Source organism: Haemaphysalis longicornis, unplaced genomic scaffold, assembly GCF_048455015.1.
Source record: "Haemaphysalis longicornis isolate Haplotype H1 unplaced genomic scaffold, Haemaphysalis longicornis Haplotype H1 scaffold_6, whole genome shotgun sequence".
Taxonomy (NCBI): Eukaryota; Metazoa; Arthropoda; class Arachnida; order Ixodida; family Ixodidae; genus Haemaphysalis; species Haemaphysalis longicornis.
This window is the reverse complement of record NW_027526407.1, coordinates 105,291,631-105,363,719: the sequence shown is the minus strand read 5'-3', so window position 1 is coordinate 105,363,719 and position 72,089 is coordinate 105,291,631. Positions and strand designations below refer to the sequence as shown.

The following is a 72,089-nucleotide window of genomic DNA, read 5'->3' as shown; positions in this document are numbered from 1 at the left end:
ACATACCGACGTCTCCGCATGCCGTACTATTCGCGTGGAATGTACACTTTTGTCACCAAGTTCGTCCATTCTTGCGAAAAATGTCAACGCCGCAAGTCCCCACCAAACCAACCGCCGGCTCCGTTGCAGCCCCTGCCGTGTCCAGTACGACCTTTCGACCGCGTAGGAATCGATTTGTATGGTCCGCTCCCCTACACGGCGTCTGGAAACCGCTGGGCCATCGTCGCGGTAGACCACTTAACGAGATACGCTGAAACCGCCGCACTACCAGCCGCTAACGCCCGCGAGGTCGCCTCATTTCTCCTACGCCGGTTCATTCTTCGTCACGGTGCCCCTAGAGAGTTGCTCAGTGACCGAGGTCGTGTGTTTCTATCTGAAGTAATTGAAGCCCTGCTCGCAAAGTGCAACATTATCCACCGCACCACTACTTCTTACCATCCACAGACCAATGGGCTCACGGAAAGATTTAATCGGACACTGGGCGATATGTTGGCAACTTATGTTTCGGCAGACCACACCGACTGGGACCAAGTTCTTCCGTACGTAACTTATGCGTACAACACCGCCACTCAAGCAACTACGGGGTTTTCGCCTTTCTTTCTCCTCTACGGTCGCGAGCCGTCATGTCCGCTCGACACCATCCTGCCGTACCTACCAGATGCATCTGAATGTACCCCCGTGTCACAGGCATCTCGACACGCCGAAGAGTGTCGCCAGCTCGCCCGGGCCCTGACTTCTGAGGAGCAATCTCGCCAGAAGCAGCGTCACGACGATGGAACACCGCCCCCTGAGTTCGCTGCCGGTTCTCTTGTGTGGCTGTGGATACCCTCGACTGTTCCTGGTCTTGCTCAGAAGTTGCTGTCCAAATATCGTGGTCCTTACCGTGTAATCGAGCGCGCATCCCCAGTGAACTACGTAGTTGAGCCACTCACGTTGTCTCCGGACCTTCGTTGTCGCGGTCGCGAAACTGTGCACGTTGACCGTCTCAAGGCTTACCACGAACCGATGGTTTTATCTTGCCCTTAGGTCGCCAGGATGGCTTCTTATGCCCGCGGGGGGTAATTGTAGTGCCAAAGATTTGCCCACTTAGAGTATGCTATCAGGCACTGCGAAGGACGCACTATGCCCTGTGTGGGTATGCTCTGATACGGTGGCCATGGGCCATAATGGGTACGTAGTGAATGGGGACTGTGAAGACGACGAGGAGGTAGCACCGGCCTCGGAGAGAACGCGCCACGATATCTGATAGCTCGCTGCAACGTGATCATCGCTCGGGCTATTCTCAGTGCCTACCTGAACACCGTCACCTGGAACGCTACCATTCCCTGCCAATAAACACCTCTTCAATATATATATATATATATATATATATATATATATATATATATATATATATATATATATATATATATATATATATATATATATATATATATATATATATATATATATATATATATATATATATATATATATATATATATATATATATATATATGTATGTATATTGCAGCAATTAAAAAGGGTCATGAGGGGCTCCCTCAATAAAAGCACAAATACAATTAGGAAGTCAATGAAGGTGAAGGTGGAAATTTTTTAGGCGATTTATTATCTATAGGACGAAAGTGGAGAAAAACATGCTCGATTTCGGGGATCCGAAACCAGGACCACTAGATTGCGCGTCTGGTGCAGTGACCACTACGTTACTGGCGTGGCTATGCACCCCACCACTTTCTCGGGTATTCATTTTAAGGCAAGCGCTCCCTGCGCTTACGGGTAGTCGCCTAGCGCCACTCCGACAACTCAGGTAGAAGGGGACCTTATTTTTACCTCCCGGTCCATGACATGTAACGAGCGGTCGATCATCATTGAACCCTGTTACGGTTCCTATGCCGGCAACAGTGCCAGAATAGAGAACGTCGCTATGGGGGGGGGGGGTTGGGGGACATTCACAATTGGAAATGAGAGGCTTGCTGAATAAGACTAGAAATAAGGGTAGGCAGCCAGGAAATGTAAGGAAAGCGAAGAGGGAAAAGCGGTAGGTCAAATATTTTCTTTGAGACGAATATGATTTTTCAAATAAAATGAAAGAAGCATGCTCAATGAAAGTAAAAAAACTATACCCGAGGGGTGGGATCCGCACCCACGACCTCCACAATACCCGCGTGGTGTCATGACCAGTCCTCTAGAGGCTGGCCTATGCACCCCTCTACATTATCGGGTATTTAGGTGAAGGTAATGTGTTTCCTGCGCTATATATATATATATATATATATTTATATATATATATATATATAAGACAGAAATGAGGGTTGGCAGTAAAGAAAACCTCGGAAGGAAAGGGGAGGAGAGGGAAAGTGGAGGGAAAAATCGCCCCGCCGGTAGCGTAGTGGTCATCGCACCAGACCGGTATCCTGGAGGTCCTGGGTTCGGATCCCACCTGGCGGGCAATTTTTCTCCACTTTCTCTGTTTCAAAATTCTTTATCTGTTTCAATGACCTACCACATCCTCCCCTTTGCTTTCCGAGGTTTTCTTGACTGCCAACACTTATTTCTGTCTTTTTACAACGAGCCCCTGATTTCCTATTCTGATTCGCTATATATAGGCTTATATCGCGCCTTATATCCTTGACTCATTCAAACTACGTCAAGAAGCTGCTGATACAACGCATTCACTACCTGTGGGCGGAACGCGAGGTACATGGTGCTCTTCCCACTTCGCCACAAAGCCGACACAGAATGGGAGGCTACGAACGCGCCTTATATCCTTAACTCATTCAAACTACGTCAACAACGCATTCCTTGTTCGAAGTTTTTCTTCTCTTATATATATATATATAAATATATATATATATATATATATATATATATATACACATTTTGATATTTATATCTATATATAAATATATACATTGCAGTCCTGATTGCCACTTCTTTTCGACTGATTGTTGAACGATTTTATAGCGCCGAATCACATATGTTCGTCTACTTTTAATGCAGTGATAATTAGGCGAAAATAGAATTCGAAAAAAATCCGGCATTTTTTGGAAGCAGACACCGAACCCACATACCCCACATAACGCGTGTGGTGCACAAACCAATTGTGCTATCACAAGAGTGCTCCTCTCGCGACTGTACAGCGGAGTTTTCTATTTAGATCTCCTCTGAAGCCGGTCAACTGGCACCGCCCCAGAAACACCGCAGGACACGTAGAACTTGCTTTTAGCTGTGGCCTCCAGCGAAGCCCTGGTCGGAAGTCAAGCTCCTGGCATTTTCGGACAGCTGCAGCCATAGCTCTCGTAATGCATTTAGCAGAACAGAACGATATGGGACGATGGACTCAGTAAGAACACATATCAAGGCTGCAGTCCTGATTGCCAATAATAATAGGCTGGTTTTTGGAAGATTTATAATGCGGAATGACGTAAATTCGCCTTTTTTTTGATGCAATGATAAATAAGAGAAAATCGAAGTCGAGAAAAAGTCCGCTATTTTTCAGGAATCGCAAATCGATCAAACATAACCTGAATGACGTCATTGGAGGACTACCCTATTGTGCTATCATAGACGCTGCTGTCTGGACTTTAACGGGGGTTAATATTTAGAACTTCTCTCACTGCGGATAACAGGCGCCGCCCATCGAACAACACGGGAGCCGTAGAACGTGCTTTTCCCAGCGGCCACCATGGAAGACGTGGTCGGAAGACGGGTATAGCTATTGGCATTTCTGGACTGCTGGATGCATAGCCCTCGTAATGCATGTAGCAGAACGGAGAGCTACCAAATGAGGGCCTCGGTAAAGACAAATTTCAAGGTTGTATTCCTGAGTGCCAGTGTTATTCGGCTGGTTTCTGAAAATTTTATAGTGCCGAAAGGCGTATGGTCGTCTTTTTTGTATTTGATGCAGTGATAAATAAGCCAAAATACAAGTCGAGAAAAAGCCACCGATTTTCCGGGAGGGGCAGTCGAACCCACATACCCTGCATGACGCGCGCAGTGCACTAACCAATTGTGGTATCCGTGACGGCTCCCACGTCGACTTTAACGTGGAGGTGTATATTTGATCTCCTGTGAGGCCCGTCAAATAACGCCACCCCTCCAACACCACTGGAGACGTAGAACGTGATTTTTCAAGCTGCCACTTCAGAAGACGTGGTCGGAAGTCAGGGAAAGCTATTGGGATATACAGACTGCTGGAACCATAGCCCTCGTAATGCATGTAGTAGAACCGAAAGTTACGGGATGAGGGTCTCGGTAAGGACACATTATAACGTAGCAGTCCGGATTGCCAGTTCTATTCGGGAGTTTTTAAACGATTTTATAACGTCGAATCCCGGTTGTTCGTCTTTTTTGATCCAGTGATAAATACATGAAAAAAGAAGTCGGGCAAAAATCCGCCGTTTATCGAACCGACGTACCCGGAATACCGCGTGCGGTGCACTAACTAATTGTGCTTTCCGGTGACGGCTCTTTTCTCGACTTTACCGCGGGGATTTATATTTATAGGACCTCTGAGGCCGGTGAACTTGCGCCGCCCCTAGAACAGCACGGGATTTGAAGAACATGCTTTTCCCAGCGGCCGCCACGGAAGCAAGGTCCAAAGTCAGGGATAGCTATGGGCATTTACCGACTGCTGGAGACATAGCCATTGTAATGCGTGCAGCTGGACAGAAAGATACAGGATGAGGGCCTCGGTATGGACACATATCCAGGTTGCAGTCCTGATTGACAGTGTTAACCGGCTGGTTTTTTAAAGATTTTATAGTGCCAAATGTCGTATGTTCATCTTTTTTTGATGCAGTGATAAATAAGTGAAAATTGAAGTCGAGGAAAAATACCCAGTTTTTCCAGGAGTGCATATCAAACCCACATACCCCGCATTACACTTGCGGAGCACTAACCTATTGTGCTATTCCGAACGGATCTTCTCTCGACTTTACTGGTGGGTGTATATTTAGATCTCCTCAGAGGCCGGTCAACTAGCCCTGCCCCTCGAACACCGCGCTAAACGTACAACGTGCTTTTCCCAGCGGCCGCTACGGAATACGTGGTCAAAAGTCGTGGATACCTATTGAAATTTACAGGCTGCTTGAGCCATAGGCATCGTAATACGTGCAGCAGAACAGAAAGGTACGGGATGAGGGCCTCGATAAGGACCCTTATCAATGTTCCAGTTCTGAACGACAGTGCTGTCTGGCTGGGTTTTTAAAGATTTTATAGTGCCAAATCCCGTATGTTCGTCTTTTTTGATGCAGTGATAAAAGGGGAAAATACAAGTCGAGAAAAAATCCGCCGTTTTTCCGATATCGGGAATCTAGCCCGTGTACCCTGCATAACGCGTGCGGTGCACTAACGAATAGGGCCATCATGGACGCTCCTCTCTCGATTATACATGGTGTTTGTACTTACAACCCCTCTGAGGCCGATGCACTTGCGCCGCCCCTTGAATACCACGGGAGTCGAAGAACGTGCTTTTCCCAGCGGCCGCCACGGAAGGCAGGTCGGAAGTCGGGGATAGCTATTGGCATTACCGGACCAGTGGAGCTAATGCCCTTGTAATGCGTGTAGCAGAGCAGAAAGATACGGGACGAGTGACTCTGCTAAAGCACATATCAAGGTTTCAGTCCTTATTGCCGGAGCTATTCAGCTGTTTTAAATGCAGAGCATTTCATTAACTCACGATGTCACCCGGCGTTGTCGGCGTTGGCGTGCCTCGGCGTCCGCAACAGCCGTTCCAGGTGCGCCCTCTCCCCCACTCCGCCTCTGCCGCATCACGCTACCCTCCTCGCTCTCAACAACAGGTCCGCACCCCTCCCCCTACACTATATAAAAAAATAATACTTACCGGCGCCTGGTTTCGATCCCACGACCCTGCGGGTGGAACGCAAGGTACACGTTGCTCTACCCACTGCGCCACAAAGCCGACACAGAATGGAAGGCTACGAACGCGCCTTATATCCTTGACTCATTCAAACTACGTCAAGAAGCTGCTGATACAACGCATTCACTACCTGTGGGCGGAACGCGAGGTACATGGTGCTCTTCCCACTTAGCCAAAAAGCCGACACAGAATGGGAGGCTACGAACGCGCCTTATATCCTTAACTCATTCAAACTACGTCAAGAAGCTGCTGATACAACGCATTCGCTACCACCAACTCCCCAAACACTAAACGTTAACGCAATATACCCACCCCCCTTAGCGAAAAGATGCCGTATTTTTAATGTATTTTGAAGGCATTTATTACATGCATTACTTTGTATTTATTCTGCATTATTTTGTCCACATTCTAAATGCATTTCGAATACATTTACAATGTATTTAAAATGTACCTCAAAAATACATAAGCAGTGCATAAAAAATATATATTTATGCATTTTAAATGCATTAAAAATGCTCAGAAAATGTAATTTTAAATACGTGCACAATGTATTAGTAATGCATTTTAAATGCACAGAAAATACTGCTGCAAATATACTCAAAAGGTGTTACTAGTGTATAGTAAATAAAACCATAATTAATTTAGATGCCATGGCAATGGGTCTTAGGGGGAATTGTTACCGTTCAACTAGAAACTATCATATTGTGGTTTCATAAAGTTTATAGGCACCAGACTAAAGATATGCTCCATTGTGAAAACGTAAACCGGCCATGCTCGGAATGCGGGCCAGCAAATGACTGAAAAGAACAGCATGTATGCGCACAAATTGGCAGTTTGAAAGTTGTTTATTGTAGACCTCAGTCGAGTGGCCAATTTTGCCATTACTAAGCAGCAGGAATGAATGCCTTTCAGCCACCTCGGTAGCCAGCGCAGATGAAGCGTTGTGCATCAGAGTCTTCGTACTTGGGAGTCTCCACGCGGGAAATTTCACCAGCACCTGCAGTGAAAAGAAAATGAGAAAATATTAGTGAAACACGTTTTTTAGAGGCCAATAAATGTCAAATCAATCAGGCCTTTCTCTAGCCATGCTAACGTCCCTCGCGAGCAAGGATTTTTTAATTCCCCCTTAAGAGAAAAAAAAACCATCCAGGACGTAAGACAATTTATGTAATGGTAAGCATAGTTTATATTGTCATGCGGCATCGGATCTTCAATACCATTTTTAAGAAAGAATGGTGGGTGGGGGGGCGGGACGGTTATGTTTGGACATTGTCTAGGGATAAAAATTCGCGAAAATTAGGGGAAAAAACACAGAGCTAAGATAACAATGTTACCAAACTCGCAACAGAGTTCTTAGAGTTATGCTACTTCTCTTTCTTAGGAGCTTGAGTTAACTTGAAATGGTGGCAATTCTAGTTTTTCAACTAACTTGGACAAACCTGGCCTGTGACCTCACAGGACGCTAACAAAATAAGATAAGCAGTAATCTTATTAACTACAATTATTGTTATGTGTTTCATATTTCGGCGTCACCTTCTTCGGAGATTACGTTTTAAAAAAATAATGCGCAGCGAAACAATTTAAAAATGCATGGGCAGGATTGCGGTAGAAAGCTTACATAAATGTCACTAGATTGGCGTGTGCACTCAACAATGCTTTCAAAGAAACGGCAAACTAAGGTTATTCCGAAAAAGAAGAAAAATATCACGCCATCCTTAAATAACAAGCTCTCATATCGTAGGCACCTAACCGAAGCTATTAAAATAAGCAACGCCAGAAAACGGGTATTTGTGCTTGCACACACATGTAATTTTTTTCCTCACCGCCGCACATCACCGGCAGGTAATTTTATACATTTTTCTGTACACAGACAACGTCATCATTCAATTAGGGAGCAATGCGAAAAATAATTGTATATGCTCGCGTCTTCAACATACAAAAAAAAGATAAACAGCTGTTAGCGTCAGGGACCATCAAGTAAAAAGTAGTTGCTTCATAAATAATCGTGACACCTAAAAGAAACTCGTTTAAGTACACCCTTTAAACGCAAATGGGCAATTGCGGCTTCTAAACACACACAACCGCCAAGCAGCCCACGCTATTTTCGGTGCCTTTGGGCACATTTTTTGAAATTCTCCGGTGGCGTGGTCCAGCGGTAGCGCGTCGGGTTCCACGTGTCTATCACGCGACCACGAGCGGCCGAAGGGCCTCTGGGAACGCGCACACGTGTTCGTGAATGTGCTACGAAATGAATACAGCAAGGAGGGAAAAAGTTGCTAGGAAACACAAAAGAGGAAGGGTCCAACGTCCTGAAGTTTCGCGAAGTTTTGAGGGAGCAATCCAAGGAACAAAACAGACGAACCCGCCCGGGGGACCCGTTCCGGGAACCGAGGGTTCTCGTGCGGGGAACTGGTTGCCTCCCTCGAAGTCCCCCTCCCCACTCACCTTCCTTCTCCTTCCTTCCTTTGCTGGTTCTTTGTTCTGGGTGGCGGTAGGAACCGAAACTGATTGTAACTTAGCGGCTACTCTCATACAGTTTGTCTTAGATGGACAAATCATTTGTAGTCCCTGGGCATGAAGCACTTTCGCTACTGCCACTTGCACCGAAGATTACGTGGGTCGCTTTTAACACTTTTGGTCACTTCGAAACAGACGGCATAAACTCTTTCATGGCTTTAGTTGACAGAATGGCGACATGCCACCGGCAAAAATCGCGAAGGCTGCTCGGATTCTCGCCGTATGGCCCGGCCATGCGCATCAGTCGGATGCATGTATGCCACAAACTGGGTTCCTTCCCCGTAAGGCGGTTGCTGTGAACATGCGCAGCTGTGAGCAGCTCCTTCGAACAGAAAATAAAAGAAAGCTGCGTCCCTGGATACACTTCGCAAATTTCTCAAGCGCGTAAACATGGACGGCGAACTTTCTGTGAACAGGCTGTGCTAAAAACGTTCCTGGCTGTTATGTGTTTAATGCAAGTGTTAGTCCTCAATAGGTTCAGAACGGAATAACTCGATCTACAAGGAAACTCGTAGCAACAGTCGCCCGTCCACTCAGCAGGGCCCGAGCTAAAAATTAGGCGCAAAAAGGAATGCACTAAAATCCATCTTTTACGTCTTCTTGCTTTCGTTGATTTGTCAGTACATTCCCTTTCACGGCGTAGTTATGGTAGGAAATCTTGCTTGCAGGTGGAGGTAAGCTTAACAACCACGTCCGGATTTCGTAAAGAGCGTTAGCACTCTTCGATTGCAAGGCAAACATACGTCCATTAATTGTAGTGCGACACCGTACGCGCAAGCAGCCGGTATATTGTGCTTACCTTGGCTGGACGGCCAACGCCGCTGCAACGCGCCGTCCAAGCAGAGACTGCGTCCAGCCGACGACCGCGCGTTGAGGAGTCCGGACACACCACAGAACAGGCAAAAGAAACGCAGCGAAGGCAGACAAAACGTGACGGAGGGGTGCGCCGCTCAACTCGCGCGGCAGGTGCCTGACACAGAGGAGGAGGTAGTGAGCGGCAGTGAGAGGCGCCGAGCTGCTCGCCCTCGCAAGCATAGCCAGGGTTGTCCATTTAAGGCGAATATTTTTCAGGAAAAGAAAATTTTCCAAGCCTCCACAAACAACGCTGGCAAAGTGCAAATGTTTTCGTACAACTCGTTGAATTCGATGTTTTTGCTTTGCCGATTGCCTTGGAACACCACCGCTTACATAGTTGTACACCGAGTTTCTCTCTCCAATACGCAGAGTTATGTATGCTTTAGACAGCGCAGTAAGTGAAAGTATCTCCCTCAGTTTCTTATATTATAAGTAAACATCGAGGAGAAATTCTCAGTACGTTTATTCATTTGAGATGTATTGTATCCGGCACTTCAGATATGCTTTACATGAATCTTACAATTCAGCATCTGAAGCAGCGCATGTAGTGTACTCAAAATGTATTTCGGCAAAGCTTTGTGAATACATTTAAAACGTATTTTCAATAAGTATTTTTCATACATTTAGAGTGCATTTCTACCATGTTCGTTCCACAAACGTAAAAGGCATTTGAAATGTATTTCTAATATATTCGGAGTATATTTCCATGCTTCAGCACACTTTTAAAGTATACTCAGGGTGCTGCTCTAAATGTAGTTAGGTAAGTGTATTTTTATAATATTTACAGTGCCTTTACACCATGATCGTTTGGCGGGAAGAAATACATTTTCAATATATTCTGAATGCCTTAAGCGCACATTCGTGAGGTTCAGTGCATTTTTAATTTATTTGGAGGGTACTTAAAAGCACTGTATTTTTCCCGCATTTATATTAATGTATTTTCAATATTTACCAAAAATTGAGACAATGCAATTTTTAATGCACCTAAAATACATTTACAAATACAAAGAATATTTGAAGTGCACTTCAAGGGTACTCGTACGTATTTCAAACGCATTACTTTTCGCTAAGGGCCCCTATGCGACGCATTCACTCGAGTCCCCCTCGCGGAGAGATGGACCCTTTTTTTTGCATCTTATAGTTCGGAATGATGTATGTTCGTGTTTGTTTTGATGCATTGATAAACAAGCGCAAATAGGAGTCGAGAAAAAATCCGCGGTTTTTCTGGGAGCGCGAATCAGGCCCACATAACCCGCATAACACGTGCGGTGCACTAACCAATTGTGCCATCTCGTGATGGCTCCTCTCTCGACTTTACCCCCGGGGTTTATATTTAGAGCTTCTCTGAGGCCGGTGAACTCGCGCTACCCCTTGAACACCACGGGAGTCGAAGAACGTGCTTTTCCCAGCGGCCGCCACGGAAGGCAGGCCGGAAGTGAGGGATAGCTATTGGCATTGGCGGACTGCTGGAGTCAATGCCCTCGTAGTGCTTCTAGCACAACATAAAAATGGGGGACGAGGGACGAGTTAAGGACACATATCAATGTTGCAGTCGTGATTGCCAGTGCTATTCGGCTGGTTTTTTAAAAAAAATTAATGTTCCGATTGACGAATGTTCGTATTTTTTTGATGCAGGGATAAATAGGAAAAAATATAGCTCGAGGAAAGATGCCCGATTTTTCTGGGTGCGGGAATCGAGCCCACATGTCCCGAATGACACGTGCGATGCTCCTACATATTGTGCTGTACCTAGACGGCTCCTCTCTCGACTTTACCTCGGGGTTTATATGGAGAACTCCTGTGAGGCCGGACAAGTGCCACCCCTCGAACACCGCGGCAGACATCGAACGTGCTTTTCAAAGCGGCCGCCATGGAAGACGTCGTCGGAAGTCGGGGATACCTATTGGCATTTCCGGACTGCAGGAACCATAGCCCTCGTAATGCATGTAGCAGAACAGAAAGATACGGGAAGAGGGACTCGGTAAGGACACATATCAAGGGTGCAGTCCTGATTGCCAGTGATATTCGGCTGGTTTTTGAAAGATTTTATAGTGACGCATCACGTATGTTCGTCTTTTTTTGATGCAGCTACAATTAGGCGTACATAAAAGATTGAAAAAAATCCCCATTTTTCCGGGAGCGGGAGTCGAGCCGTCATACCCCGCATAATGAGCGCGGTGCAGTAAACAATTGTGCTATCCAGTGACGGCTCCTCTCTCAGCCTTACCGCAGGTGTTTGTATGAAGAACTCCTGTGAGGCCGGACAAGTGCCGCCCCTCGAACACCGCGCTAGACGTAGAACGTCCTTTTCCCAGCGGCAGCCACTGAAGACGTGGTCCGAAATCGAGGATAGCTAGTGGCCTTTCCGGACTGCTTCTTTTATTTGTTTTTTGTGACGTGAATGCTAGAGAACGCATTTCGGCGAAAGGCTGCTTCGCCTTGTATTTGTATTTTGTGTTTTATATTTCTTTGCGAGCTGCGAAAACTGTCGCAGCAAATGTTAGTTCCGCAAAGAGCCTCCTTTAAGCGCCTACCGGACCAGCTTTTTCGCCCTTTAGTCAAGAAAACCTCGCAATAAACAATTAAAGCAGGTGATATGCACTGTTTTCGACACTTGTATAACCGTAGAAACCGCGCTTTTAAGCGAAAAGGAATGCTTTTTCCTCAGCAGGCGAGTTACAAGTGCACAAAGTTCTTGTGATTGCATAATCACGGTGCTACAGGGAGGATGACACTGCCCTTATAGCCAATTGTGCTTTCCTTTTGGTGGATCCTATTGGCAGGCTCCCTATGGTTGTATCTGCCGCATTTATTATTATATAAGCCAGTATAATAAGAATATACCTTTTTTTCTAACGTTTTCCAGCGATAAAACTATTTCACCCGCCTGCGGCGCATAGATAATTTCTGCTGCAATACTGTGCGAAGCAAGTCGCGTTTTACACATTTAACGGGTTTCTCATCAAGTATGACACGTTTTAATCAGAATGGAAGGTACCTTTCTTGCATTTTCACAATAAAAGCATGCTGATGCCAGCACAAAATTACGTTTTCTCGGGGAATAGTTGAAAGCCCTGCCTGACTCTTGAACAAAACCTAGTTAAACGACGTGTAGAAAGAAAAAGCGCAAATAAAGTGAACTGGGCTGGATTGCATCATATTCACTTGCTGCTAAGTGATTCTAAAGTTTTTAATGAGCCAAGCCTATTGTATGTCCTTCGCAACTACCTCTGTGGTATGAAGGGAACAGCATTGGTTCGAGATATTTCACGAAAATTTTAGCAACCTAGAAATTTTCTCACACAATTTGTTTCGAAAGATATTTTTACAGTTTCCCTGATTGTTCGTTTTCACAAAAAATGGTGAAAAGCAACAGCGTCGCATATGTTGTATTTTCGAGCTTGCTTTTACGTGATTTGCACAAAATAGAGCCCGTAAACAAAGGTATGCGACAAGCTTGGATCTAAAATGAGTGTACCCAAATTTATTCTGCCTGGATAAGGATGACGAAGAGGAGATCACAGCTTCTCAGGAAGCAGGAGCGGATTTCGAGCAGCAGAGCTTCAGAGGGCTGCCGGCAAGATGCGATAGCCGTGTTCTCCCTAGGCTGTCGTTTAAGGCGTCCGGAAACGCAACCTCCCTTCTATGCCAGGTGTGTCTACCAGCTGGCCGTCGGCGACTGCGCAATCAATCTCCGGCATCGACTGGGTGACATGTTGTTTTTCGTGACGATCTGCCAACAGTCCCCAGGCAAGAGACGGTTTCAAAGCCTCAGCATCGACTTCGCCAGACCACGTGAGACATTTTTTTTATTCCGGGTGTGTCTTCTAACGGAACTTGAAACTTGGAACTATTTTTTCTACGCACTTACACACCTTGGTGTCTTAGGTTATAGTTCAGTGTTTCGGTCTATTTGTAACTGTAACGCCCAATTGGTTAACTCAAGCCGTCCGAGTAAATGTTCGTCTTCATCTTGTGCACCCTTCTCAAGCGCCTGCCTTCTTTTTGCAACGTGAGTCTCGAGCCGTAGCCACCGAAACCACGACAGGAGGCACACTATTGTAGAAGAAGTTCTTTGCGTGCCCTGACAATACTGTCGCAAACAAGAAATGTATAACATGAGATGCTGTGTTTATTTTAGGTTGTAAGACACATAATGCCGCGATCGTCCTACGAAAAACATTTCAGAAACACCTACTTTTAACGCCCCTGGGAAGCACCCACATCAGTCAGTGCATAAAAGCATGTGCTATCATTCCTTGCAGTACACACACTGTAGAAGAATAAGAAGAAAAATAAGAAGAAGACTTTACAGTCAGTGTACCGCATTAGTTGGAGCTCCCTATGCGTCAGGCATTTCTTAAATAAAGTTGCCTCTAATGAGCTTAACAAGAAAAAATGGCATTTCCCTGATGACGCATTTTTAAAACTTTGTTAAGATCCCATGGCACCCAGAAAAAACTGTAATTTTCTGAACCACGCCACAGAAAAGAGTTTGTCGCAGGCATTGCTAAAACTCTCCTGCGTGAAATATCACTCTGGTATTCCAAGGAAAAGTAAACAAAACAATTTGTACCTACAAGAGAGCTTGCACAAGGCAATCGAAAATAACACAGCTTATTTTTCGTCTTGATACCAAACAATCCTGAAACACCTGGTCTGTGAGGTACCTGACAGCGTTCTCAATAAAATTCGAATCTGTGACGCCATAAAATCCGGTTGACCAGGTGGTACAAACAATACTTCGTATATACACTCCACAAATGTTGTCGGACTGTGAGCGCTACTGATGTGCTCTGGAAGTGGCAAAGGCTGTGACACGTGTTTGGCAATGTTTCCCTAAATAATCGCATTTCCTGCCAGTTGTATGATGCTGTGATACTGTAATTTTGTTTCTTTTTAGGACACCATTTTGTATGGTCTGAGCAGCTACTTATATGATCAGGTCAACTGGTTAATGACGAGGACGGCTTTTGTTAGGTCAGGGCCTAATGAGCAATTCTCTGTTGCCTGAGGTGATAACATCAAGGTCATTATGATCATCGTCATTATCCTCATCATCATGATCAATACCAGCCTATGGGCGCCCCCTGCACGGCAGAAGCCTCTCCCATTATCTCCAATTATTCCGGTCCTGTGCTAACTGCGACCATTTTATTCCCGAAAACTTCTAATCCGTCCATCTAACTTTCTGCCGCCCTCTTCCACGCTTGCCTCCTCTAGGGATTGACTATTCTACCCTAAATTAGAAACGGTTATGTGGCCTTCCTATTACGTTCCCTTTCAATGTCCATTTCTTCTTTTTAATGTCTTATAATGTGTCCTTAACACACGTTTGTTCCCTGACCCACTCCGCTCTCTTCTTGTCGCTTAATGTTTCACCTACCATCATCAATTTCATTTTTCGCTGAAAAGTCCTCAATATAAATGCAACCCCCTTACTGAGCCTGCCAATTTCGGCCCTGTAGGTGAGTGCCGGTAAGATGCAGCTGTCATGCACTTTCTTCTTCGGGGACAATGGTAGGCTGCAATTCATTATCTGAGAATGCCTACCGAATGCCCTCCTTTTCATTCTCATCCTTCTAATCATCACTGCCTCATGCTTGGGTTGCGGGTTCACAACTTGGCCTAAGTAGATATATTTGCTTACCAGTTCCACTCCCTCGCCACCTATCTCAAACCGCTGTACCATCCCAATGGGCCCGTTCCACCAGTTGGGGTTGGTCCGAGAGCTCCGAGCTGCTCAGCTGCTCCCCCCCCCCCCCCTGCCCATAGGTAGGGTTGAGAATTGGGGTTAAAGTACAACCTATGAAAAATACTTGATCAGGTTGCAATCAAAGACACCGCACTTTCCGCAGTATCAGATTAAATCATAAATCTTCTTGGCTGTAAGGAAGCAAACGGGAACATTTCAATCCATTGGAGTACCAGGAAGACATATGACATGCTCTCAACCAGCTGCGCAATGCTTTGATGATCCCGAAGGCCCCTGGCAAGCCATTTACGACCGGCGGCACTTCAGGCAGGCAAATAACTCAACACGATTTACCATTGGCACTCGCACATTGAGGAGACCCTCGCACAGTCCCTTACGTACATTGACTTCGCCCGTTGGCCTAATAATGGTGAAGGTTGACCTGTTTAGGGGGACCCCCATCAATGGTAGAGGATGGAGAAGCAAGGTTTCGTTACTTCATTCGTCGACAGGTACTTTTCTGACATCGTCGACGTGAGATCCAATTCTAGGCGGCTCGAGTATTCTTTGAGGCAACGCACGCTCCACCAGCGCTGCGGGCAGATGCATTCACATTGACGTCCATGACGCTTAGCAAACAACAGAAGAGCACACTATACCAAGATGCATACATCACGAAGCCCACAACGTTGAGACAGATTAACGTGAGATCAGGGGCTCGTCATAACTAAAACTCCGTGAGAATTTTTCTGCAAGACCATGATCAGTCCACTGCGCTGTGCGTCTCAGGGTAACACATCAAACCCCTTCCAGAACAAAACATAATTGAGACCAAATTTTAGGACAATCTCTAATGTTTCTGTAGGAGAAGAAGCCATTGTGGCATCACAGGTTTAAAACTCCTAAAAGGCGAAGGTGTCGCCAAACGCAAGGACATGCAGGTGGGAGCCCGGAAGGATGTAGTGTAGAACTACGCAACGAAAGACAAGGGTTAACAGACAAAGACTCTGCCTACCCCAGACAAGCACGTCTCAGCTACTTCCGTGCAAGCACACAACAATAATCGTAAGGTGAAAAACCAAACTGAAAGCGTATGGTCAGATTAAATAAAAAGACTTATTTAAAAGTGAGTTTTCCATGTCATACCTAAAAAAAATGGACGCGTATCTCCCCCTTTCGTTACAAATGTCATCAAGAGACGATAGTCTTTGTAGACAATTACCAAGAAAATGCCCCCGTTTGCTTTCCCGCTCACGTCTAATGCTGTGCGTGTACCGTCATGCTCATCCCAAGGTAAACACACCGAGGGTTTGCTCAAGGCGATTTGAATTTACCGTATTTTACTGCTATAGGCCGGGTTCGTCGATGCCAGCGCTGCAGTACGGCGGGGACGCGCGTCAATCGAGGCGGCCGACTTCAAGGTTTAGAGAACCGCGTGGCCGTTCTCTACGTGCGTTCCTAGCAGAACGTGATACCCAGCTAGTGGAACAACCGATTTAGCCCTGGCCAATCCCCTCTTGTGGGTGTGTGCGAAAATCTTTGAGGATATCATCATCATCATCATCATCATCATCATCATCTTTCTTTGGTCTTGCGTGATTTTTTTATATGCCACCTATACGAGGCGCGGGTAACAGCATGCGGCGGTTTGGTGAAGTAGATGTAGAATATCATTTGCTTGGAAAACCAAGCATCGATAAATTTTTAATATAGTAACTGTAAATATCCCTGGTGTACAAACTTCCTGTCTTATATTTGCGTAATTTCTTGTTCTTGTTTAACAAAGTGGACAAGTATAAACATATAAACCAGGCTTAGACGTTTACCTTTGCCATGAGTACATACGACTATTGCGAAATATCTAGTTTGCTTTGGCCGGGATTCTGAATCGAGTCCCAGACAACAGCCGTGCAGCCACCGGCTTTCTAGAGGTATGTTGCTAAAAAAACTGAGAGGCTTTAAGTAGGGCCACCCAGATTTGGTTAGTACAGCCTCACCTGTGACTGATATATGCGAGAAATTGGATATTGAACAGCTGAATGATCGGCAAAAAGAGAAGCCTCGCGGGGCCCGCTGGCAACAGTTAACGTCAGCGATGCTTCCTGCAGACGTTGGTGATTTAGGGTGGCTCCGTGGCTGGAGAGCCGTGCCGCGGTGTGGCCGCCTTGAAGCATTTGGTGTGGTTCGATCTGCCCGGTGCACGCAATGCGGGCGCACTCAGACGCTTCAGCATGCTCTCTCTTTTTGAGTGTCGTGTGGCCGCCACATTCTGGGTTTTACTCAGAAGAATGTTTGAGCTTAGGCTGGGAACCCACACAAAATCGAAAGATCCATTTCTCAGCTTTCTGCTGTGTGTGGATGCCTTTGTTGTGTGGCGCCAGCGAGGTGTAGCCGCCTTGCAGGCACGACCACAGCGTGCCATGCATCCCCTGTTAGGGCGTGTTCGGAAAATGGCCATAGAGCATTTCCACCATTAGCTGGTGGCGCTGAGTGAAGAATCCTTCCTCATGCGTTGGTCGACTCGCTTTAGCAAAGTTGCCAATAACACCGTGCAATGGTGTATCGTTGCCTATTGTTAAGGGGAAACTTGCGTGCTGAAGAGAATTGTATATATGAGGCCAAGGCGGAGTTCAGGCAGCCTGGTTGACCATGCATCTCTGTATGGAGATAGAACTGGTGTGTGTGAATCGTTGTGGTTTTTATGTTCACTCCCTACCGTTAAATATGGTGTCTGAGCCTCGTGCCACGGACATCATTGTGAAGAACCTTCGGTGCGGTGGAATAGTTTTTTGTGAACTTGTGTGATGTTCACATCCTTTCCTCTTTGGCACATTGCGTAAATCCTGTTCCTTGTCGCCCCGTGTAGTAGCTAACTACAGTGGGTCATAGCTGTAACTAGTTCTTAATAAATTCTTCTTATATGTGACAGACAGACAAACACACATACAGACAGACCAAAATTTCTGGTGCTTAAGTAGCCCCAAAAAGACATTCGTCTTTAAAAGTGAGTTCTTAGGGGAAGCTTTAGGAACCCGACCACCTCTAAAATATGAACTAGCGTGGCAAGGTACACTTAGGCGCAAAAATAGGCTGCTCAATTTCACTGAAGATAGATAGGTGGAACCAATGTTCATCACGACAGTTCCTAGTAAAAAACGGCGATGCATCGTAGAGATTCCGCGGAAACATATATTGAGGTGACACTCATCACGAACAATGGCTGCATGCCGCCTTAGATGGGACGCACAGAAATCTCGCGTTATATTTAGAACCCAAGGCCCCCTTCAACAGCGTCAAATAACCCACCATCTAAGCATAAACTCCACCAAAGTACTTCTTTCAAGCCTAATTGAACCTGTTCACGTGTTTTTCAAAACAGCTTGTATCTTCTGCAAGTATAGTGTCCGCGGAAATTATGTCGCAAAGTAACCATGACGCCTGATGACAAGCCTGTGCTTTTGTTGGGAATTGCGATCTTTGAATGCGCTTTAATATGACTTCACCAGGCAAGGAGTGCCGTCTGACAGATTTGAGAAATATTGCGTGGCATGCGGATGAAAGTTTGAAATTTGAATAGAACCGCTTTTCTTAATTGATTGCCTACTCTGAATTTGCGGTCGCAAACACGGGGACGTTAATTCGAGTAACTCTTCTCACCACGCCTATGGTTGCTTGACTTTACCAGGTATAGTATACATTGGTTGATATGTTGCAGAGTTTTGAGAGTTGCGCAGTTTTTAAATTCTCGACACACGCGAGGCTGATAGAGGCACGCATACTTCAATTGCAGTATTCTGCAAGTAGTGAACACATATCAAACAGCAGTTACATGAATCCATGCGTTTTGTAGGAGAATATCGCATGGTCAGCTCGCTATTGTTGCGTATTTCCGCATAAAAATTTGTAGAAGGATGCGACAGCGAAACAGGCGGAACAACAAGAGAGCACCGTCAAAAACACTACATGACAATATTTCGATATTTTAACGTCGCTTCAAATTTATGTAGTTACAAATTTTTGAAATTTTCTCTTTAACAGTATCAAAACGAGTTCTTACAATACTGAAAATGCTGCCCATAAGCGCACCAGTCTTCTCAAACAAGACGATTTCACACACAGAGACAGTGCAGCAGCTTTATTAACTCTGCTGCTGAACGCGCCTCCCGGGCAGACTCTATAACATGTGTGAAAAACAGATGTTTCTATTACCGTAGTCATAACCTCGACGTCTTTTTTTAAATGTTACCGAAGAAGCTGTGGCAAGTAGCCCTTGGTAAATCCCACAACAAAACATTGTGGCTACGACAAACGTTTAAAACGCAGTTTCCGCAATGCTGTATGGCTGCCTTTCAGCGCAGCGTTAACACATGGCTGCAGTTTCTTCAGATCGGTATTTCAACTTTTTAAGTCCGGGCTACACAAACCGGACCTTTCGGTACTATAGTGTCAACATTACGTCTGAGCTTGGTTATACGATCGGCGGTATTACAAAACAGGGCATGCACGTTTTCTTTTTTTATAATAATTGAACTTTACTTCACTGGCTTTCGTGATTTGTTTTTCTATTTTATGTGATTTTTTTCTGTTTTTACGTTTGGTTACGGATAGCAAAATAGTGCCGGATGCAGAATTCGTCGATAAACGTCGTCGCACATACCTTTACCTATACACTGTAAAAAAGGCCAGTTTTACGGAAAACGCTGCTGGTAAAATGTTGCCAGACACATTTCCGTAATTTAGGCAACGAAACAATTTTAAGAACGGACATACCGTAGTACGGAAAGGCCCTAACAAAACAAAAACTCCGTTTCAAAAAGCAGGTATTTCCGTAGTTGATAGAACCTTCAGAAAAGAAAAAAATACTTCGACGAGATCTCGAACCCGCGACGTTGATTGAATGGGCATGACGCTCGAGACCACTGAACGACCACACGAACGCTGCAGTTGGGCCGAACAACCTGTATACTACATGGATGCCCACCCTGCGTGTGCCATACATCGGTGTTTACTAGCTGGCTTACCGATTTCCTTGCTGATATAGTGCGATTTCTTAAATATCGCTTGCGCAGTAAGGTCCCGCGAAGCCCCCACAATAGTTTGTCGCCATCAACTCCGCTGTTTCGAAAAGGCGCTCGCAAAAATGTGGGTGACTGGCTACGACTGCGATTTCGCACTGCATAAATAGTGCTTGCTGTGCTTTGGTTTTAAACTTTAGGATAAATACTTCGACCGATATTGATTCCTTAAAAACTAAATTAGCTTCCACAACTCTGCTTCTGCACGCAAATGACCTTATATTTTCTACAAGTGTGCCGGTCACAGACACATTTGCAGTTTGCAAGTCCGGGGCAGCGACGTCGCAAGCGCGTCGTAAAAACAAGATACAGCGCTCGTGTTGAGTGGTATGGGCCTCATGGTCCTCACTAAGTTTACTACACTTTAGACATTAATGAAACAGAGCCGCATTCATTACGCCACGAATGTTGTCGGGGTGCAGTTTTCGCTTCTAGATCGATTCCCGACGATCGACGCGACAACATATTTCTTGCAGTTATTAATGACCTGGACTGTTGCTGTTCTGCATCATACAGAGGAAACGCCCGTATTTTACAAAGCAGAAAAATATTCCGTTTGACGTGTAACAGAGAAAGCATCCATACACTGAGGAACGGAACGCACTTCCGTTAAATTACGGGTGTTTTGCTTGTTCTGCATCAAACGGAACACCGCTCTGTTTTATTAGGGCCATCGCGTCCGTAATTTGTCCGTAAAATTACGGATTGTTTTTACAGTTTACCGCACGAGCAGTGTGATCTATACCTTTAAAATGAAGTGCCCGACTGACTCACTGACTGACTTATCAACACACAGCGAAAACTGCTATATCTAGACTCTTGAAATATCGGGAGTACATTTGCGACATGGCGTAGAGGCTCACTAAGGAAGACGTTTTGAAATTGCACTCATAACCGAGGGAATGGGGAAAGTAATGTTTTCCTATATTTGTGATTACCTCCTTCACCCGTTGATATTTTCGAGCCCTTTTTGATGATATATGTTGCCGTTAAGATTACCTAAAAATGGCTTTTTGGATTTCACCCTAACCAATACTGTCGAGGTGACTGCGCAATCAAGAAAAAAATGTTCTTAAACATTGTCAAATAAATCTTCTAACAATTCATCTACCCAACTGATTTTTGCTGGCGTATCATACTTATAAAATGCAGAGAACCGTTATAAAAGATTTGAGCCTGCGACCCCGCTAAAAGGGCCAAATTGTTTTTTTGAAAATGACACGGCTGACGCGCCAAAAAGGCCTAACAGGTGGTGTCCCCGCCTACCCAAACTGCTATTGCAAATGGTTTCAGATTTTATGGGCACATTGTGATAATGGTGTTGCAGGTTAGTATTCCTGCAAATTTTAAAAATTGCGACATGGGGAGAGTCAAAAGCGGTAACATAGTTTTTAATATAAATATTTTTTTATCGAATGCCGTTAGCGATATTGAACCAATTTTTGTTGAGATGGGTAACTTACTCAGGTATCCAAACAGTGTTCTACAACATTGTTGTATGACACCCACCCTATAGAGGCAAGCAGGATTTCGGGAAAACTCTGTGTTTTTACACATTCGTCCATAACCACACAGCCAATTGGTAAATCCCATTCGTGTTTGTTTACAAAAGTTTCTCATTCTATTGCCCAAAAAGCAATTTCAGGATTTTGTCCTATCACGTGGATACAAAGAGAAGCGAGGTTTTCTAATTTACTTCCCTGTGGATGTGGAGTTCAGTTGAATTTTCTCGCATTCGCATAGCGCTCGCCATCTGTACTTTCTGCAAGCACGCATTTCCCGTAGGAGCCCTGTCATTTATCATAAATCTATAAGTGAAGATGATCCGTTAAAAAGTGAAAAGGTTAGCTCTCACCATCTGTTGGGACTTCCTGCAACCCTCCACCTCCCTTAGGGAGCTCATGTTACTTATAATAAAACTGTAGCGATCAGCATCGTTCATATCTTCTGAGACAGCACCTCCCAGGAAGGAGGATACCCTTCACGCATTCGGCCTCCATCGTGTGTTCCCAGTGCAATCTCCTGCGGAATTCATGTTGTGTTTACTACCTGGCACTCTGCCTCATATAATATTAAGAGTGCAAGCGGAACAACCTCCTCCTCTTTTATCCACTCTTCCCACCCATGAGCTGTGCAAGAACTTGGAGACAATTATCGATCTGGGTGTCCAGGCAATTCTTCCACCAGAATGAAGGTGGTCCGCTCATCACACGGCTTTGTGAAATTGGGAACCACTCCCACTTCTCCGGCTCAATAAAACGTGTTTCACTCACTGATTCACTCGCTCGAGCGCACCATCTTGGTGCAATTTGTATATGGAGAGTTACAGTAAAACACGAGTGCCAGTCATTTCACATTACCGTGACGCGCCTGCCGTTGGATCCCACGTATTGACAGCAGTCAGGAGAGCCTAAGTATGTACCATTTTACGATGAACTAGCCAAATATGACAACAAACAATTAAACAAACCCGTGTTATACCCATTAGTGTCATAATATAATGGTGCACTCGGGCACCACCTGGTACTACGGCTAGAATCTTATAAAGTTCTTAGCGCATGTGCTTGTTTATTTGTATAACATTTCCTTTTCTTCACGTGTTTTTCCTAAACGTGTGCAAAATTCGACAGGTAACTTGTTGTTTAAAGGTCGAAATAAGGATGACATATCAAACTGTGCGCTCGTCTCCGTTCTTGCAATTCTTTAAATACCCGAAAAAATTATATACAACACGATAGCAAATTTTTCATGTAAGAAAACGATATTACGTTCATCCCAATAAGGCTGTCTTAGCGGAAGGTCAACAGAAACTGCTTTGTTAGCCCTAAAAGAAACAATACGGAAAACGTTTGAAAACTAGAACATCTTTGTTAGAATAATCAATGACTGTTCAAAGGTTTCGACCGCATTCATAATCAAACACTGCTAAACAATTACGATTATATGGTATTCGCGGCTTGCCTGTCCAACTGCTAAATTCCCATTTATTGCACCGTCAACTATGGGTAGCAATACCAAGTTGTTTTTCTTCATTCTAGAAGCTTACAACCGGCGTGCCGCAAGGCACTACCTTAGGGCCAATACTATTTTATGAACATAATGATATTGTAACAATTCATGAGAATCCCAAATACATAGTATACGCTGACAATTGCAGTTTATTTTTTCAAGGTAAGAATGCACAACTGCTACAGCCAGTCATCAAAAATGCCCTGCAGTGATTGGAGGCATGCAGTCAAGCAAATTCGCTTCTTATCAATTCTCGTAAACAAGAGGGGTAACCTTTCGTCCAAAAGAGAATTCCTGTAATAAACATACCTCATTTACAGTGATGGCTGGGATATCGCAATAGTCGACACAACACAGAAAGTAGGCGTTTTTTCCACAAAATTATGTCATGGGACGCACATGTTAATCAACTCATTAGCTCTGTGTCAAACTGCGTAAGTATTCTAAAAAAAATTCCGAACTTTTCATCTTGCGCGGGTAAAACTTATAATTTACAATGCACTCTTCAAGTCCCATCTACGACATTTCGTTTTAGTTTGAGGTTCCACTACGGAGACCAATACTAGCGACTTATACTTGTCGCAGAAAAAAGCAGTACAAGTACGTAATATTACACATGCAGAATATTTTCCACCAGCAGAACCGTGATTTAAACGTCTTAATTTGCTACCCTTTAACAAACAATATGCTTCCAAACGAGCGCTGCGGTACAAATACACCATTCATAATAATCAATCTGTTTTCACACGGATAAGCATAACGGAGCATTTGGCGACATATTTCATACGACAAAATGGAATGTTCAAGTAACCTTGGTTCCTAATGATAAAAACGGCCTTATTAACGATAAAAACGGCCTTAAAAATAAGGCCGTTTTTATCATTAGGAACCAAGGTTACGAGAACATTCTATTTTGTCGTATGAAATATGTCGCCAAATGCTCCGTTATGCTTATCCGTAGCTACTAAACAGGTTAAAAAGCCAAAAAAATGCTTTGAAATTGTGTGCTCTGTGTAATCTTCTCAAAGGTTCTTCGGTGCTGTAGGCCACAATTAAGTTTCTAGAACCTGTGAAGTGTTCTCACTTCACCCGTTTTATATTTTTGTAGTGCACTATCATTGTGAACTTAGGTTGTGATGTCACGTAATTTTTCTAAAAAACATCGCGTGTATTTTGTAGGGCGCTTTTGCAACCCTGGAGAACTGTATAGACATGATAGTCTGAAACGTTCCCTTATGTACAGCATATGTTGTGATGAAGTGCCGCACCTGCTCTTGGATTGATGCCTTCTACAAGGGTGGCTCAATCTCTTTCAAGTGAAACTATTTTCAGTTTTCGCCTCAGCCAACCTGCACGTTTACGATGTAAATAAAGAATTGAACTCGAACATAGATTAGGCAAGATAACACCTCGACTGGTCATTCCGATTTCTCATGGTCCTGGTATCCCAATAAATACATGATCCCTATGTTTTGAACTTCACCGTTGTCACTTATGTACGCAACCGAGCCAAGTGCATTAGGCTGAGTGAACGATCCATATTTTAGTCACCTAATTTGCTGTTGTTTTCTCGAAAAGGAGTATTATTACAGGGATGAGCCTTGCTGTTGCAATATCACACGCTAGTACTAACGGTGGCCACGTTCACGGTGATGCACCATCGTCTTCAGATGTGCCTGATTATTGTCATCCGTTGTTGTATATTTTTCTTGCACATTTTACAGCCGGAACAATATCTCTTCAAACACTGAAAGAAGACCATGAGGTTTGCTTAAGCAGATGTCCAGATTAACATTTTGCACTTGTTGAGTTTTTACTTTAAAAACAAGACAAAGCCTCAATCTTATTCTATTCATTCTACGTCGCCTACACTCATCCCTGCTGCTAAAATAGCCATTTCTTTTTTATTTTATTGATTTCACAGCGGCAGGGACAATTGCCATTCTTAAAAACTACTCAGGTGCGTTGGGAGGCCGATGTAGAAAGCTTGTGGCAGATGTTGCAAGCCTAATTTTAGCGGCCACGTCCCTTAGGGGCTCGGGCTGTCGGCATCCCACATCGTATACGTCATCGTATTTGGAGTCTCATGTAATCAAGGTACTAAACCACGGGGACACTCGTTTTCGCTCCCACTGGAATATATATGTTACTCATACACATGCAGAGGACCGTATTTTAACAATTTAACCCTGCGACCGCACTTAAGAGACCAAATTGTTTTTTTTTTCCAAACGACACGACTGACACGCCAAAACGGCCTAACAGAAAAGTCAAACAGCTGTTTCGAACAGTTTTAGATTTCGTGAGCACATTGTAAAATTTTTTTTAAAATTGCACCATGTGGAGAGTGAAAAGCGGTAAAATAGTTTTTAAAATATGATTTTTTTCGCAGGCCATTTGAGATAATGAACGGATTTTTGTTAACATGGGTAACTTACTCACTTCTCTAAACAATGTTTCGCAACATTTTTCTATGACACACACCATATAGAGGCAAAACTAATTTGTTTTTACAAATTCGTTCATAACCACACAGCCAGTTAATAAATACCATTTGTTTTCGCTTTCAAATTCTTTCAATCCTATTGCAATAAAAAGTAATTTCAGGATTTTGTTAACATGCGGATAAAAAGGGGAGTGAGGTTTTCTAAATTACACCCCTCAGGACGTAGAGTTGAGTTGAATTTTCACGAGTTCGCATTGCGCTCACCATCTGTTTGCACATTCTGCAACCACGCGCCCACCGCAGGAGCCCTGTCATCTATATATATAAAATGAAGTGCTCGACTAACAGACTGACTGATTGAATCATCAAAGCGCAGTGAAACCTGTTACATCTAGAGGCTTGAAATTTCGGGAGTACATTTGCGACATGGCTTAGAAGCTCACTAAGGGGTGAGTTTCTGAAATTTTACTCCTAACCGAGGGAAAGGGGGAAATTGTGGTTTGTTAAATTCGTGATTACCTCCTTCACCTGTTGACATTTTCAAGCGCTGTTTGGTGGCATATGTAGCCCTGAGGAATACCTAAAACGTTGTTTTTTGGTTTCGCCCTTATGAACACTATCGAAGTGATTCCGCAATACGGAAAACAATTGGTGTTTTTAAATCTTCTCAAATAAATCCTTCACCGTTTCATTTACCCAAATGAATTTTACTGGCTGATGTTACTTATGCAAAAGCAGAGAGTCGTTTTTAAGGATCCGTGCGATGCCCCTTAAGGGGCAAAATTCTTATTTACAAATCACAAGGCTGACCCGCCAAAAAGGCCTAACAGGTGATGTCCAAGCCTAGCCAAACTGCTCTTTCAAACGGTTTCGGATTTAAAGAGCACATTGTGCTTATGATTTTTGAGGTCAATATTGCTGAAAAATTAAAAAATGGCTCCTTGGAAGAGAGAAAGGCTGGGAAATAGATTTTCAGAAATTACTTTTCAATCGGACGCCATTTGAGATATTTAACTCATATTTATTGGGATGGGTAACTTACTCAGGTATCTAAAGACTGTTCTACAACATTTTTGTATGATATCCACCCTATAGAGGCAAGCAGGATTTTGAGAAAGCTGTGTGTTTTTACGCATTCTAACATAATTACACAGCCAGTTTATAAATCTCATTCGTTGTTGCTTAGGAATGCCTCCCATCCTATTGCCCAAAAAGCAGTTTCGGGATTTTGTTTTAAGGTGCGGATAAAAAGGGAAGCAATTTTTTTCTAATTTACGCAGCTGTGGACGTGGAGTTCAGTTGAATTTTCCCGCATTTCCATGGCGCTCGCCATTTGTCTGTACAATATGCAACCACGAGCTTACCTCAGAAACCGTGTCATCTATACCTATAAAATGAAGTGGACGACTGACTGACTGACTGACTGACTGACTGACTGACTCATAAACACCCGTCGAGAACAGCTACATGTAGAGCTTGAGATTTCTAAAGTACATTTGCGACATGGCCTAGAAGCACCCTACGGGGGGACTCTTAAAATTCCTCTCCTCACTGAGGGAAAGGGTGAAACTGTGTTTTCTTAAATTCGTGATAACGTCCTTCACCCATTGATATATTCAAGCCCGTTTTGCTGATATATGTAGCCAATAGGAAAAACTAAAAAGTTGTTTTTAGATTTAGCCCTTAACAAACACTATCGAGGTGATTCCGCATTCCGGAAAAAAAATTGGTATTCTTCAAAATTATAAAATATATTTTTCAGAGATTCATTTATCAAACTGAATTTTTCTGGCTTATGTTACTTATACAAATTGTCACGCCAACGCAAACCAGCGGCAACCACAAAGAATGTCGTATTTAGGTTGCTTACACGCCCGTCAGCGGGTTGCAGCATTTTTTGGGACATTTACCCACACCACTGAGCCTTTATTGTAGCCGTGGGACTGAGTAACAGGCCCCAAGAAGTAGGATAGCAAAAACCGCGACAATAATATTTTCTACTCGTAGACATAATTAAGTTGTGGTTCCAAAGACGCAAATACCATTCAACACAGTATTATTTGAATGCTACATTCTGGTACTTTTTTTGACGTACTGGTGCCACAAAAGACCGCGTGCTTGACTAAGTTTATGAGTGCAGCCTGAATAAATCGTAGATAGAATTAGAGAATTGGGCAAGTAACAGGCCACAGGAAAACCATACTTAAGTTTAATAGTCCCTCTGTAGGAGCAAACATGTAAACGACCCTGCATATTACCGTAGTGGCCAAACGGACGAGCAGAGATGTGGGTCTAGAACAGTTGACTGCACCAGCTAGACACACGTTGCCAATATTTATAGTCACATGTAACTCCCGCTCCCCTCCCCCCCCAAACAAACACAATGAGCTGCAATGCTCTATTGGCGGTGAGGTGTTTGAGTGGTGCCCCCTTGCTCTGACGTCGGCTTAGGGACTCGCGCCGCTGTCGTCTGCTACACCGTGTGTAACTCGTGCTGTCTACCTTATTCGCGAGGATCAGCGATCAGAGCTTCTCGATAAGTATTAAAAATGCGTAGGCTTCTTTGCAGTATTTTTGAGATCCTCTAATGAAGACTCAACTGTCTAATGCCACGTACCAAGCAGCCGCCCCTACACGCGCATCGCACAGCAGGAAATAAGGCGGCTTTCTTCTGTTTATTTCGGTGTTGCTGTCTTGTATCAGATTAATGTTTCTTGCTTTTTTTCTGCCCAACGCATTAATTTTTCTGCGCCGTCACCAACTTCTTATTAGGAGGTTTCGGAATGTTTGGGAGGCTCACAAAGGTCGTGTGGATACTTCCTTCATTTTGTATGGCATACATTCCCTTCTTTACAAATTGGCTTTCATTACGGCTGCGTGTAAGAAGGTGCATATCCGCAACGTGCTTTGTTTATTCACATGCAAATACAATGAGAATGTTTGTGCTACGCCCCCGCGATCGCGCCCTGAACGACGTGGTCCACAGTACTCGAAGGCGGCTTTTGTGCTCCGAATTTCTATCGTAATTATATCGTTATCATGACGAACTGACTCTCAACTCGAACAATGATGACATGATTACAGTGTTGAAGGCATGACATACTCGCTAACTAACGTAATAAATAGTATACCTGCATATATTACAGAATCGAAACCGAAGAATACCAAGTACCCCTTTATTGCTTTTCAACCCTTCCAGGCGCGAAGAACAAATCCTATTCCACTCGGGATGGCGTTCTACGCTTTGAATAAAATTACTTTTACTTTCTTGTCCTGGACTGAGGACCCGTCCCACTAACCAGATCGATTTAATTGTTAAACAAAGTTTTCCCCTCCTCCCCTCACTCCTCCTCCTCCTCTTGAGTGCAGTTTTCCTATAACGCATATCCGAATATCGGGAAGATATGGTTGTGCAAAACCTTCCGAAATATCCCTCCAGGTCTTAACAAACATATATGTGTTACTATAAATTTAACGAAGACGTGACTCGGTTTGCTCAATAAACCTCCATACTGGTAGATGCCTGGTATAGAATCAGCACGCCCGTATATACACACTGGGTTATTTGGAACTCAACCTACAGTTTTTGCAGTCAATAGTGCATGTCGGCAAATTTTCATGCCTTGACAACGTAAAGTGATGTGACAAAACACGTTCGAACGTTCGGCAAGGCTGCAAAAACTGTTTTACCTTACATATAATTACCGGGAATCGTAATGCCTTCTGCCAAAGCCAGCGAGCCCTGAAGGCCTAGAATTTGTTTTGGTCTTTCATTTTCGCTGTTGTCGGTTATTAGCAGCTGACTGTTCCTTTTGTTCGAATGCTTACTTGAGAAGCTGACGCCTATCTCCGACTCTTCGCGCTCCGCTCAATACCGGCTTCGCAAGGAATGGGGTGGCGCCGGCAATGTTTCTCCCGTAGCGGTATCCAAAACTATACTTTAATTGACACCATGAGTTAGTGTATGCGATTTTAAGCCTATTATTATGATAAAAAGTTACCCACACGCCAATTCTGGTGCGGACAAGCATCGCCCGTTGACCGAGCGCAAAGAAACAGCATGGAGAGTAATCCTGAGTGAAGCAGACGACAAATGCGAGAATCCCTAAGCTGACGTCACGGAGCTGCGCTTCGCAGCGCCGCCTGTGTTCGCGCTCACCGCCAATAGCGGGCGGGAGCCATGTTACTTTTTTGTCATTTCTCTCATTTGGCCCTGAATTCAAACGTTAAACGGGATTTGTTCGTAATTTAAATGACAGAAATTGACGGGGCGGTCACTTGCACGTTCAAAAGCTTCACCCTGTAAAACACATTTTTCAGCAACCGAATCGATCACACACGCATTTCACAGCCATACCACTTTAATGTTGGTATTGTCATATATACTGCTGCCGGATCCTGGTGCCGCAAATGTAAACCCCTAATACGCGTCGTAACCAGGCTTGTCTGCAGTACCTGCGTCAACTCCCAGGAAACCAAAAAACGAACACAATGTTGGACTTCGTAAGTTTTTGTGAATTCGATGTTTTCCGGAAGGTTTTTGTAACCGGCTTTTAGCTTTGTTACGTATTACCGCCTGACAAAGTGCCTCCAGTCGCTCATGTTGTTTTGTCCTTTGATTACGTATACCAAGCCAGAACTAAAGTTTAATTTTTGCCGCTGAAAGTGCAATAATTCTTTCCTAGAATAACAAATATAGGATAAATGCACGAATTTTGAATACCGAGGCCAGGTTTTCCTATTGAACAAGTCTGTGACATTCGGGTAATCGTTAAGTTTGTGATTAACTCAGCCCACGAGACGTATCATAACACTTGTTGGGAGCTTGAACCTTACTCACTGGGAACTTCACCCGGCTTTAAACAGAAGCGATTTTAAGTAAGACTTTTACCGCGAAAAGGGGCAAAAAGATTACCCCCCTTCGGCACCATGAAATTCATTTCCCATTTCCTCATGAGCGGCTTTGCACGGATTGTAATTGAAACCTGCTTGCAGGAAAAATGGTTCGGTTGACAGCTGTCAATTCAAAGAAAACAAACCAATAAAATAACATGGCATGATTTGTTGTTATCTAACGCCCACATCATAGTAGTTATTGGTTTGGCTTAAAAACGCAAAGGGGAAGTGTATGTCTCTTCATTCTTAACATACTGCATTTGTCCACCGTAGTACCGAATATGGGTCACACGATCAAAAGCAATAGAAAAATTCTGCCACCTTTTCACTTAAGTGCGAAGACTGAGAAAACATCTGAGCCGGACACTTCATTAGTTTTAACTTTGTTCTTGTTAGGTATGCCCACCCGATTGGGAGATCGGACACTGATCTCGCCCAGCGCACGCCGTCTATAACGAGAACCCTTACATGTAAAAGATACGCAATGACTAGGTTCACAAATTCCCTAAGCACGCCTCAACAGCAGATGATCGGGGCTAGGACGCCCACTACTCACAACTGCTTGTCGGCTCCTGGCGTCCTGACCACCTTTCCTCGCACTTTTGGTCCTAGAGCGATCCATCCACAATTAACCACAGTCCACCTCCTAAATTTCACAATCTAAAATTCCAAACCCGCAGCCAAAGTCTACTTCACTTGAGCTGAAGAACAAAACAAACAAGCACGCTATATAAACACAAACAAAAGTGTTCAGCGCCCCAAATGCGACTTTATTGCAAACGGTTAGAAACCGGTCCCATAACGCGAGGGGTTCACGTACGATTTCGACCATAGCAAGCATTCGTTTTCTTGAAGTGCGCATTCTCGTCACCGTCTCACCGGTTTCTTGACTCATCGCCACTACCCGTAACACTTCGTGGACTGGTGCTCTACAGTTGTTGTGAACTGGGAACCGAGAGTTTTGTTGGTCAGTCATAGGAGGCGGTGGCCAACAGCTAGACCAGGGTGTCCTGATCCTTCTCTGATGAGGAAGTGCTGTTTGTGACAATAAAGTCTTCTAATGTGGTTGCACCTTTCTAGTGCAGCCTCTTATGGATCTGTGATAATAGTTACTTCAGGAGCAAGCAGCACTCCATACCTCCATACCAAGGTTGGGCTCAGAGAAACGATGTCGCCTCGCATGCTAGCAGTGATACTGAGCCAGTGTTCGCCGGTTTCGCTTTCTATACGGGGGGTTCTGGAGGAATAAGCTGAGTCGAAGGCTTACTGACAACATCCACGGACGTCTGGCCGCTGGAAAAGTAAGCCTCTTCTACGCTTACGTGTATACCGACGACAAAATGGTTAGTTTGAAGCTCAGCCGGACAACGAGAACCTTGAAGGTGTATTTGTATCATTCCTTTCCCTTTAAATACTATTCCTAACCGAAAAAGTGTTTATCATCATTCCGCCTATAATTGCGGCCTTTTAGCATCGCAGCGAAAACGGTATTCGGCAGTGCTCCATAAGGTTCGTAAAAAGTTGGACCACAGAAGATGTGTAAAAAAAATAGCTTTTTTTAAACCTAAACACAGAATACGTCTATAGAAATCCCTTGCCTGGGAAATTACAGCAAGTGGCTGTACCTTTTCGTGCCACCAGGGGTTTTCGAATTATTCAAATGTTGGAGATGCTGCTTGGGTCAGCCAAGGTCGGCATCGCATTCCTCGCCTAGTATGGACACGCCGGTTCTGACATAGCGCCGAAATGATGTAGAATTTTCCACCATCGTAACCTTATGCCTGTAGCTGCGGAAGGTTTTTCAAGCTTTTCTAATGATCGTAATCCTTTGCCTAGCGAGTAATTTTCTCTTTTATGTCAAAATAACCACGCCTGTTCAGGTTGCTGTGATTTTTTTATATTGGGTTTCGATGAACGCCTTTATTATTCGCCCTTTTCTTGTTTCAAAGTGACTGTCTGATGCCGCCGAAACGTGTTTTAACCTTTTTTGGCTGTTAAAAGGCCCCACAGGGTGAGTTACTTTCTCCCGGCGACTTCGCCTGTTGGGACTACGGTGAGTACGGTTTGTTGACTGTTGTTTTTATGGCTGTTAATTTAACAAAGATGCACCTGCTGGCCTGCTTTACCTCCAAAACTATTAGAACAGCCTCGATAATCCTCGATTATCACTTTAATGCGCCAGCTTGTAGTGGAAGTCCGCTGAGTTTGTTTTACTTCTATTGATACCTCACTCCACGCAAACACCCCACATCGGAAAAAAGAGAACGTTTATATCATAAATTTATTGGTCAGAAAAGGTTCAAATTTGATATTGCGTGACCTCAGTAATTTTGAATGAGGACTACGAAAGGATCACAACCTACATGGCAGATTCCCTGACAAAAATTTGAAACTCGCAGTTCAGTGTAAACACGTCCACCAAGACAGGAGGCCTCGAGAATTTTGAGAAAGCTTCGAGGATCTTCGAGAAGCTGTACATAGGTCTACAATCATTTTAACAGCTGGATTGTTTAGGCTTTACGATCCGCCGCTGAACACAACCGGAAAACTGTTATGATCACCAAAGTGGAGATGGTGAAATTGCTGGCCTAGAAAGTGTGAGGGAAAGTTGCGAGGAGGCAAGCAGTCCACGAGCATATGTTGGGAGAGAGCACCTCAAAAAAGGCTGGTTAGAGAGGTCCTGGGAATACAATCCGCACCTTCACGCCCCAAAACCTGCAGCCATGCCACACACGGTTATCCTAAAGGGCCGACTGGTACGACATTAGTAGGAGCGGGAAGCAATAACATGTTCATCCATTTGAAAATAGTCTGTGTTGGCAAGCAGGCCGCAGCACATAAACAAAAGGCATGATACGAGTTTTCACAAGTAAAAAGACTTTTTGTTTAGTTTTGAAGCGCATAAAAATAAATAAACTTAAAAACGAAAAGAAGCAAAATTGTAACCTAACCCCGAAAATTAGGCACAGCAGAAAACAAAGAAAACACCGCCGCCACGTGAAGCATTAGGATGGACCAGGGGAAAAACACTTCCCCTGGTCCTAATTTAACGTGGGTTACTCTCGCTATACAATCCGCTTCTCTTAAATTGCGTTCATGGCGCAATTTCTTCTGTGCTCTTTTCCTCGGTAGTCCACGTGCGTTCTCGCCTGAAGTACGAAGCACAGATACCGAGTTCGCGCTAGGGACGCTAACTCTGTGAAGCTGATTGCTGTCGGTTCCAGCGCTGGCTAAAGCGGTCTACGGTTTGAGAGATGTGAAAGCCTGCGAATACACCTATCCGGGCATGCCAAAAATAGAGAACTTTCGCAGACAAGTTCGCAACTTTATGTGAGGTGTAAAAGCCAGGTTTCCGACGTAGTAAGAGAGGCCGCAAGCTCGGCTGGTTCTCCACCCTTGAGACACAAGAGTTAGTTGCACCAATTTTATTTCTGGTAAACTAAGGGAGTCGGCGTTGTCGGCGTGCCTCGGCGTCCGCAACAGCCGTTCCAGGTGCGCCCTCTTCCCCACTCCTCCTCTCCCGCATCATGCTACCCTCCTCGCTCTCAACAACAGGTCCGCACCCCTCCCCCTACACTGTATAAAAATAATACTTACCGGCGCCTGGTTTCGATCCCACGACCGTGCGGGCGGAACGCAAGGTACATGGTGCTCTACCTACTGCGCCACAAAGCCGACACAGAATAGAAGGCTACGAACACGCCTTATATCCTTCACTCATTCAAACTACGTCAAGAAGCTGCTGATACAACGCATTCACTACCTCTGGGCGGAACGCGAGGTACATGGTGCTCTTCCCACTGCGCCACAAAACCGACACAGAATGAAAGGCTACGAACGAGCCTGATATCCTTGACTCATTCAAACTACGTCAAGAAGCTGCTGATACAACGCATTCACTACCACCAACTCACCAAACACTAAACGTTAACGCAATACACCCACTCCCTATGCGACCTCATTTACTCGAGTCCCCCTCGCGGGGAGATGGTCCCTTTCGTGGCCTTCCCTGCGTTCGCGCAATTGTCTGCTGCTGCACAATGGAGAGTTGGGTAAGTTGGCATTGTGAGAGGGTTATTTGTTAACAGCGCGTAAAAACAGGACCACAAAGAAAAGCGCCAGACAATACGAGCGCTGACTATCAACTGTTTTATTCAAAACGTTGAAACATCTATACATAAAACATCCAATAATCCTAAGCAAAAAATTATTGAGGCTTTCAACATAACCAGGCTTGGTGAAAATTGCGTTAGTAATGCCTCGGTTTGTCTACTCGAGAAAGAAGTAGCCTTTCTTGGTTGTTGTCAAACGCAGAAGCTGGGGTAAACACTTCCTGTTATGTATTTCAGTGTTTGAGTGTGATTATCTATATAGCGCATGCAAAGATTTGATGTTTTATGTATAAAAGTCTGATCTGCCGATAAATTGGACAAGCCTAACAAAGGCAAAGTTAAAGCTAGCGAAGCTTCCTGCTCAGATATTTTCTAAGTCATCGCATCGGAATTGAAAAAGTGGCAGATTTTTTCCGCCTGCTTTTTATCATGTTACCCACAAGCTTAGTACAACGGTGGAAAAATGCAGTTATTATTATACAAGCACGTACTTACACTATGCCTTTTTTATGAGAAAACTAATAACTCCGACAAAATGACGGTTAGAAAATAGTAAAACATAGGTTGGTATTTTAATGCACCGTTGTCTTCAACTTGACCTCTGTCAAGCGTACTATGTTTCTCTGGCTAATAAGTTTACACAACGATTTCTGCGAAACCGCTGATGATGGAAATTTAAAAAGACTTGTGCCCAGTGCACGTACAATTTTTGCCCCTTTTCGCGGTGATGTCAGCCGCCATTTCAAAAGTCTCACTAACGATTACACCTATTCTACGCTGAGTGAGGCTGCCGATGTGTAAGGCTCCCATTCCAGCCAAGTGTTTATAATACGTTACGTCTCCTCAAACAATAATATACTTGGTGTTTACGTACATGTTACAGCGTTCCTAAAAAAACGATGCCTCGGTATTCACAATGCATGCATTTAGACTATATTTTTATTCTAGGCAAGAATTATGCACCTTCCGCGGCAAAAAAGTAATATGTAGTTCTGGCTTGGTATACATAATGAAACGAAAAAACAACACGATCACCCAGAGGCACTTCGTCGGGCGGTAATACGTGACAAAGCAAAAACCCAGTTATAAAAACCTTCCGGACAACTCCGAACTCACAAAAACTTACGAAGTCCAACATTGTGTTCCTTTTTTGGTTTCCTGCGAGTTGCCGCATGTACTGCAGACAAGCCTGGTTACGACGAGTATTAGGGGTTTACATTTGCGGCACCAGGATCCGGCAGCAGGATATACGCCAATAACGAGATTAAAGTGGTATAGCAGTGAAATGCGCGTGTGATCGTTTCGGTTGCTGAACAAATATGTGTATCTTAGTGTAAAGCTTTTGAACATGCCAGTGGCTGCCCCGTCAATTTCTCACATTTAAATTTCGAACAAACGGCTTTTAAAGATTGTATTCAGGGCCAAAAGAGAAAAATGACAAAAACCTAACATGGCTTCCGCCAGCTATATAGCATTGCAGCTCATTGTGTTTGTTTGCGCGGGGGGAAGTGGGGGGGGGGGGGGGGGCTGGACGAGGAGTTACATGTGACTATAATTAGGGGCAACCTGTATCTAGCCGGTGCAGTTAAATTGTTCTAAACCCACATCTCTGCTCGTCCGTTTGGCCACTAGGGTAAAATGCAGGGTCGTCCACATGTTTGCTCCCACAGAGGGACCATTACACGTAAGTATGGTTTTCCTGTCGCCTGTTACTTGCCCAATTCTCCAATGCTATCTACGATTTATTCAGCGTGCACCCATAAACTTAGTTTAGCACGTGGTCCTTTGTGCACCAGTACGTCAGAAAACGTAGCAGAATTTAGCCTTCAAATATTTCTGTCTTCAATTGTACTTGCGTCTTTGGAGCCACAACGGAATCTTTGGGGTCACAACGGAATTCGGGCGTCTTTGGGGCCACGACGGAATCATGTCTACGGGTAGAAAATATTATTGTCGCAGTTTTTGCTATCCGACTTCTTGGGGCCTGGTACTCACTCCCACGGCTACAATAAAGGCTCATTGGTGTGGGTAAATGTCCCCAAAAATGCCGTAACCCACTGACGGGCGTCTTAGCGCATTAAATATGACATTCTTTGTGGTTGCCGCTGGTCCGCGTTGGCGTGAGTGATTGGCATTCTTAAAAGCTAAATTTTCAGGACTTTTTGGGTTTTCTAACCTCCAGCCCCCGTCATTCAACATGCTACCGGTTCGATCTCTCTAGGGCCAAGATTTTTTTCAGTTTCATACAAGAGTGCGAGATAGGATTATTGTAACATACGCAGCTCTGCCCCTAGTCTCTTGGGCGATTCATATTCAAAGTCAAATTTCAGAACAACATTTTTTGTAAACCATACGGTTCGGCGTTTTTCCTTTTTAGTCCTGTTGCTACCATTGGTGTGGGAAAAAATTAAGATAAAAAATGACTGTTTTGAATAGGTTTAGCATTGTTTCCGCAGAGCAGCTGGACTTCCGCATCGGCTTAAGCTGCGGGTTTGACACACTGAAAAATTCTTTGTTCCCATGCCGCGTTGACAATAGGCCTGTAGTTGATATAAAAAGTTTGCTTAGAAAGGGGTACATTTTGCCACAATGGGTTTGCTTCCCTGCGTAACCTTGCTTGCGCTTTTTCCTATCATTCGGACATGGACATCAGGCGTTTCAGCTGAGATGTCTCTTATAATGCGGGTAAGGACTGTGTTTGATTTTTTTATGGAAAATGTTTTTGCTACAGTATGTCACTTTCCTTCACTCAAATCGCAAACAAATTTGTAAAACTTTGGAGCCGTAATTTTATATCTTCTGATTGAAAACAATTGTGCTTTTATTCGTTCAATTTATTCGTTCCGACTACCCTAGTTTCTCTATTCAGATCAAAAAATGATTTCGGATTCATCAAAACACGATCGCTGCCCCTTTATAAACATCCTTTATGTATGCCATGTGCCGATCTCTGCTTGCAATTTTTATTAATATACAACAAAAGGACGCGAGTAGTGTAATTATGTAGCTTTGCGGAAGTAACGCTTTAAATATACATGTAGGCCTTGTTGATGATGGGGTAGCCAATTTGGATTCATATTTAAAGTGTAAGTACCGTATAAATTATTGAATGTGAACATCTTCGACAGAACTCTGTCTGGTTGGGTTAAACTTAAGAGGCAAATACACCAACCAAGGGCGTTTATTCAAAGCGGTCCCAACGTTTCGGAGCCAACTCGGCTCCTTCATCAGGGGTGACTATGTACAAACAAGAAGCAGCGGTTATATAGGTGTCGTCTTCTTTTTCTTTTTTCTTACTTGATTCTTGCCCTTGCGCGTCGGAGGCCGTAGCTGTAGATGGTGGGAAGGGCTCCGAGGGATCTATTCAGGCCTTGGTGGTGCGCTTGTATGTGCCAGGACTCAAGCTGTAATCTTTGTGAGTAATTGGTTTCGGTGCCAATCACCTGCGCGCCGTCAAAGTTAATCCTGTGGTCACCTTTTTCGCAGTGCTCGGCCAATGCACTGCGCTGAGTGTCGGACTTGCGTCGGACCTATATAAGCGCTGCTTCTTGTTTGTACATAGTCACCCCTAATGAACTAGCCGAGTTGGCTCCGAAACGTTGGGACCGCTTTGAATAAACGCCCTTGGTTGTTGTATTTGCCTCTTACGTATAAATTATTGTAATAAACCTAGACCTTCAGTGCTAGTTCTTCAAATACAAGGAGGGAAATACTTCTAGGCAGGAATAACGAGTACGTTTCGCTGTTACTAAAGCATCCTGGCAAAGCGAAACCACTGAACGATGGAATTATTGTTTCTAAGCAGTTGTGTATTTAATTCCCTATGTCGTGTTTATTATTGCTAGTTAGCTGGGCCATTTAACCCGAAATACCTTGCTGCAAACTTTTTTTTCTATACTGCCCACTTCTACAATTTTGAGACAAAACAAAGCTCGAGTAATAACTAGTGGACATAAACTGCGCATAAAAAATACTAATTAGTTTATGCAGAACAGATACATGGTAAATTAGTAAAAAATTTTAACACAACGCCATTTTCTTTTCAGTTTTATCATACATACGATTACATTTGGACCGTCTTTAGGGATCCACCGACAAAAGAAATAACATGCCAAGCCGATAAATGGATGTACCCAATTGGAAATGCCTTTTACTTTTCCCGCAGTTTCCACTACCATGATTTACCGTAAGTGATATTTATTAAAGCTTCATTCCCGCTCTACTATACGTTCGTAATTTATGCAGGCAGGCTCTCGTGCTTCTTGGAAATATTTCTCGTGTCACTGGGAAAGAGGGAGAAGAAATGAAAGTCACAAAAGAAGGTAAAGCCTTTTTTCATTAATATTGCAGATTTCTGATCAGCAAGAGTCGCAATGACCATTTATCCGGCCGAGAGAACGAAAGCAGTTGCAACCTCAAAAAAGGTTTTTGATTCCGCAACCATTCAAATGCGACCCGCCGGTAATGATAAAAAAATTGAAAAAGTTAGATGTGCCTCATACGTTAGCGGGCAGATTTTCAGGGCAATAAATGCGCGCAAAATGTAATTTTACATAGCTTTGTTTGTGGTGCAAATATCAGCATTAAAATGCCAAAAGCTGCTTTCCTGCTAAATCACACGTATGCTTAAGTTGGTTTGGGCTAAATAAATGTGAAATATCTGCAGAAAAACTTGGGCAAAGAGTTTCCATAGGCTACATCAATCGCAAAGAGTGACCAGAGAAACAATTGAGATAATGCCTATGACCTAACAAAAAGTACAAATTTTTTAATATATTTTATAATATATTCTTTAATTAATGCTCAAACGTTTATTTCAACATAGGTGTTTTTCAGTGGTTCCTAGGTTGTGTTGCCACGACAAGCTCTGAGTTTTTGCATATGTTTATCACATTGTTTACCATAATTCCGAGTTAAAAACGTAGAGTGTAAATGTTTTACCATGCAATGATTCATTCATTATGTCGTTCATGAGCTTATTTAGGTGTACTGCATTGTTAACGGCCTTTTAAAACGTTAAGTTTCAGACATATACTGCAATTCAGATTTCTGCAGAATACTGCGATTTTAAGAACCATTGAGTTTATTATCATGATCAACTTCAACAGCAGCCTGTCTTCACCGACTGCAGGGAAAAGGCCTCACCGAGGGATCTTCGATTATCCCGGTCCTGTGCTAACTGCGCCCAATTTATTTTCTGAGCAGAGGGCACGCAATGAACGGGACGAAGCGAAGACGAGACAAACACAAGCGCTTACTAACAAATCAATGATTTATTGCATCGGGGCGCCAGCTTTATATATGCTTGTCGACAAGAAAAGCAACAATGAAGAAAGAAGGAGGGGTAGGGGAGAAGGAACAAGGGAAACCCGCACCAAATTATTTCCTCAAAAACGCACAGGAATGGTGACCAGATACACGTGTCAGGTGTTGATATAGTGAATCTCTCTCTCGATGAGTGAGACACTCGTTGTGCTAATACAATCTCGACCATGCCGTACAATGTAAAAATGTTGGTAACTTTTGCGCGCCTTCTGCTCCCGATAACAGCCAAACGCAATCCCCCAAAGAGTAGTACGTTTGAAATGGTATTGTAAGAGATTTATTGATTGTAGGGTTTAACGCACCGACGCAACGCAGGCGACGAAGCGCGCCGTAGTGAAGGGCTCCGGATTAACTTCGACCACCTGGGGATCTTTAACATGCGCCGAAATCTCGTACACACCGTGTTTTTTGCTTTTCACCTCCATCAGAAAAGCGGCCGCCACGGCAGGGAATCGAACCCGCGACCTCGTGCTCAGCGGCAAAACGCCTTAGCCGCTGAGCCACTGCGACGTTTGGTATAGTAAGAGGTGAGCATAGGCTTGCGCTTCCTGTGACCAGACTCGAACAGTATCCAATGCTGGCTTCGCTGTTATAAAGACGTATATGCGGTGGTGCCCCCTTTACAGGGGGCGTAGTTATTTTTCTGTCTATTTTGTAAATCCATGGAACCCAATTCAAGCTTAAACAGCTTCACTTGTTATAAATTATGCCAATTTATGTTGTGTGAATCATCATGAGGTAGAAAACATATTCCTCTACTAGAAAATGTTCTGTCCACTCGTGTAAACGGGTATGAAATACCTACAAATTTGGAGGTCTCTTACACCCTTTTTCTTTGCACCCTTTCCTTAGTTTTCAACACCCTAATTTGTAGCTTTAAAATCTTTTGGGAAAGAGGGGATGAAATATAAATACCCTTTTAAACGGTGTTTAGACGGCGGGGAAGATTTGTTTGTAATTTAATAAAATTTGCATGAGTCATTGAACGTATTCACTACCTCGCGATAAAAACGTTTTTGTAAATGGGTTTGCTGATTTGTATATTCTCCTGTTACAATGCATAGTTCAAAAAATAGCGCTAAAATATGTTATTTTTGCGACAAACCCACCGACTTGATCATTCGGCTTCCCTCTGCTGGAAATAAAAGCAAGAGGAGCTCATATATTAGTAAATAAGTGTGCACTCCCTCTACTACTTGTATCCAGTTCGATTTCTTGCTAAATTCGTTTGTGTTCCAAGTGTAACTTGTGCGTGTTGAATGTCTGTATATCATGGTGACTTTGCGCACATCCACACCGTGACTCGTAGCTCCACTGCCCACGCCCTCATTTTAGGGTGTTGAGCCACCTTACACCCTTTTTTAGGATGCTCACACGAACACCATTTTTTCGTCCTTACACCCTTTTTTGGCCAAAATACCTTTTGAAGGTTGTCGCCGTGGAACAAGATTCTTACACCCTTTTAGTCTAGAAAGGGTGTAAGAAGGCTCATTGTGTCACCTCCTGTAATGAAGTCAAGGGGATGGCCGTCTCTAGCCAACTTTCTCCCGGCGCTCGCCTGCTTAGACTTCGAGTAGTCTCGTGGGCAAAGACATTGCCACGGAGAGAAGTGTGAGCCCGTGCCGAGACAATAGATACGCTTTTCTTCAAAATCTTCTGAAGATCTTCATTGCGGTGTGTGAGATGCGACCTTAGAGGTAGCTCCTACACGCTGAGAATCCGTAATAATTACTTCCGCAGGCGTTTGCATTATCGCCAGTGCTATAGCGACCTCTTCGGCCTGTAGCGTCGTTACTTTCGTTAGAGTGGGGCTCGTGACGTGGCTGCCTGTCTTCGTTATTGTCGCCACTATACGGTCGCCGCGGCGTCCGTGCCGTAAACTTTTTAGCCCCTCTCCTCAGATTTACCGTCGGGCACACCGCGGAGGCTTCATGCAAGTAGGCCCTCCGCCTAAAAAAGTTTGCCTACCCCTGCTTTATAGCAACAACAAAAACCCTGTGTGAATTCCGTTGTATCTGAACCCAAGTATCCAAAACACCGTATGTTGTGCTGCAATTCCTGTTTCTTCGCACAATGCCAGAAGCAAATGAAAATTGTGATAGAACAGCACAAACTGTACGACACCAGGGAAGAACATAACATATGCTGTTTCTTAAGAAGGAATGTATACACACTGGCTTTATCGACCTGGTAGCTTAACAAAAGGTCTGTTGTTTTCATTTTTTATTGCCAATACCCCCTTCAGGCATTGGTCAGGAATCTGGAGATTTACGGGGATATTGTCCCCAGTTTGCGAAAGCAACAAATATGATTTAAAAACGCAAAATTTGTAGAATTGTGATTGCGGGATTATAACCCCACTGAAAGACACCTCATTAAAACCGGCGCGCACCCGCCTCACAGATCGCCCATTTTAAGAATCTACGACGTGTGCCAGTCATCTTACTGGTGAAACTCGCGCCGCAAAACAAAGACCCTAGGGCGAATATAGAGACGCTAATATGATGTGTTTGAAAGAAACCCGTTGAAGCAATTTGCGCTAGAACACACAAAAAATGAAAATAAAGGCGCAAATAGCCCGAAGGAGGGTAACGTTTTCATTAGTATCACCAGCAGGCACAGCATTGAAAGCGCGTCAGTGGAGGGAAGTTCCGCAAAAAATTTTTAAGCTCGAACAATCAACTCATGCATCCACTTTAGTGCGAAAGCACAAAATAACAATAATAGTTAAACATCCGGCGTCTGTAGCGCAACTAATGCAGCATCGGGATCTTACACAGTGTATTGGGAACTGAGGGCAAACAACGTACGCCCCAAATCAATTAAAATCAGTGTGTCCTTCTTATTGAAATGTTTCTCATTGACGTTTTGGCCTATATCTTCGTCGCCCAGCCGCGTACAAATGACTGGTGACCTCGGCATTAAGCAATGGGGAGGCACCCAAGCGGGCGGGCTTCGCGCGAAAACTAAGATTCAGGATGTGGTGCACGGCTGCTGGTATAAGCGCACAGGCCGCGGACGCCCACTTCGCGCAACAACCTACGAGCATGCCAGTTACGCAAACAATATTAGGCGAGTGCCCAATTATGCTCTTGCTGAGGTATCGCTTTTGCTTGGTGAGGCGCATGTGGTTGCGTGCTCAGTTATAGTAACAGTATTACAAAAAAATTCACAAACGCTAAATGACGATGGCCGTATTGGGGGATTTTTGCGTTGTTGAGCTGAACTGGGATTTGGCAATCACTGCGTCAGGAACACTGTTGGGTGGTCTTAGTTGTTTTGTCCTTGCATTACAGCGTCTGCATTTGGCTCATCGTGATCCCGATGGTACCCGACTCCCGGGACCATATAGAGCGCAGATATTAGAAGCAGGAGCAAATATATCATATTTTCGCTTAGGGGACCCATGACCATGCGATTTGCTCAGTGCCTTTTCCTGCTACCAGGTATTCTCAGACCTGGTTGAAGTGTAGGCGACTGGATCGCGACTGTCATGGAGCTCCAAAATTCAACAAGTCACACTCCTTCACTTGGGAAAACTGCAACTGCACTGATTAAAATTTACGCAAAGCTTTTTTAAAGTAACTGTATCGCTTCCAAGAAACAGTTTCAACATTAGCTTTTCAAGGGCTTACCAAGGTCACAATTATTCTTCTCGGTTTACACACTGGAAACGCGTTAATTCCCTCACCAGCTTAGCTTTCTTGCTTACCTCCCCTCCTGCCGAGAAAAGCTACAAAATCGAAGCATTTTTCTACATTCTTGTGAACTACTGTCAAGTCAATTCACCAAGTGGACAGAATGCAGAGAAACATTTATTGGATGCAGAAGACATATAACAGCACAGGACAATTAACTCTACATAGGGGAAGAAGTCTTCTCGCGGTTCGCGTTTCCGTAAAAGTCTTTAAGGATGGTGTAGCCTCACGCTGCAGCAGATGTCTTCCAGGCACCTGTCCTGTCTTGTGAGGATTGCAGGAAGTGAGCCGAGCCGTCGCCGCCAACAGGCAAGGAAACGTAGCCCTAGCTGCGATGTGGAACTAGTGTCACAGCGAAGCCCGAGCGTCGCCGCCTGTAGCCCAGCTGGTTGTCGTGCCCTTAGCCGCTGACGGTGCGTTGCCGTGGGAACTCCCTTCATGATCGCAGCCTCTAATTTCTGTCAGAGGTTATGAGGCGTCATCAGGAACCGTTGACACTGGGGCGGTTCCAAGAGCGACGCCTGGTCTTCTCGTCTTCCGCCTTCGCCCCCCGCTTTCCTCCTTTTCTTCTTCTTCTCGTCTTCCTGTTCATTTGATTCCGGCTTCATAGTTTCTTTTTGGCACGTACTCCTCTGGGGTTTTAGGCAAGTACCACTTTTGGGTGGTTTCTCATGACAACTACACACAGCCATACTCCCTTCGTCTACCTTTACATGAATGTGTAAAGCATGGCTAAGTGTTCGTTCTAGGATCTATTTCAATTCAAAACTGAGAGCACATGCGCAAGTGTTGCAATTTCTATGTGTGTGCTCGAGGTGTAATTAGTGCTTGTATGACGAAAAAGGCACCCGCTTTGACAGGGGACGCCGAAGGGTAATTTTAATGCTTTGTATACCGGCGTGCTTAATTGAATGCGACGTCTATTTTGAGGAAAGAATCCTGTAATGCTATTTTTATATTAGTTCTTTTCCATGCTTACTCTGAAGTAAGCATCTCTACTTTTATCAGTTTTTGGAAACGTCTTCACCTATTGCTTCACATGTTTCCCAAAGAGTGTTTATTTGACCAAAGCAAGAATTCAGTGCTCATAGACGATCTTTTAATGTTCTGTTTTGAGAACTCCAAAGGAAATGTTTCCGCGTCCGTATTCTTGCCTTGAGACACGCCAACAGTCTTTTAAATAATGCTGAACGTGTATTTTTTTACAAAATGAGGTAACGCGATAAAATACACAGAACATCACTTACCACAGCATAGTTTGCGTTGCTGTAATACTTCAGACTAAGCAACGCCTTTCATTCATAGTATGATTATTCCTGTTCACTTTTTTATGTATTCTGTTATCAGTGTATTAAAAATCTCTTCCAAACAAGTCACCTGAGAGGTGTATTAAAAAAGAAATCTCTCAGCAAAACTCTTTGCGAGCTACTACTTCTCGTCCCAGGAGAAAATACTCGCTGCAGGCAGCAAAATTACAAATAATTTACTATCATCTATTTTCTTTGCAATGCCTTCATATAATTACTGCGTTTCTTACTAAATTAACGAAGAGTGAAAACGTCACGATTTTTCACGACTATGATGGTTTTAAACAATTTTATTGTACACACGAGGTTCTGGAACGGTGACGAAATAAGGCACAATTGTTTTTATAGGTGGTTGGTTTAACATTTCCGACTATGAGCGAATTGAATTGGTAAATTGGAATTACAACTGCTCGGTATTTACTACTTTCAACAGTCCAAACGCAAGTAAGTGAAATTTTGGTATTCTTTCTTGTGCCCCGCCAACACGTGCCCGCACTCTTGCCCCCCATGCACGAAATGTTTATTGGGGATTATTCACAAACAGCATTGTGGGATCATGTGTGTCATATATTGCAGGGGCTCGTCGCTTTAGTTTTAACTTGAATTTCTGGCTACTGGCTGCGGCAGAGAAATAAGCTCATTCTAAATAATTATTTCTTGTATGCTCATCGTAAATATTCATCGACAATGAATTTAAACAATCTATAGAAAAACAGAAATTCAAAAAAATACTGGCCTATATAAAGTATGAATGATGTGCCTTTTGTTGCTAGACTGCCCTTTATTTAGGATAGAAGCCTAGCTATCAAATAGCAAGCCTCTGCTAATTCATTACTCTGGTATAGTAACTCTGGCCGAAAAAGACCTCCCACCACAAGTTCGAGCGAGTGAAGCCGTGAGGAAAGGACAGCTCTCGCCACGTGTACTCCAGTGACTTCATATGCAAGCGCTTTTAAAGCAGAGCTTTATACCGCTACCCCCCATGGGTTCTTTCGCGACCGTTGATGTCAACAGAAAACTCCCGCGAACAAATAAAAGATTTTACTGGCGCCACCAGGAGTCGAACCTGCAACGAATAGCGTAACACAGCGAGGGCCCGTTGCCTTACTTATTTGGCTACGAGCCCTCACTCACACGGGGAATACAGGTGGTTGACTCACAAAGCACATCTACGGATTCACCCACTGCATTTTCGCTGAATGCCACGTCATAGCGTCACGCGACCTCACGCTACGCTGTGCGCTCAATACACAACGTCTACTGGCCCTGCGTGCGCGTTGCGAGTGTGCTAGGAGTAAAAAAATAAATGAAGCTCACATCAACTCAAAGCCCGACACTTCTATTACGCCCACGTTATAAAGCCTGTGGCCTCCAGTGTTCCTGTAAAAAATCATAGCTCCTGCTCATCCGACCTCACGCCGAAATACATATCAAAGAACACATTCAAATACTCCTTGATAGACAGGCCATCCCTTTAATCCCCAGCATCAAGGTACTGGGCCTACATCTCCGTGCCAACACCAAGAGTGACGTATCGTTCAAGCGCCTCCAATACAGCAACAGTCAAAACATACACATGATCAGGCGAGTTGCCACAAGAAGCGAGTACTCAAGTAATCCGATATCTTTCTATTACTTCAAGCGTTTGTCCTCTCCAGAATCACATACGTCAACCCCTGTCGTCTTCTCGGCAAGGATGACAAAGAGATGCTCTATATATTGATTGCAAATGCGGTTGAGCAGGCTATTTGTCTTACCCTGATTGCGTCCACAGACAGGCTACTTAGCACGGGGCTCCACAACACGGTGCAAGAGCTGATAGAGGGCCATCTTTCTAACCAGAAGGTCGAAAGGAGCAGAACTGCGGTGTGTCGCCGCATCTTCACCAGATTGGCTAGGTAGCACAGAATGTCGATCCGCTTGATATACTCCCGCACTCATGGCAACAAGAACTTAAGATGCTCGCTTCGCTTACAAATATGAACGCCTCAGACGACGAGGGTCGACGACAAGAACGGGCTCAAGCGCTCAATACAACCCTCTATGGAGATAGTAAAGATGGTCCTGTAGTTCGTTTCCCCGAAGTCCGGTGTCGATCAGGAACCAAATCGCCCAGACTACGGTTGATTTGGCAAGAGGCTTGCAGGGCGATGGTTTTGAAGTTCTTGGATACGGTGGTGGAATTTACGAACTCGAGGCGTTGGGGTTGGTTAAGCGAAACCAAGAATTTATATACAGCTATTTACAGTAGGAAAACTGGGTACATGAGTAGTAAAGGAAAAAGTAATAGAGGATTTTATAACAAGCACAACTCGATGTGAAATGAACGGAATTATAGGAAAAACGGCCACGTCAATGATTTCAGTGCACTTCGGAATACTGAATTCCACAAATAAATTCAAGCGTATGTAGGCTGAAAAACGGTGTTGAAAAGAGTCTAGTTTTTCTCGGAACTAAGTTACCTTTACTTCAGGAACATAAAATTTATGTCGGCTGTTGTGCGAACAATACATAAAAAACAATACTACTTTCAAAGATATTCCGTTGAATTTAAACAAGTTTTGTTTAAACATGTTTTGTTGGCTGGATAAAACAGTTATTCTATTTATTGACCTGAAATGTATTTCAAAAGAGATTGCTATGCCAAATCACGGCATTATAAGATGGCACGGGGCTATCTTGAATGACAACCGGTAAATAAGTAATTAATGACTGCAATCGTAATACCTTATGTCCCAGAAAAGACTTGTTTATTTACAGACGAGAAAATCCAATGATTTAAGAATATTTCCCGGATATATCCACATATTAAGAGATACTTCGAATTACTAGTTCTGAATTTTTTGTTCCAGCAATTCATGAGCGAGTGTGTGAACTTCGAATAAGAGGTCCCAGCTACAGAATGAAGGATATCCCACCGTTCTGCACAAGACTATTTCAAGCATTTTGCCAAGTAAGCAATGTTACAGCAGCGGGGGCCATTTACAACAAGACCTGCCGGGCGACTCAAAAATAAACAGATGACGAATTTTCCTGGGAACAAGGCATTTTATTTTTTTTTAAATTCCCCAAAAGACACAGAAAAATGCTGTTCAAAAAATAATTTCCCCTTAGCTCTTCACTAGTGTTGGCATCTTTACCAAAAGTGTTTAGGGTTTAACAGAAGTTCCTGACTATCGAAGCTACGTCAACTTTATTGGTACACCTAATTGTCATCCTGTGATCTTGTTTAACGAAAATGCTCAGACCTTAAGGTTTGAGAGCTGACATCAAAAGTTGAAAATTTTTCTCCTCCCCGTCCGGCTGGTTGCAAGACGGGCTCTTAAGCAACGCAACGTAATCAGAAGATGGAATGTTGCTTTTCTGTATCTTGGCCAAATAAAAAGAGCCCTGAAGAATACTTCTTTCGTCTTTCTACCACAAAGTATCAAAGGAAGGCTGGCGATTGCTGTACGTTCTGATAGATAAGGTACTCATTTTCCGCAACTATATTTTCAGCCTACTTGCTCCACCAATGAAAAAATCAGGTGCACTCTGAAAGACAGCATTGAGAGCAATATTTTTGAGGATAATAGCAATGCCGCCACCAATCATCATACTGGTTTGTATATTAATATTTCGAAAGAAACCCAAAATAAACTTGTCGCATGCTCGCTACTTAACTGGCATTGCCGTTCCAAAACACTCGCGAGAACACCCCACTTTACAGTCCTCAGAAGAAAATGTCATTCCGAAGCTCGTAAAGGTCTGAAGCTTTCGCAGGGTTACGCATCAAAACTCGTAAAAACCAAAGGGAACTGTGTGCCACATCTTCCCCAAATTTAGTATAAAACATAACAAGTATTTTAAAAACTTACAAAATCCAAAACGCTCGTCAACTTCTTTTCTCTGTTCCAATTTAAAACTAAAGTCACACTTCTTAAAAAACTAACAAAGCGATTAAGACCTCCATTAGGCGAGAAAGTGCAAGCTGAACCAATGAAACGAGAAAAACATACTCTGAACACACCCTCGGGATTATGACATGTTCTGTTACGCTCTGGGTGTTCCTGAGGCCTCATTCTCTGAACAAAATCCCTACGCATTATTCTCTAATAAAGAAATTGCGCCTTTAAATTTGATAGAAACAACATAGACACTACTGCGACCCCTGTTTCAGGCGTTATTCTCTGAGTTGGTTGTGACAGCGGTGAACGTTATTTTCTCAGGCCTTTTACAATAACAGGGACTGCACATATATAATACGTAAAAAGGACTGCACATATATAATACGTAAATAGGATCAAAAAAGCAAACTATAGCACACATCCAAAAAGACTTCTTGCTTTTAAAAGAGGTTGTCTCCGTATTTATTCAATTCCAATGCCACTTTAGGCATTGTATGGGGTGTGGTAATAATAAGTTTGATCAAGACACTAATAAGGGTTTTCTACAGGCCACCTGATTCATGGAGCACCTGCGTTTCCGAACTTCAGTACAGCATCAACGGTGCGATTCTACTTAGCCATACACACACAATTTACCTCTTTGGCGAATTTAACTTCCCGCAAATTGACTGGGATCATTTATCGTTTACTCCTGGCATCGCTGAACAATTCATTGGTTTCACTCTCAATTTTAACTTATCTCAGGTAATTAACAAGCCAACTGCCGATCAGAACACATTACATCTGATCCTAACAACTGCACCCAAATCCCTTCACACTGTATCACACCATAAAGGAGTTAGCGACCATCAATTACTGCCGGCATCAATTAAACTTCAAGTGCAGTTCTCTAGTGTCTAAACTAAACAAATTCATGGCTACAACAAAACACACTTTACCAAAATAATCACGAGTTCGACACGTTCGTTAACCAATAATTACTCCAATATTTTACAGTACAACTGTTCTGGAATTTAAAAACATTATGCCTACACTTATCAACTTGTGGGTTGCCCTGATCACGAAACGTATTACAAAACTGATCCCTGGTTTACAAGAGCACTAAACATGATAAGGAATAAAATGAAACCCTTCTATCAACGTGCAAAGCACACCCGTACACACTCCACTGGGCAATAATTACAAAGATTGCCTTGACGCTTATGCCGCGAATTGCACTCAGCTAAAGATGAGTACTTTTTCCGTTACCTGCCTTTTTTCCTGACATCAAAACCCAAAAACGTTTCGGTGAGTGATATCGCATGATCATAATATTAACACAATATCTTTGAATGACTATTATCGCAAGCCACTACATGAAAGCGAATGTCCCTCAGCTTTTAATTCGTTCTTCTCATCGGTATTTAATCAAAATGATTATTCTAACTTGCCTGTCTTTCCTGAAGATGCTTGGCCGTACATGAAACTTATTGAAATTTTTGAGGAAGGTGTTTCCTGTCTGATTAGTATTCTATAATTATCTACATTTTCTGGCAGGGATAACATTTATTCTAAAATTCTAAAAAGCACCATCTCTGTTTCTAGTGAAATTTTTCATCACATTTCTCGGCAAACATTGTCATCTCGAATTGCTTCTACAGACCACTGAAAATTGGCTCAGGTCATAACCATATTCAAAAGAAGAAATAAGCATTCGCCGAGATGTACCGTATGATATCACTCATGTGAATTTGCTGTTAAATGCCTGAGAACAATATCGCTTCACACGTGTACAATCGCCTCAATGAAACCGTTTCTTTTTTCTTTATCAACATATGTTCATGAAAGGCCGATCTTGCCAGACAGTTATTTGAATTTACGACGGACTTACATGTTAATATGAACGATAACCAGCAAACTGACTTTACATTTTGACATTTTTTGAAACCACTTGAACCATTGCGGCCTACTTTCTGAACACTCTGCTCTTTGATTAGATTCACTCACTCTTTCATGGCTTCGCAATTTTCTTTCACTTCGACAACAGATTAGAGCAGTTAATAATTTATTTCTCCCACATGTTATGTAACCACCGGTGTACCACAGGGAGGCGTTCTTGGCCCCTTACTCTTTTTGATATACATAAAGCACTTGCCCGATAATATCTCTTCTCCAATGCGAATTTTTTCCAATGACTGCATTATCTGCCGTTCAATTTGTAGTACTAAAAATCACCTCTCGCTTCAAAATGACCTAAATATAATATCAGAATGGTGTAGAATGGTGTAGAATGCCACTAAGCGTATCGACGTGCAAAGTTGTCTCCTTTACCCGTAACCGTGAAAAATTAATTTTCCACTGTCAAATTATTAGACACCAACTGAATCACGTTTCATCCTACAAATACCCGACGGGTTACACTCACGAAGGCCTTTCCTGGAGTAACAACATCGACGTCATCTGCGCCAAGGCCTCCAGGGTATTAGGTTTCTTGGATCGAAATTTTCGTCATGCTCCATCTAACATTCTTCAACTAGCTTACACCACATACATTCCACCACAGCTCGAGGTTGTGCCACCCTTCTGGTGCCAACACCACGGATATTCGAATAACAAGATTAAAGCAATGCGGAATAGAGCTGCAACGTTTATTTCAGGCAATTACAAGAACACCTCAACTGAACAGAGATTAAACTAAATCTTTCACTTACCCGTTTATTCGACGCAACATTTTTATCTTTCATGCTTTTTTCACAAGTGTGTTTACAACTCAGCACAGTCAACTCTACATCTTGTAGTTGTGACTAACATTTCACGTTGGGTAATTATTGTGCGTAGTTTTTCCGGCCACTACGGCAAAACAGATGAATTTAACTTATTCGCATCCGGCTTTGGAACTGTCGTCCTAATAACACTGCCGCCGAATCTAAGAACTACGCATTTCGTGGCCGTCTTCAAGCTCGCTTTTTCTCGTATTATGTTTCTGAACTGTTATTGCGTCTTTCATGTAAATTTTGTGTAACCACTTTTTTTGCGTTTTTCTAAGTGCGTGCATGCGATTGTCTGTATTAGGTTGAATTTGGAGGATGTTTCTCTCTCTTAGTGCAAGATATAGCTCTTCATATTCATGTACTTTGTGTTCGTCGAGATAAGCGTTTGCGGCTGCTTGCTTGCCATTTTTTGCCTGTATTTTTGCGTGGTTTACACAATTCTCCTCAGGTATGCACTCTTTTACTAGTAAAACCCGTTACTCAATGCCATTTTAGTGCATGTAAGTTATTTAAAAAATGAATAAACTTACGAAAAGTACTTTTCAATATACAAGGACGAATAGGAAGGTAAACATAACAGACCATTACATAGTTATTTTATGAAATACGACTACGTTAAACACAATGCACTTGCAATACATAAACTGGCAAAAAAAGAAAATGTATTTTTCTTTCTGTACACTAGGACGTAATAGAACGTTCCGCTAATTCATTATTTCTGTCCTGATGTATTTGTAAGGGCCCTCATTGGCTTGTCAACCACGGTAGTTTGCAATTTATAATTCCCCCGTTACTAAACCTACCGAAAATTTGTGATCAAGTCAGGCTGAACGAACTGTTTTTCAACTAAACGATTGCTTCTGCCAGCAGGTTATTCAACCATCATAAACAACCTGAATTTACCTGCGATCAATTGACCTGTATGGCACAATGGGGGCGCGTATAAAACTTGAACCGCGTTTTTTACGCGACAGATGGAGAAGGCCTATTTTTCCATTTTCTAGTGGCTGATATTCATCCGCTATCAGCCGCGCTCTTCAGGCTTCCGCGGAAATACCCCATCGCTACAAACCGGAAGCTACGACTGAGGAACACAGATGCGACAAACTAGTCTCCATCTAGAATACGTGCAGCACCAATTGTATGTGGAAAGAACGGTAGTAAGGCTGAGACGAAAGAAAAGATACGTGAAACAAGCAAGTGTCGCGCCTGCGCATTGAAGTTCATCTCCCCCTTTTGTTCGGTTGAAGAATGCCCGGCCATCATTGCCATCCATTCCCGCAACAGTCGCCATCACATTAAAGCGGCTGTCTCACGGGAATTTATGCCAGCACCAACACTGCGTCCCACAACAAAACCTGGGGGCATACCATTATCGCCAGGGCCTCACAAACCGAGGAACGTTTACATAAAGAGTATAAACGAACTAAAAACCCTTTCAGTAAGAAAAATAAACCACTGTATACCGCACAATTACACTAATGTTTTATTTATTTTCATTTTTTCAGCGGTTCTCTTACCTCTTTCCCAAAACACCTTCCCAAAGTCATAATCAATCCTGGATCGTTCGCGGTATCAGCGCGGTGTGTACTCTATTGCGCCATTCTTTTGCGACCGGAAGAGGAAGACGAAAATTGGCTGAGCCGGCTGCTTGCTTTAGCCGCTCTGGAGTTTTTTGGCTTGTGGAGAACTCGTTATTCGCAGTGCCTTTAATCCTTCGGCATGCCTCCTTACTGCCATCCAGTGACTTCAAAAAGGCGGACTCACCGCGTCAAACGGCTTCAGCGCAGCTGCGAGCGGTCCCAACATTTGAGCATGGCGCTGCCATCGCCTGCGCCACATGGTGCCGTAATGGATGCCACTAACCAGGTTCTGCCTACCCCAAGTTGACCGCATCAAGGTATTCTTGCAGTTGCACATGACTTCAATTGTGAGGATAACCGGGGAAATGCGCCAGCCTTTAAAAATCGTGCTGTTGACCGAGCGCCCGACAGTGAAAATGCGCCTTCTGACACGGCTGACACGGAAATGAATGAAGGAGAATTCACGATTGCCACTTACAAAAAAAATAAATCCGCCGAAATTCCCGTGATCTCAAACCAGCCGAAGGTTACAGTTTGTGGAGAGCGAACCAAAACATTGGCGTCTGAGGTGGTGGCTACGGCGCAAAAACAAATTTTACCCCATCGCCTGAACAAAGCTTGCAGCCTTATTGTGACCTTGTCGTCGTTCAACGCCGTAACAGTCGACACGCGCGTGCCGCAGTCATACATGGCGACGTATGGGAAAATTTAAGGCGTACCCCTCGAGTACACAAATGACGAACTGGGGAACCACCTGCACGATCAAGATGTGACATCTCCTCGTCGGCAAGTCACGTACTCACGAGATAAAAACCAAGCCATCGCTGAAAGTCGTGAACGCTCCGTCATCTTGGAGTTCAAGCCAGGCTCTCCTTTGCCAGCTCGAGTGTTCCTTGGAGTTTACAGCTTCCCCGTCACAGAATACGTTAGATCTGCTGTGAAGTGCTTCACACTTCCGAGACATGGGCATATCGCTAAGAACTGCAAGGGAAAACTCCGCTGCAAGATCTGTTCTGGAGAGCACACACACAACGACTGCCCTTCGCGCTACCAACCCCGATGCGCGAATTGTAATGGCCCACATCCCGCGTCGTACGGGGCTTGCTCAAAAAAGAAGGCGGCTACACTTGCTCGCAGTGTCGAGCAAAGACAAGTTAAAGCTCCTGCGTGACGCCAACCACCATCGAACACAGAAGTTGTAATTTCAGGCTTGGCTGTGCCTACAAATAACCCTCCTCTACAAAGTGAAGCTCCCGCCAGCAAGTCTTAAGCGCCAGCCACGCGGGACCAGCGGACCACCAAGACTACTGAGGTCACACGTGACGCGCTCTCGCAGGGTACAAGTTCGCAAGCAAGTCGACGTTACCGCACGGAGAATGAGCAGAAGGCAGGTAAAGACACACAGGCCGACATTACTGGCATCTTGATCCCCATGCTATTTGCGGCCATAAGGGCTCTGCTGCGTGCCAACCCCTCCTACGAACGTATACCAGAAGTAGACGCTGTCTTGTCCCTAGAACATCTTGGGGCTGCCTCTTCTTCGACTTGGCGGCTTGGCTCCGGAGACCAAAGAAAATGATTTCGTCGGACACCCGCAACCGTTTATCAACGCAACCTGAAACCTTTTCTCAACGCAAATCTAAAACATGTACAGTTTTCCAGTGGAATACACGTTGACTACGATCAAAGCTGTCTTTCGGCAACTCGTACGTACATATCGGTTTCCTGTCATTGTAACATGCGAATCTCGGGTTGAAGATGACTTTAAATTAAAAAAACTACCATCTACTACACTCGCAACGCTCAAACGGCGTAACTCGGCTTTTTGTTGCATTCCGCAATGACGTGCCTGTAGCCAGAGTTGCCGTGCCTACTCATGAAACTGAAGAATACGTAAGTGCCAAAATCATGATCGGCGCTCAATATTTCACATTTATCGCTGCATACATAGAGCCAGGCAATGGTTTCGATGCCTCAAGGCTACAAAGTATAATAAGCAGCACGGCCCCGCCTAACCTTGTTTGCGGACACTTTAACGCGCACCATGAGATCTGGGGCAGTGCATATACAACTTCCCGCGGAGGGAAACTATCCGAGCCAATGATGAGGCACTCTATTTTGCCACTTAATATTGGGGGCATCACATATATGAAAAACGGGACAGTCAGCAGCTGCATTGACGTTTTATTTGTCTCAAGCCGCAGCGCTCAAAGGTTTTCATGCCGCACCGACATGGAAACTAGGGGAAGCGACCACTACCCGATTTTGCTATCCTACCTCGGTAAAGATGCGCCCCGACTGGGAATTAAAATGAAGGGAACCAATTGTGACGCCTATGAATACAGTGTCGATCAGATAATTTCTGCTGCAACTAGATGATGACCTCCTTCCAACCATATCTCGCTGCCTTAAGGAATCGTCGTGTGTGATGCGAAGGCGTTTGAACATCAAGACGGATGAGAAAAATGAGAGATTACGAGCCATTCGCAGGCGTGCGGAGCGGAAGGTGCAAAGCACCAGAACTTTAGAAGACCTGCAACAAGCCCGCCCGGCAGAGAGACATGTGATGCGCCATTCGAAAAAGTTACGAAGACAGCGATGGCAAGACCTTGGCGCAAATTTAGATGTTCAGAAACCTTCCCCGCTCATCTGGCACGTTGTAAAGTGCATGCGTAACAATATCTCGCAGCTGCACCCATTCAGTACGCTATCACTGCATGAAAACATTTCCCAGATTGAAGCAGCCGAAGAGTATTGCAAGCTCCTGTCGGCAACCTCGTCGACGCACATGCGCTCACAGTAAACGCTATCGCTCCTCTGCAAGCTGCTGCACCTGCCTTGGTCCTTCCGTTTACTTTAGAAGAACTGAACGCAGCAATTTCCGACGTCAGAAGACGCTACTCTCCTGGTTATGACGAAATCACCTACGACGCAATCTCTCATCTATCTCATCACTCCCCTATACGTCTTCTAGAATATTATAATACAGTATTGCTACATGGCATCGTCCGTCTGGTTGGAAACTGGCGAAAATCACCGCTGTCTTAAAACCTGGAAAACCACCCACAAGCTACAACTCCTTTCGACCGATAGCCTTGCTTAGTTGCGCTGAGAAATTAATGGAAAAGATAATTTTTAAGAGGGTCAGTTGGCACGTGGAAACCAAAAAACTTTATCCACCTTAAATGAACGCATTTCGACAAAAGAGATCGGGTATTGACAACACCATTGCCCTTGTATCGTCTGTTGAAGAAGAACTACATTCTGGACATGTACTCGTTACAATGTTTCGAGACTTTAAACTAGCATTCGACAAAGTTTCCTTACTACTACTACTACTATCTCTTACTGCACTTGGACTAGGCGGAAGATTATCCGTATGGGTTTCAAATTACCTTGCACGACGAAAACTCTTCATGTGCACGGCAGAAGGCTAACATCATCTCATAAAATAAAAAGACGAGTTCCTCAAGGAGCTGTATTAAGTCCTTTACTGTTTAATCTGACGCTCATCCACCTGAATTGTGTTCTCCCTTGTGCGTCAAGATCACTCTCTATGCGGACAACATCTGTAATTGGAGTGCATGAAAATCCCGGCGTGTAACGCAAAACAAAATCCAGAAGGTGCTTAAAAAAATATCTGCATGCCTAGTACCTAAAGCACTCCATCTTTCTTCACAAAAAAGCGTCGCCATGGCATTCACTCGCAAATTCATGGATAGATACCCTTTATTCCTGGGTGGCCGGCCTCTGCAGTACGGACGCACCCAAAGATATCTTGGTATTCTCTTAGACAGAAACGTCTCCGGGGCCCCTGAAGTGCAAAGGCTACAGAAGCGAATCTCAATAGCATCGGAAATTATTGGGCATCTTGCTGGCAGCCACTGGGGCAGTGATTGCCGCTCCATGATTTTGCTGTTCAAGGCGTATGTGGATGGCCTATTGCGCTATAGCCTTCCGGTCCTGCAGCAACTGACACCTACAAGCAAAAGACAGCTGGAGGCGGTGAGGAATAACTGCTTCAGAAAATGCCTCGGACTTCCTAAAGGCTCGTCGTGGTCTGGGACAATTGCTAAAGCAGGTTAAACGTGCAGGTTAAACGTGCAGGTTAAACTGCTAAACGTGCTACGACTCCAAGAAATGCGCCGCGTTCTTTTTAGGCATACTCTACATGCACGAACCCATTTCCTGTCCAGTATTGCTGTTCAAAATCCCAAGTATAGCTTTGTACAAAAGATCAAAAGAATTAATGCCCCAATTCCAACTCAAGCACCACCGACTATGCCACGGAACTTCCTGTCCTGGAATCTGACGCCTCTCCGGATAAAATCATTCATACCTGGAATTGATAAAAAAAACATGTACCTCACATTGGCGTGCTGCAGATGACACTTGCACATATTACAGATTTTACTGGGCAACTACTCACATTTATACCGATAGATCGGCAACACCTGAGTGCCGCTCCTCTGGAACTTTCATTCCATCAAGTGAAAAAGCGTTGTCATATCGCCTTGAGCGACCCACTTCGCCTGCGTCGGCGGAGCTATACAGGATTAGAGAAAAACTTAGATACATTCTACTCCAGCCACCGACATGTTCGACCGTTTTCTCTGATTCGACGGCAGCACTTCAAAGTTTACATTACGCTAGCTGTTTCAGCTTTCACGAGTATGTCCAACGCGACCTAAAATATCCGCACCATCTCGCATACGTCCCTGGACATCGCGTTAGCTTCCAGTGGCTTCCAGGTCACAACGGTACCATGGGAAGCGAAAAACCGGACGAGGCTGCCCGCAGGGGTCTACAAATGAGAAAAATAAAGATTTTCTTCACGAAGAATGATGCCGCCACAATGACGAATGCACTAGCTCGGTCGGAAAGGAACAGTTTATGGTTCTCGCGGCAGCATCATTACGGTGTTTTACATTCCATAGACCCATATGTTAGAATGCGGCTGCCAGAGCGTCTACCCCGCCACTTCGAGACGTTGCTGCATAGGCTTCGTCTTAATTCAGCACTAACAAATTCTTTTCTACATCGAATCGGCCAGACATCAAGCCCATATTGCGATTATTGCGGTTTACTTGAAACTATTTAAACACACATTACTGGAATACTCTGCCTATGCTGACTCAAGGTGCCGTTTATAACAGAAACTTGATTACCTCCACCCTGGACAATTGACATTAAGATTGGTACTTGGACCGCAGCCCTCTCCCTCCGCTGAGCGCAAAATCTTGCCCGCGCTATTCGAATTCCTCCAGGACATTGTTGTGTCCTTGAAATTGTAGTCGTTCCTCCATCTCAAGAACCTCCGAACTCAATACCCTCAAGAAGGATCATATTTTATTTTTTTCCTCTACTGCTCCTCTTTTTTCCTTCACTACACCTACTACCTTTTCTCTCTCCTCCTTTCCCCGCATAGTAGCATGCCGGCGAACTAATGTCGTGAAACCTATCTGCGTTTTCCTCTTTAATAAAGAGTTTCCCTCTCTTTCCTGCGACCAAAGCAGTTTCAATTTTTCCAAACGCAGACGATGAACAAGGAATCCCTGTGAAAAAGCTTTTTTTTGTTCAACCATCATTTTCGCTAGATGGAGAGTTGCCTAACTTTTATTTACTAGGTACCAATTTTATAGTAGACACGAAAATTGTATCCACAAAACCGGGTATCTTCTCGAAACTTTATTTAAACTGCTGGTCTGAATAACCCGCCAAACACTATCCCGTATACAAGAAAAAAGAAAAGATGGAGAATTGCAATGCCCGTTGTACGAGGGATATTCTTCAATTTAACGCCGCTATTCAATTTGTGGTCGTTTATTTTATTGTCTGTTATATTTTATTGAAAAGAACTAATTAAAGAAAAGATGCACTCGAATTTTTCGGATGCCTGGTGAGAGGGTATAATGAGACAACAGAGCGCAGGGTCAGGGTTGCATAGGCAGGAGAAAACACATAAGTGAGGAAGCAGTACACAGGAGTGGTAGATAATATACTGTGCCGGAGTAGCAGCAGTCATCACCGTAAAACAGGACACCTGGATCCGCGCTCCCCACCCCCACAGTGCAATGCAGGACGGGAAAATGCGCAGCGCCCAGCACAACATAATTTAGTACATGTACCTAGAGCCAGTGCTCATTGAAGAAAATCTTATTTTCTTTCATTGAAGAAAATGACAAGGCAGTGTGATCACCATTCGATGATTGGAGTGACTCGGATCATTTCATCTTTTTGCGACTCCGGAATGGAATTGGCCTGGAATGGCGACAACGATTGCAGGGAAATAATAAGAATGAATTTAGGCACTTTTCCCCTAAATGACATACTAATAGAATGGGTGCCAAAAGTGCTCCAAAGCTTTCTCTCTGAATCCTTGAGTCCGTAGCCCTGCGCCTATCTACTCTGTCATACATAACTACTGCTAGGGCGTCTGCTGCGTACCCCTCTTGCTACGCAACACATCTCGAATCCATGGTAGGAGATGCCAGCACATCTTGCTGAAAGGTAGTTAGCCTGCTTTAAAATATCCTTTTATTTTTCTCGGAAGTGGAAACTCTTCATTAGCACGGGCCACGGGACATATCACACCACCGTTCACTTTTAACAGCGGAACAGTTCAAGCCTTCTGTCTGTGGCAATCATATCAGGAAGCTCCACTGGGCGAAATGGAGTGTGGGAACATTTTACGCCAACAAGTGTGATGAAAACTGCCGGCGAAGCAAGGAGCCCACAAACACTCGTGAGGAGTGCCTGCATCTCGAAAAAAATGCTTCTTTTGGTCAGAGTCGCAATGGGGTTCTCGCATTATGAAACCAACATCTATCTGGTTCTTCGTACATCCCATTCTGGGCGCACAATTTTCCTTTGGGTTCGAAGCATGGCTATTGACTTTGTAATTTCGTACCGTCGAATCGGACTGCGTATTTTGTCATTCGCTGTTTAGATTTTATATTTAGGGGGGTCTATTGTGGGAATTGGTTTAACCGAGTTTTCGTGGAGAAAGCTTCGTTTTCAACCATTTTTCTCTTAAGAAATGGCCGGACCTAAGAAAGGCCAAGTTAAGGCGATTGAACACCGCCAGCTCCGCTTTTTCTCCGTTTTCGCATCTGAATAGCGAAGAAAGTGACCAAGTTCTTTTGTGCTTGCTTTTGTCGGCGTAGGCTACTCCCACACATGTTTGAAAAAGCTCTACTTCCAGCGTGTCGCGTAAGCACGCTGGCACTGTGATTGTGTTTACTGAAGTTTTAGCTGTAACAGCTTGGGAGTGGCTTAGAAATTCACATACGCACCGTATGACCTATTACCATCCCCCGGATTACCCACCGCCTCCTGCACAGACACACAATGGCCTTTTTACGACCATGGCAATTGGAACTCCTCCGTGTGGTGCGGCTCCCCGAATAGTCCTCTATATCTGAGAAAGCGGTAGTTATATTTCACTCCGCTGCGTCGCCTGCGGTGACGCGACAGCGGCTCATGAACCAAAGCACCGGTGGTGGACGGACGAAAGCAGGTTCGTCTTTGGGTTCTTGATCATGTGTCTCCGTTTGAATAAAAGCGAAAATCTAAATCGGTATTGTGCCATATTGAATGTGCAATAACATGCGCCGTGTTTTAGCAGACATGCGTGGAGAGGTAGCAGTGCCTTTCTTGGCACTTGAGGCCCGCCTCATTGACCTGTTTGAGCGCACCGAGCATGAAGGTTTAAAACTGGTCATGTCCTAGTATTCTGTGAAAAAATACCCGACGGGGTTAGCCACAGCTGTGGAAAGCCAGCAGTACAAAGCGAACGAGCCTATTTGCTATTTTAATGGCACCACTCGTTCCTGGTTTACAGCCCGTATACACAAGCCCGAAACGTTTGTTGTCAATTTGATGATCATAAATTACCTTTAGCTTTACTGACATTTCGTCAATAAGGGGAAGCAGTACGGCTCCTTACCGAGCACACGCTTTCTATTTCCGATCTGAGACGTTTTTTTTGCGCCTATTAGGCCATCCTCTCCTGTAGAAGATTTCACGAACTTTTGTAGCACGTTTCCACACCGCAGATTCACCAGTTTTCATCTCCGCACATGTAGTAACTGTAATCAGAGCTCAAATGGCACAACCTACATTCCGCCAGAACGGGCTCCCGTTGAATGAGCCTCAACTTTGCAAGGTTGATAATACGTTCCATCACAAATTTTGCATTCATAACCCCTGCTTGCGGGGCTTCCCAAAGAATCTTTAGAGCATGCAAAGCTTGGTTTCATTTATGTTGCTGAATATCACAGGTTTGTTGAAGTTTTTGTAGGCGCAACAATATTCTGTGCGCTTGCGCTTGAAGCAGTGAAGAAATCTCACGCGCGGCAATTTTTTTTTTCGAAATATATTCAACCATGTCAAATATCGTCTGGCTTTCTTCAACTTTTATTCCTCACTCCAAGTTTTCAGCCACAATTGTATTATTGCCCGAAGCTACCTTCTGTTTCAGCCAGTATCTCCTCCCTGCACGTTGCGCCTTGGTTTCTCATAGAGGAGTATGTTTTACTCTTCTGGTAATAGCACCGGTTACCCTAAAATATCTGCTTCTGCGGATTCGTTAGTTGGCGTAGGAAGCACAGTTTCTTGCTCCTTCTAACAACACGGCCACATGCCGGTTGCTATAGAACGGAAACTGAGCTGACACGGCTGCTGGAAGCAGCTACTCGGGATTTATTTGTACATTTCATAACAGTGCGGCGAACATAGCAGGGCCACGGCAACCGTGAAGCTTGGCTGTCACTGGCAGCACTTGTGCCTCCGATGTCGGAGAATACATTGCAGCCAGGAATTCGGGAGGTTCTCTTTCAAAGGCAGCTCATTGAAACAAGGCTCTAGCTTTCGTGGGGCAGTCGACTTGCAATGAGACACGCAACAGTTGTTATGCATCGCGTGGAGTGTAATTCATCAGGAGACTGGTCAAGTTAACCGCAGTTTAAAAAATCGAATATGCATTCTGTCCAGATAATGGCACAGCGAAAACTGCCAGAGTAGAGATGATAACATCTGCGCACAAGGTGCTGCAAGCATGTGCGAGGTACTTTCGTCGCCTATAAGCAGGCCCCCCTCCTCCTACCGTTGCAAGTGAGTGAGCATTTATTTATTTATTTATTTATTTATTTATTTATTTATTTATTTATTTATTTATTTATTTATTTATTTATTTATTTATTTATTTATTTATTTATTTATTTATTTATTTATTTATTTATTTATTTACATACCTACATTGCCCGTGGGGCATTGTAATGGATAAAGGGGGCAGATAATCTAGATAATATACAAGATTGCACGCATGACAACGTAGGAGAGAAAAGCATCAACGGTAACACAACATACAGGCTAAAATTTCACGGCCATACATTTCAGACCGTGGCTACAATACCAAGCATGCATGTGCTACATCTCTTTTCACCCGCCTTTTTTTAGTTCGTGAGAGAAATTGGCAGGCCGCAAAAAAAAGCAGGAGATGGAGCTTCCGTTGCCCGAAAATCTGGTGACCAACCTCCGTTGCGTCGTTCACGATCTACATCCTGCGCCCAGTCCCCCGTACCGTTAATCCAGCAGGACCGGGTGGCGTTGTAAGTGTGGCCACACCACGCCTCGCCGGCGCGATGATTTCTTCAGTATGAAGAGAATCGGCATTCACTCATTTTGTGCGAGTTTTATCGTACTGGCTGCAATACGTAGGCATGCCACTGGTAAGGTGCCCGAGAAAAGAAAATGTGAAGAAAATGCGTGCTGAGAAATCGCGTCGCCGTAGTCTTAGTGGCTTGGGAAATAAATATCAAGGGAATACTGAAGGCTATATCCACCATTTTTTTTAAAGTGGGGACATTGCCGACTAAAAATGCAAGAAGTCGTCATTTAAAAATTTTGATGAGGTCCTGGAAAGCATGATGCTGTTTGGAGTGCATAAACCCTCTTATTTAATATCCCAAGCAGCACATCTCCAAAATACAGTAACTAAACAAAACGTCACTTGGGACGTCGTGAAAGGCAAGTCCATTTTATGATAGCTACGCGACAGCTTCGCATTTTAGCGAACACAGCAGCGCCGCACTAAAAGTCATCAAGTTAGACTAAGCTTATGTCACGCAATTTGCGTCTAGTGCAAACCGAATAACCTGAAGCACTTCAGTGAGCTCCGAACAAGGGATGGCGGGGTACAGTTTGTACAGCGTTGCATGAGTATGAAGCACCGACGCAAGAAAATAATGTAACTTTATCCCGTGTAACGAGAGCAGTAGTAAATAATATATCGTATTTTGTAGGTCAATAGGATAATAGAACAGGGTGTGAAGTTGCGCAAGTTGGTACACCTCTACAGCACTATTTTCCCGTATTTTCGCCTGGTGCCTTCTAAGTGAAATAAGGTCAATGGGAGAACGAGTGGCGAGTTTTCCACAGTGAAAGACCAACTGTATGCGCCGTTCCGTGAAGCTGCCTTACCATAACTAGCGTAAGTACAATAGTGTCTCTGTTGCGTGCTTACATTATCTTCATGTTCATGTGACCAAGGCACGCACGTTGTGTCTTTTCGTAAAGATTTTGAATTCATATCTAAACAATGCGCCATAGCGTTAACGATAAATATATACGTTTTGATAAAAACAACATCGCTTGTTCAAACACCCCCCATTGTACAAACCAGCATAGAACCATCAATGTTCTTTAATATAACACAGGCAACCGTAAACGCAGCTTATAATTATAGCGAGCCTGTAAAAACGAGGAGCAATTGAAACTGTTTAAAAGTAAAGAATTCCCAGAAGACCATAAAATCCCCCAAAACACTTGAAAAATACTAAAACACAAAAAAAGAACAATGAACTTCTGGCGTTTAATTCAAATGTAAGAAAACTTTGTAGGGCTGGTCTTTCGAATTCACCACAATGTTATTCAGGAAGTACCCGCTAGAACTATAATGGCACAAGATTGTCGTCAGACGGTTACATGTCATCTCCAATTGACATAATCTTTGTCTTAAACTTACAAAGAAATTCCACACACCCAGTCGAGGGCACTGGCCAGTTAGGCTATGACCTACAACGCATGTAGAAAATTGTAATTTGCTTTTATACTTTGTTTTGTTCTTGCGTTCTTTATTGAACCATTTTTTTCTGTTAGGCCTTGTATTTTAATTGCAAATATGATACACTCCAACATTAGGTTCAAGACCCCATCTCGGAGCAAACACAATTAAATATTACCTGAGCTACGACATTTTGCGGTACTCTTGTACACTAGACTTGATTATGTAGGATGTGTGAGGATACATAAGCTTAATAGCACAATGAGCAAACAATCGACGAAAGCCTATTTACAAAAAAACGGTACACGAATTCCCCTGCCTTATTCTTCGACGCTTTGATTCTAGTGTAAAAGTGTATTTCGCGATGGGTTTTTTTATGTAGTTTTTCCTAATAAGGTACACAGTAAACTATTTTAAAATAGTCGACAGGAGGACAAATGGGGACCTGCGCGGTTACAAAGTGCGGCTTCGGTGATGCAAGCCGATAACAGTATCAAAGTTTGAAAAGTTGGGCGCGCTGTTCTACCTATGAATATTTCACACCACAAAACTGAACTTGAATTTACTAGCTGCTCATTCCATCTTTTCGTATAAATATTTGGGCTACCCATCCTGTGTCTGGCCTTGAGAGAAAGTGGTAGTAGTGTGGCACCGAAGGTCTACCTTCCTTCTGTCCCCGTCGTCGCCACTGTTGAAGAGCTGGCGCTGCTCTATTGCTCTCGATCCCGATCATTCTGTTCTTGTATACGGACGTAAAGTGCAGAGACCCAAACGCTGTTCGCAGCAGAAAATGCCTGCCGGTATTAGAGGCAAAAAGCTTCTGTGTAATGTGCCAACTCCTCAAAACGAACAACACTTGTTGGCTGTTTCCTTGCTAGCAATTGTTAAAACACTATCACAACGAAGCTTCACCGATATTCAGTACCTATAAGGTCATAATTTGGAGAGACACTTTACCATCTCACATTTGAAAATGCGAAATCATTGGGCTGGGCTGGCTGAAGACTCCGCAGCACCCATTACCCGCTCTCAAAACGGCGTTGCAATCGTACTGAAAAATCTAAGCCGCTTCACCTAATTTTATTTCGAGATCTACTAATGTAAAGTCAGTATTTATCGATCGGCTGGCCTTTTCTCGGCAAGTAAGGTCACTTGCAGGCTCCGCCGTTGCATCCGTCAGGCAATATGACATCAGTTCCTCCTGCATTATGCACTCGACCTACACCGCCGGCCACGTACATACACAGCGCTGTGCTGTCGGGTTGTGCTGGACGCCCGAGTTTTATTCCCATTTGAACTCGATTGTTACAAAAGTATATTTCGAAAAATGTTTTGTACTTTATCAAACTAAATCCAAACCCATCTTCCGCACAACTTTCTGGATTTTTTTTACATTTTCTTAAGTCTTTGCAGTTATAACCATTTATTGTTAGAGACTACGAACACGTTGGGATTTTGCATGATGGGGAAACTACTGCTGGGGCCAATAAACAAAACTGCCACTTGTTAATGCTGTGGTAGTTCATGTATATTTCATGTTATTTTGTGACATCTTTGGTGGCATAGATTTGGGGCATAAACCGTAACACAACATAGGTTAGGATATTTATTTAAGTATATTGTAGCTAGATAATGATGGCGTGTATCGCGGATTATAGACCCGTTCAAAACGTAAAAGGTTTTTCATTAGAAACTGCTGCGGAATGCGGAAGGCATTGATTACTAGCAGATGTGAGCTTTATAAGTGAACTTTGAAAGTTCGTCTTCGTATGTTTAGGTACGGACAATTAAAAGAACGCCTAATTATCACTAAGAAGAGTGAATATAGTGCGGTGGTAGGTTTTGACTATGGCATCGTTGTTCTTGCAGGTTATCTTGTACGGACGTGTCACCTTCGAATAAAGAGGCGTAGGACGGGAAAAAATTGGATGCCGGAAACCTGCGCAAGATGTTCCTCGCATGTTGCGAAGTAGCGACACTACAACCATAGCATTTTGTTTATAACCGTAATTGCACATTTATATTTACAAACAACTGCAGAAAATCTGCTTTTGGTTAAGGTACAAATATAAGCAAACAAAAAATGCGAAACATATCTACCGCACACTCAATTTTGCATTTTAGTGATATTTGTGTGGACACACGCACCCACATCTCGGTGTTCGTTGCATAGGCAGATAAGGGCTGTTAATAGATACATATATGCGGCTCCACACTAGCGGCTAGAATTTACCATTCGGTTTTATTAGCAGCACAATAAATCACCTTGTTCTCGAAGCCTTCACAACGCATTTTGGTTAGTGTAACTTATTCTACAGGCATCAACAAGGCTTTGTAGCAGGCATTTCAGCCATAAACAAACCTTGCACATAAACGTGGGGTTATTGTTTACGCGAATATTCGAAGACGGGAAATGAATGCACTCTTTGTTGACTTTTCCGAACCGCTACATTTTGTTTCTTCGGGTTACCTATTTAAAAATTCGTGCAAACGGTATTCCGAATAACGTAATTTCATGGGTTAACTGTTTTGTCTGAAATCACAACCAACTCGTCATTTTGAATGGCCCCAGAGTATCGGTAACCTTTTCAAAGAAAAACTTGCATTAGTCAGGCAACTTTCTTTTTGGAAAGTCTAAAGGGGGGCGCTAAGCAGACAAGACGAAGTAAGACACAAACACCACATACAGGCCACCAGCATTCTAATCTTCTTGGCACCTGTATGTGGTGTTTGTGTCTTACTTCGTCTTGTCTGCTTAGCGCCCCCTTTTATTCTTTCCAATAAGCATGAATCAACTAGCTCAACAAGTTTAGTTAGGTCAGCTTTCTTTGCCGGAACGTTACGAGTTTTCTAATGACGGAAAGTTTTTCAAAGTTTTCTTTTTATCTTGTCATCCTCACCTTCCTCAGTTTTATTGCTTTTTCATTGATTGCTAATAGTTTCTCCTTTGTAGCAGGATAGTGCCATCTTACCAAAAAGGATAATATATCTCTGTTTTGCACTCTTGGTTTAAAATAGCGCTGCTTCGGAAAGGCACAAAAAACTTATTAGGAACAAATGCACTTTTCCTGTTACAGGTGTTATTTGTCCTAGGCAATATTTTGTTCACCAGCTTTCTAATCTTCTTTTTGTCGCCTCGACAGTCATGAACTTAACTTCGTATGTGCTACCCCTAAATCCTAGGGCTTCTGGAAGCCGAATATTTCACTCACGTAGATTTGTATCGATACCCTCGCATTCTAACACTATGTGCCGCATATGTTGTCCTTCTTTTCCGCAAACCACGCATACACCATCACCTTGTGAATACTTCCCCACAAATCTTTTTGTTCCCACGCAACCTGCTGTAGCTTCAAAAAGCCAAACACTGCCGTTGGAAGTGCGGAAATTTTACTTTCTGATGTCCAATTTCTGAGCCCTATACATCTCTAACGACGTTTACCCTCCATTTTTTCTCTGTGTTTATTTGTTTGTATCTGCCTTGACTATTTTTTGGTTAACTTGGCTGTTTTGGATTCTACACTGTACTTTACGTATTTCATCGTTAGCCTTCTAGTCTTCCTTAACAACTGTGTGTCGACGCTTTACAAGTATACGTACCTAAAGACCTTAGCTGCCCATCTTCGCTGATTAATTTCTCTCTCCATTATCTCAAAACATATCTTGCTCTGCGCTTCTTGAAATTCTATCGACGCCAATCCAACAACTCCCTGCGCTGCTTCGTTATTTGTTTTCCTGTGTGCGGCTGAGGCCAAACGGCATACCGTTTTCTGGTTCACTTCAAGGCCTGATGAAACGTCTGATTTTATCAGAGTACAGCATTCGCCGAAGTTAGACACGGAGCATTACTTCTTTCCACATTCTTCTGACTACTTCACATTTTTTATACCCCAACAGATCTGTATGCTTTATTATAGCCGCGTTTCACTTTTCCTTACCCTTATGTTGCTCTTAGGTTCTTAAGTAGTTATCCTTGTTAGTTCTTAAGTAGTTATTCCCTTCGTTTATCCACACTCCCAAATATTTATATTCCTTCACGCTGGGTAATTTGTCTTGATAGTTTGAGACTGCGTCAGTGGAAGCGTGACTGAAAACCATTTCCCAAATTTTCTGGGCTAAAAATTAACCCGAGGTCGCGGGTTTCCTGCCCGCTAATATTTATGAGCCGTTGCATATCGGTGTGGTTATCCGCTAAAAGAACAATGTCGTCTGCCTATAAATGTCTAGTAATACGCTGCTGTACCACTTCACCTCCACAATACTCTCTCTTTCTCGGTCTCTCTCAAGAGAGAGACCATGATAAAACAGTGCCGAATTTGTGCAGCTAGAAACAATAGTTTGGATAAGGCATCAGATTCGGACCTTTGCCAACGTTTCGGCAAGAGGACTTGTATTTTTCAAGGCATCGTGGATCATCTCTGGCGCAATGCTTATACAGATAGACAGTGGGTTCGCGAGTGCAGCAAGCATATATTCACGCAGCATTCCTGTGATTGAAAACGACTAACGTTCTTCGCGTGCACAGAACACGTTTTTCAATAATATATATATATATATATATATATATATATATATATATATATATAGCAAATTATAATAGGAAATGAGGGGCTCGTCGAAAATAAGACAGCAATAAAGTTTGGCAATCAAGAAAACCTCGGAAAGCAAAGGGGAGGATATGGTAGGTCATTGAAACAGATACCGAATTTGGAAAGAAAGAAAGTAGAGAAAAATGCCCGCCAGGTGCGATCCGAGCCGACGACCTCCAGAATACCGGTCTGGTGCGATAACCACTACGCAACCGGCGGGGCTATTTTCCCCCTCCACTTTCTGGGGTATTTATGTCAATATAATTTTTCCACTTGCTTGGGGGTGGTAGCCACAGCCATTCCAACTTCTCGGGTGAAGGTGACCTTCTTTTTAAGCCCCGGGCCGTGACTCGAGTGTCTACGACATGCCGAGAGTGGTCGACCAGCGTTGAACCCTCTTAAGGTTCCTATCGCACCAAGACTGCCAGAACAGAGGCCCTCGTTATCCATGTAGCGAATCAGAATAGGAAATGAGGGGCTCGTCAAAAATAAGACAGAATAAAGTTTGGCCGTCAAGAAAACCTCGGAAAGCAAAGGGGATGATATGGTAGGTTACTGAAACAGATAAAGAATTTGGAAAGAAGGAAAGTGGAGAAAAAATGCCCGCCAGGCAGGATCCGACCCCACGACATCCAGAATACCGCTCTGGTGCGATAACCTTTAAGCTACCGGCGGGGATATTTTCCCCCTCCACTTTCTGGGGTATTTATGTCAATGTAATTTTTTCCTGTGCTTGGCGGCAGTAGCCAGCGCCACTCCGACTTCTCGGGGGGAAGGGGACCTTCTTTTAAATCCCCGGGCCATGACTCGAGTGTCTGCGACATGCCGAGAGTGGTCGACCAGCGTTGAACCCTCAAGTTTTTTATGGCACCAAGACTGCCAGAACAGAGGCCCTCGTTATGCATGTAGCGAATCAGAATAGGAAATCAGGGGCTAGTAGAAAATAACACAGAAATAAGGTTGGCAGTCAAGAAAACCTGGGAAAGCAAACGGGATGTAATGGTTGGTCATTGAAACAGATAATAAATTTGGAAAGAAAAAAAGTGAATAAAAAATGCCCACCAGGTGGGATCCGAACCACGACCTCAAGAATACCGGTCTGGTGTGATAACCACTACGCTACCGGCGGGGCTATTTTCCCCCTACACTTTCTGGGGTATTTATGACAATGTCATTTTTTCCTGTGCTTGGGGATGGTAGCCAGCGCCAATCCGACTTCTCGGGGTGAAGCTTCTTTTTAATCCCCGGGCCGTGACTCGAGTGTCTACAACATGCCGAAAGTGGTCGACCAGCATTGTACCCTCTTAGGCTTCCTATGGCACCAAGGCTGCCAGACCAGAGGTCCTTGTTGTGCATGTAGCGAATCAGAATAGGAAATGAGGGGCTCGTAGAAAATAAGACAGAAATAATGTTGGCAGTCAAGAAAACCTCGGAAAGCAAAGGAGAGGATATGTTAGGTCATTGAAACTGATAAAGAAGAATTTGGAAAGAAAGAGGCAGCGAGGCGCAAGTGTTCGTCTAAATCTGGAATACGACACAACGGCAACTCAAGTGTCGAAAGGAGGACAATTACACCACGGCGGAGATAGAAGGACAGGTATTTCTAGCAGATGCCGCCCCTGCAAAACAAGGTTCGTTGTACGTCCTGTCGGTGGTAGCGTGTCCGACAGATAAAGCAGCCATTCGTGACCGAATCTGGCGCCATCGCAATAAAAGCCCCTGTCCAGTGGTAGATAGAAATTAAAATTTTTCGTAACTCATTGCCTAAGCCACACCCGCGCTACGAAGCGCGCAGTACTGGAGGGTGCCGGATTAATTTGGGCAAACCGGGGAGATTTAACGTGCACTGAAACCTCGGCACAGTGGCATTTTGATTTTCTGCTTCCAGAACGAAAACTGCCCCCGCGGCAAAAAATTTAAATCGCATCCTTGGGCCCAGTAGCGCAATACCTTACCCAGTGAGCCACCGCGGCGTTTTATTTTTTTCAGATTAAAACCGGAGGGAAAGGACTAACGCCAGTCACTCAGAAATCAAGGAAAGAATAAAATATGAGCAGAAGTCAACTGAAATAAAATCGAATGTATAGCGTCTATACATAAATTTTCCTATTTTCGATATTCCCGCGGTTTTGTTTCTGGCGCAACCTGTGCTTGGCAAACGAAGAGGCACCACGGGGTGAAGTTAAAAGTCACCATAAAAACGGGAAACGGATATCCTCCCAAAGAGCAGTCACCTAACAATGCAGGCGTGCCTTAGAGTCAAGCGCCAGTGCTGGCTTCACAATCACCGAAAAAGAAAATATTTAACCACTTGCCCACGTTATGAAACGCCTAACCATGAGAACAGCAAGAATAAGAGAGGAAACGATGAGAATAAAGAAGCCCTTGATCACAAGGCGGATTTTACTGAGCCACCGTAATATTGTAACTAACCCGCAGCGAAGATCATGTGAACACCATCAGCAGGACAGCATGTGAGGCAGACTTCTACCTCGCAATTTTTAGCATGAGACAAACGGACAGCCGGCGGGTGGGAAGGCAGCGTAATAGAATGGACCGACAGAGACTGGTCTAAAAGAAGGGGAAGGCCTTTAGCAATATGGAGGGACGAAGTAAGAAAATTGGAGGCAAAGAATAAATTTGGCCATCGCTGCACAGGAGCGCTTGCAGGCCTTCGTCCTACTTCAGACCTGAATGGCCTGTTGATGATGTGGACATTTAATATGTGCCCAAATTTTGTCTTTCAAACACGTTTGAAGTAACCAGACAAACCGCTTGTTTGGCACCAAGAGCGTGGCTTGGAAAACGCAATCGGGCAGGGTCATCGTCTTGAGGTCAAGACACCCGTCACCCCACGGGGAATTATCGAGTGCATCCCATCACGGTCATGTCAGCGATCCAGTGTGGCTCCGCTAAACAAAACACTCTACCAAAAACATGGATTCAAACCTACGCAAGAAAAGGCAATGTGAGAGGATCAAGTTAATTTAAGGAAAGTGAAATATCTTGCGAACAAAGTACACGCCAACTGTGGGATTTATGATAGTAGAAGGCAGCAATTGTCGTAGGTAGCTCTTTTGGCAATCTTTTTGTCTGCATGACTCTCCTACCTAGAGGAACAAAGAAGTGGACGTTGGAGCCATCCTCATGGCAATCCCAATTGAGGAGGAGATTTCGGAGTGGCGCCCCTAGCGGAGCCAATGAGAAACTGAATAGAGGTGAAACAAAGCAGACGGCATAAGCTTTTTCACATGGCCAAAGACGTACCGTATATTTCTGGAGAACGATATTTGGAGAACGATATCCAATTCTAGGGAGCACTTTCGAGTATATGTTGATCTGAAAGAATTACTCCAGCTGTACACATTTCCCGAGAAGATTTTCCTCGCTGTTTTACAG

General features: G+C 43.9%; 1 long non-coding RNA gene across 1 annotated transcript; it reads left to right on the top strand.

Annotated features, from left to right (window-relative positions):
• The first annotated feature begins 37,081 nt into the window (after positions 1 to 37,081).
• Positions 37,082 to 47,876, top strand: LOC144141854 (uncharacterized). Its single transcript, XR_013316717.1, has 5 exons — positions 37,082 to 37,171; positions 38,533 to 38,672; positions 38,732 to 38,808; positions 45,165 to 45,260; positions 47,669 to 47,876. It is a non-coding gene; the product is annotated as an uncharacterized LOC144141854 (long non-coding RNA).
• Positions 47,877 to 72,089: the final 24,213 nt, after the last annotated feature.